The sequence below is a fragment of the Mirounga angustirostris genome, unplaced genomic scaffold (genome assembly GCF_029215605.1).
Source record: "Mirounga angustirostris isolate CCGP_5_RB_7025 unplaced genomic scaffold, mMirAng1.0.hap1 SCAF_11, whole genome shotgun sequence".
Lineage (NCBI taxonomy): Eukaryota > Metazoa > Chordata > Mammalia > Carnivora > Phocidae > Mirounga > Mirounga angustirostris.
The window spans coordinates 98,073,832-98,145,481 of NW_026991719.1; the positions used below are offsets into that span (position 1 = coordinate 98,073,832).

Consider the following 71,650-nt stretch of genomic DNA (forward strand, 5'->3'; position numbering starts at 1 on the left):
CATGATCCCAGGGTCCTGGGTTCGAGTCTTGCATCGGGCTCCTTGCTTCTTCAGAAGGGAGCCTGCTTCTCCCTCTGCCTGCCGCTCCCCCTGCTTGTGCTCAGCCTCTCTCTATCTCTCTGTCTGACAAATAAATAAAATCTTTAAAAAACATTTACCAATTTGATAAGTGAAGGATGGTGTTTCAGTTTCATTTTGCATCTGTCAGAATACTGTAATTTGGGGGAAAAATTTTTTTTAAGATTTTATTTATTTATTTGAGAGAGAGCACAGAGGGAGAGAGAGAGGTAGAAGCAGACTCCCCGCTGAGCAGAGAGCCCGATGCAGGGCTTGATCCGGGGACCCCAGGATCATGACCTGAGCCAAAGGCAGACACTTAACCAACTGAGCCACCCAGGCGCCCCTGTAATTTGGGGAAATATTTGTTCATGTCCTTTGCCATTTTCTATTGAGTCATTAGTCTCATTAATTTATGTAATGTATTTCTTTTCTTCTAGATCCTTTTATCCTGCCACACCAGCAAGTTGATAAAGGAGCCATCAAATTTGTACTCAGTGGAGCAAATATCATGTGTCCAGGTTTAACTTCTCCTGGAGCTAAACTTTACCCTGCTGCAGTAGATACAATTGTTGTATCCTTCCCAGGCTGTAACTGTTGAAAAATGTATTCACAGTATTTTTGTCATTACTAAAAGATCTTTGTCCAAGAGAAGATTAGATGTACTTTTTGGAGGTTACTGTTACTGTTTGTTTGTTTGTTTTTAAAAGATTTTATTTATTTATTTGAGACAGAGAGAATGAGAGACAGAGAGCATGAGAGGGAGGAGGGTCAGAGGGAGAAGCAGACTCCTCGCCGAGCAGGGAGCCTGATGCGGGACTCGATCCCAGGACTCCAGGATCATGACCTGAGCCGAAGGCAGTCGCTTAACCAACTGAGCCACCCAGGCGCCCTGTTACTGTTATCTCATACCTTTCTGGTTACATTTCACAATGTGGGAAATAACATCATTTCTTGAGACTAAATTTTGTCCCATCTTAGAAGTTAAATGGGAACAAGTAATAAAAGAGTCCCAGCTGCATTTCAGCCCACTTATGGCCCAGGGTTATCAGACTCAGGACACAGTATAAAACTGGATTATTGGGGTGCCTGGGTGGCTCAGTTGGTTAAGTGTCTGCCTTTGGCTCGGGTCACGATCCCGGGATCAAGCCCCGCATCGGGCTCCCTGCTCAGTGGGGAGTCTGCTTCTCCCTCTGCCTCTCCCCCCCAACCCGGCTTGTGCTTTCTCTCTTGCTCACGCTCTCTCAAATAAATAAATTAAATCTTTAAAGAAAATAATAATAGAACTTGATTATAAATGGAGAGGATATGTATGATATGATTCAATCACTTCTTTGGACATCAGCTTGCTACTTTTACCATTGGCTTACCCATCTACACTGAAGTAAAAGCACTCAAAAGGGAAAAGAGCTTAGGTACCAGGTAGAGTATTAGAAGTGGGTAGTGGGAAATATGGACAATTCCCAACTTTAATTTTAAAGTTCTTTTTTTTTTTTTTTTTTTAGAGATTTTATTTATAGATAGAGAGCACAAGTAGGCAGAGTGGCAGGCAGAGGGAGAGGGAGAAGCAGGCTCTCCGCTGAGCAGGGAGCTGGATGTGGGGCTCGATCCCAGGACCCCAGGATCATGACCTGAGCTGAAGGCAGACGCCTAACTGACTGAGCCACCCAGGCACCCCTAAAGTTCATTTTTAAGTTGGCTCTTTGGGCCTCAGAACATATTTTCTCCAAGAGAAATGTTTTTCAGGTAGTCCTTAAAACTCATGATGTGGCTGAATAATTGTGCATTATTTTCATTTCTAGAGCAGTGGTTTGCTATATTCTAGGTTAACTAGGTTTTTGTCAACTATCTGGACAGGAGGATATCTTTCCTTTTGTCATAGATAAAGTGGCCATTTGCTTCAGGTTGAGAAAATACTTGGTAGGAAGAGGGAAATCACTGTGGAGTGGAAAGGCCATTGGAGTGGGTTTAAGAGTGTGTCCCATGGGCGCCTGGGTGGCTTGGTTGGGCGACTGCCTTCGGCTCAGGTCATGGTCCTGGACTCCCAGGATCGAGTCCCACATCGGGCTCCCTGCTCGGCAGGGAGTCTGCTTCTCCCTCTGATCCTCCTCCCTCTCATGCTCTCTGTCTCTCATTCTCTCTCTCGCAAAAAAAACCCACAAAAAAACGAGTGTGTCCTGTACTCGAAAGGACAATATCCTCTGTTGTGGCGGTTATATTTAAGGGGTAGTATAAAGTGTCGGTTTATATCTTAGGAACAGCTTCTATTGACATAGATACTGGTCACATAATAAGTGCTCAAATATTTTTGGAACATCAGATTGAATGTATGAATTGAAAATATGATGGAGAAGATGGAGAATAGTATTCTGTAAGGACAGGGTTTTTTTTTATGTTTATGATTTTTCTAAGTGTGGTAGGTTAATAGTTCTGGAGTTTCTCTTAAATGGAAAATTTTCCTAGTACCTAGCCTTTGCTTTTTAAATAATTTTTATTTTGAAATAATTTATAGACTTTTAGACAGTTGCAAAACTAGTGCAGAGAGATACTGTGTACCCTTGAACTTTTACTTTGTAAAATATGTACTGCAATGTTTAACATTTTATTTTTTTTTAAGACTTTATTTATTTGAGAGAGAGAGCGTGCGTGAGAGAGCATAAGTGGGGGTAGAGGCAGAGGAAGAAGCAGATTCCACACTGAGCAGAGAGCCCCATGCAGGGCTTGATCCCAGGACCCTGAGCTGAAGGCAGACGTTTAACCGACTGAGCCACCCAGGCGCCTCACAATGTTTAACATTTTAAATGCTTCAAGTGATAACCAAGAACATTTTGGTTGTTCTAGAAAGGTTGAAACTTACACTGAGTTCTTAAAGATAGATTGGGGTATAATTATTATTTTAATGTGTCTATTACATAAAACCACCATTCAGTGATTAAAACATTAGAACAATTCATATGTATTTATTTCACAGTTTTTAATACATGCAAGAAATTTTATCTCCTTTTTCGCATGACTTACTGGTTTTGCTGGCATTGGGTTATAGTATTAGCATTTAACTTTTTTAAAAAAGATTTTATTTATTTGACAGAGAGAGACACAGCGAGAGAGGGAATACAAGCAGGGGGAGTGGGAGAGGGAGAAGCAGGCTTCCCACGGAGCAGGGAGCCCGATGCGGGGCTCGATCCCACTGGGATCATGACCTGAGCCGAAGACAGACGCTTAACGACTGAGCCACCCAGGCGCCCCAGTATTAGCACTTAACTTAAAAACCAAGAATGATAATTAGATTCATTCATTTAGCATTTGTTGAATATTTACAATGTGCCTACAGACTCTGCTAGGTCCCTGTCCTCAAGGAGTGTTGATGGTCTGGGTGAGGATACAAGATGGGTTGAAAATGGTTTCACTAGTAATGTGATCATTGTCTGAACCCCCCTCTCTAAGGCATTTTGATAGATAAATAGTTTTCTTAGCTGTGTGTTTTCAGGCAATCATGGCAGAAGGAAAACAGCATGCTCTGTGTGTCGGAGTCATGAAGATGTCTGCAGAAGATATGTAAGTCTCATGTTAGTCCCCCTAAGCTTTTGAGGTATGGGTCACCTACTCAGAAAGCATCAGAATTACAGATGAAATTTGCTCTCATTCATACCACATCCTACAAATATTTAAGCACAGAAGCCTCATTTCTGATTTTTCCTAACTCTTAGGAAGCCATTGAAACCTATTTTGCCTCTGGGATTGCATTCTTTCTTAAGCACTCTGAAAAGAACTGTGTGCCAACACAGCTGTTTTATATGTATGTATGTGGTATTTTAGGAACTTCTTATTTAGTATGACTTAAATTGGGTGGGAGGAAAGATGTTTTGCTGTTAGTTTTTTTAAATTTTTTAATTTTTAAAAAAGATTTCTTTCTTTTTTAGAGAGAGAGAAAGAGCAAGGGGGGGGGGGGGACAGAGAGAGAGAGGGAGGGAGAGAATCCTTGAGCAGACTTCTCACTGAGCACGGAGCCCGACACGGGGCTCAGTCCCAGGACCCTGAGATCATGACTTGAGCCAAAATCAAGAGTCGGCCGCTTAACTGAGCCACCCAGGCACCCTGCTGTTAGTTTTTAAAACAGTGACATAGTTCAGTACCACACAGTGTTTATCTTCTGTTTTGACTTGGTGGTATAGAATATTAAGGAAATATTAAAGATATATTACCAAAATATAGTCAATATACTGAAAAACTTTGGAACTCATTTGATTACCAAATTATTCCTGTTAATTTTGTTTCACAGTTAAGTGTAACACTTTGATGTTCTCCTGGTATGGTGACATCATTACTTTGTTTCTATAGACTAGTTAGATCACTAGAATCACTTTAAGACAGGAACTGCAGCAGAGTAATGTAGTTTAATGTAGTCAATAATGTTAATGTAATATAAATAACTTCCCTACATGTGGCTCAATAATTGCAAAATAGCAATGCACTTTGAATTATATTTACCATAAGTAAGCCTATAAAAATTCATAACAATATGTTTATATGCTTTTTCCCTTCTATAGTGAGAAAGTCAACAAAGGAATTGGCATTGAAAATATCCATTATTTGAATGATGGGCTGTGGCATATGAAGACATATAAATGAGCCTCGGAAGGAATGCACTTGGCTAAATATGGATATTGTGCTGTATCTGTTTGTGTCTGTGTGTGAGAGCATGAAGACAATACCTCTGTGGTTATGCTGAATAAATTCAACAGATGCTAAAATTCTGTTGGCTTCAAACATTATTTTAATTTCTCTTAAAGTCAAGTTTAAAATTGGGTAGCGAACTTGGACATTAAGAGGTATCTGGTAAGTACTCAAACTCAGACAACTTGGTGTCCTTTCTTAGGCTAATGATGTAAAATGAAGGGCAGGACTTGGTAAATGAACTTGATAGTATATGGCTGGCCCCCAGAGAATCTGACTACTTAATGGGGCTGGAAGCTAGACTGGGAATTTTCTCCCATTACCCCCTGGAAATGCCCCTTCTCTTTTGTGTGTGTGTTTTTTGTTTGCTTGTTGTTGTTTTTAAACTTTTCATTATGGAAAATTCCAAACATATATGAAAGTATGTGGGGAATAGTATAATGGATCTTTTCTGTATCCATCACCCAGCTTCAATTCATGGCAAATCTCACTTCATCTGTATCTCATTTACTCCTTCCCACCCCACCCCACTCCCCAGTTATTTTGAAGCAAATCCCAGATATATCATTTTATCCATACTTTAATATGTATCTTTAAAAGATAAGTGGGTTTTTTAAAAAAAATCATCATACCTAAAAAATTTAACTGTTTCTTAATATGATCAAATATCTGGTTCAAATATGTGACAAGTGAACTTGATTTCCTCTTTTTTTATTCTTTAACCATTGGTTTGCTTGAAATTGGTCCCAGACAAGGTCCATATATTGCATTTGGTGGTTGTTTGTTTAAGTCCCTTAAGTTAGAAGTTCTCCCTTTGTCTTTTCCCCTTTAAATTAATGATTGAAGAAATCTGGTTGTTTTGTCTTACAGAGTTTTCTCCCCCATTCTGGATTTTGTCAGTTTCACTGTAAAGTAGTTTAACTTGTTTTTATGCCCCCCGCGTAACCCATAAACAGATAGGCTTGATGAGATTCAGGTTGAATTTATTTAGTGCCCTGTCTTGAAGCTGGGTAAACTCATGCTACACAGATGCTTAGAACTTCCAGATTTGGGTCCTCATGGTATCCCCCAAAGAACATGTATCTCCTATCATAAGTGTTATATGAAGGCCATGGACCTATTTCAGTAAGAACAGTAAGCTGTTTTGGGAATTAAATGAGAATTAAATGGGAATTTATATAGTGACAGTAGGTATTTCTTAATAACCTTGCTGTTCTAATGTCTCATTTTCATTTGGTTGTTTACAAATATATGACATGTGATTTTATTTTTCAGATGGATACAGACATTTACAAGATTGTGGTGACCCATGTTACAGTTAGAAGGTGGTGAGAAAGGTGAGGGTGGATAGTAAAAAGAGAGGGACCATTTGGCTGGCTGTTGCAGCTGGGCCCCCAAGATATAACATGGGTGAAGGTTATTGATCCAGGCTCTGACCCTCAGACTGAGAAACTATTTCCCACTACTGAAACTTGTAAGACTTGAGGAGTCCCACATTAGAATGTGAATGTGTTAATTTATGGTGGTAAGTCTGCTTAGGATACACAATCAGTAAACAGGAAGTTTCTTGGTGAACATGAATAAGAGTAAAGGAAGGTTGAAATTTGGGGGAATATTTCATCTGGGCTGGTGTAAGGCTTAGAGAATTTTTCCTACTTCATCATTAATTAGAATGCTTATGTCTGCCACAATCTTTCTTTCCTAGCCTGTAGAGGAACCCTGATATTTTTACTTCCTATATTCTTTTTAAGTTCTATGTAGAATATTTTCCTTTGTCATGACAGTTATATTCTACAACTTGGTATATTGTTATATTTTACTATTTATTCCTGATGGATAAAAGTGTAGTCTCATCAGTGACCCATTTATAAATCATCTTTCAGGGTAGGTTTCTTCAACAGTCTCATTTTGTGCTGACTTACCAGTTTCAAATTCAGATGTCTCCACTTGAGGGATGAGGCACCCTATTTGAGGCCTGTATCACCTTACATTCTTAAAAAGAGAATATCTGAGTCACTGATGTCAAAACCAGACTTTGAACCTCTAGTTTTGGTACTAAGTTAATGTTAATCGACCAAGATTGCCTATGGAGTGTTAGCAATGAAAAACAAAGCACACACATATTAGAGTAGTTAAAACCTTTAATTGCCTGGTTTCTGAAATAATTTATCCTTATTTCTAACCACTGTTAACAGTGGGTGTAGGGAATACTTTAAAAATATTTAACACCATCATCTGTGCTTGTTTTTCCTACTATGCTGAGGTATAGTGACTGTTGCCTTGGTGATGTGGACTAAATATGTATGTTTTCTCCTTCCCCTGGGTCTGAGGCCTCAGGTCATGGTGTTAGTCAGGGGTGTCACTCTACACTGGGAGCCTGGTCAGTGTCTCAACATTAGGTCATGCAGGAAAGCCAATTCAAAGAGGTTAAACTAGCATCTCAGCCTCTTGAGGTCTTATGCTTTAAGGAAACCTGGTCTACCCACATTCCTGAAAGTAGGAATACAGGGAGAGCCTGTTTTCTCTAAGGCAATGTATCTTCAGTTCATTTTTAGTTTCAGAATTAACTTTGTGTCAAGCCTGCCTATAATGTAGCCATTTCTATGTATCTGACATACTCAGCCAAGGTCAGTTCAGCTCAGTGAACATTTTTTTTTTAAGATTTTAATTTATTTATTTGACAGAGCACAAGTAGGGCGAGAGGCAGAGTCAGAGGGAGAGGGAGAAGCAGGCTCCCCGCTGAGTAGGAAGCCCAATGTGGGACTCGATCCCAGGACCCCGGGATCACGACCTGAGCCAAAGGCAGATGCTTCACTGACTGAGCCACCCAGGCGTCCCCTCAATGAACATTTATTGAATACCTGCTAGGTTCTAGGTGATGTGGCACAAAGATGAATAATACACAAGTGGCCCTTGCCCTTAAGGAGCTTCCAGGCTCGCGAGTAAATTTACATTTTTAAAAATCTGGGTAATGGTGACAGCCCAATACCGATTTATAAAGCCACTGGGAATTACTAATACTTTTCCAATTTCGGTCACCAAACTTTGCAAATTACACATGAGCTAAATATAAAAATATTCCTTAGATTGTATCCAATGTGAGAAGGTTAAAAACATCCAGATGTCTTGGAGTTGCAATGATTCAGCATTCCAACTCAGATGGCTGACCCATTGTGCAGTAATAGAAAGGCCTGATCAGCCCTCTTCTAGCAGACTATTATAGTGGTTTGGTGGTGGTCTCTTGGCAGCTGCATTTTTCCTTTTCTTTTTTTCTAATGTTCTGGACCCAAAACAGACAGCTGGATTTATCCCAGGGGTAGTCATGAACATTTCCAATTCGAGGAATTTGATAGTCCCCAAACAGAAGGTCATATGCCATTTGTCAAACAATGATTATATCCAGCCAAGTTCCTCCTTTGGATACAAATCAGCTACTGAGGATACGGTACTTCTAAGCATAGTACTTCAAAAAATATAAGAATGGCAAATGACTCAATTTGCACAGGTATTTCATTACAATAAGTATTTTACTTTTTTGTTGTTCATGAGAATAATGTAGCAGTCATATATTAATGGGAATATGAAATGAATGTATGCCCAAACAAAATGTGGTAAATATTTTAACTTTGTTTATCTAGGTTCCTTAATTTTGAGAATATCTCTCTCAAGGCTCTTCACGAAACTCAAAATGTTCCAATTTCTAAAGGAGTATCCACTAGAACTGACTTAAAATGAAAGGAAAAAAATGAAAATGTATGCATCCTATGTCAATATAACCATCACTTCTGAGGTCTCAAGCAATCAGAAACTTACTCAAGTAAGAATTAGGCCATTAAAATATATTTGGAAAGCCCTTCAGAACACTTATGTTTAGAATGTTACTAGTTGTGTTAAGGCAGTAAAAATTAGATTAAATATAATTGTTCTTAATATCCCAGTCTCTCAGCAATAGTTCCTAAAGAAGTCATGCCTGTCAACATGGAGACTAATGCATGTAAATGTATACTTTGTATTGTATGTTTTTATATTTTGTATGTATACCTTATTATACTTTTTATAGCAGGTAAAAGAATGAGTACATATAATGAACCATAACACTAATTTGTTTAATATTGTATTAAAACTAATTAAAGTACTTGTAAAGGACTACAACTCCATCAGAACAGGAGTGAATAATGTGATTGAGAACCAGTTTTTAATCTGTGTTGAGACTATTAAGCATGCAGGTTGGTTCGTTGATTGGTTGGTTTGCTTAAGAGGCTGGCCTCCTGGAGAATATAATTTATGTATGGGAAAACATACAGGAGATGATTCACTGGAATTCTCCTAGTAATACCCTGTTCATCCAAACTACTTAGTACTATTAATTTTTGTCTCCTGGAGTGAAAAATGAAAGGACACCAAATTTTATCCTTGAACACTTGGAGAAATAAAAGATCAATTAGTGAAATAATTTCTAATTAAAATCCTAATTGTTAACAGAGAATGACATGCTTCATTATTTTTCAATTCTAATTAAATGGGTTATCTTACACATTTTAAAATCTTTTTAAAAGTAAAACAAATTATGATTTCCACATCCTATTTTTTATTGCTCTTGTTCCATTCCTCAATTTTAAAGTACTTTAATTTCAGCTAATATGTGAATAGAGGGAACTTTTGGGGTATAATCATTCACTCCCTTCAGGTTCATTGTAAGTGTTCCCAGAACTCTACCATAGGGGGAAATAACTCTAAATTTAAAAGATGCACAGATTAGTTTTCTTTCCTTCTAATTTTAATTTTTTATCACAGGACATGATTGTGAATGATAACTGAACTTTCATTTAATCTGTGGTGAAATAAGTAATTTCTATTGATTTTCACAAGCATGTGAGCAAAAGACTGTTTTAATAAGCAATAAATCATGTAAGCACTTGCTTGGAAGAAGTGCCATTTCTCCCAACATATGCCTTGAAAACAAATCATATTCAGTTCCCTTTTTGCCTTGGGGAAAGCCATATTGGGGAGACTTTTGAGGTCGGGCAATCTGTTTTTATTCTTCCCACTTTCTATTTCAAAAGGGGACACTGTCTTTGTCACCAAATGCTGGGGTTGTCCTTCTATGCAGATGCATGATGAAACCCTGAGGCTTGGAAACTTGCACACTAATGAGATGATTTTGTGATGAAACTGCATGTTGGATTGATACTGCCCGTGAATGAGCTTAAATTTGAGACAACTTTTAAAAGGAGCAGTGCACTTTCTTCTAGTTTTGCTTCCCTATCAGCAGGGCTTGAAATGTCTGTTTCTGCATACAGATGTCTTACCAATAATTTTTCTCATGATCTGAACGATTTTGTATGTACTTCTTGGTCTGGATTCTGTTTTCATCAGGTCTAATGCTGATGAACTCATTTTGTAAAGCCAAAATTCACTGTTCCCTTAGACATCTGGACTAGATTGGGCAGGATGAGGAGGATGGGAGGAGAGTCCTTTTCGCCCTGTAGGCTCTGGAAGGTTTCTTGGAGAGTTGACTTATCCAGGATTAGGAAAAAGTACGCTTTTGCCTGACTAAGATATTTCTAAAAGTTGCTTGTGTAAGCATTTTAGATTTCAGAAAGTTCAACCTGAAATGTATGTGAATATAGAGTAGAAACAGTTTCACTTAGTGGGATAACCACTGTCTCTAGCCCGTCAAGTTAATGTGTCTCCTAAATGCTTTCCAAAAGTACAGGACTAGAAAATATTTTTCACTGGCAATGCTTTATTCTGTTTTAAAAATGGTAGGGGCTAAAAGTCTGGTAAAAACTCGGACACTTATACTGTACTGATTTTATATTGTGACTTACAAGGTACAAATTTTGTATTTTGTAAAATATTTTGAAAGAAGTCTACAAAGTAATTCCTCTTTCTTTCTCCCAAATGTGGAAGTCTGAGAGAAGGCACATGGCCCCATAAGTTTCTGGATGTTGTCAAACCCAATTCTCTCTGAACTACCAAATGCCCAGATACATTTACTGGGAATGCAGGAGTCTCATTTAAGCTGTGGTTTTTGCCTATGTAAAGAGAAACATCTTGATTAAAGTGTGAGGAGAGAGAAACCATACCGATTTGGGCAGTTTGGGCTCAATAATGTCTAATTTGCTGTGCAAGGGGAACTTGCTCTAAGTTAATGTTCTTAAAAGCAACTTCTGAACTTCTCCTCAAGAAGTATTTACTTTATAAAAAAGCTGTTTGAGGAAGAGCTGTTTTATTGCATGGCACAGATTAAATGTACAGATGTTATCTTAAAACTTAAGGAGTTCCCTTATGAATTTGAATATTCAATACCAGCTGTTATTCACGTCAACATTTTAATATTTTACCATTTAGGTATTTAATAAAAGGGATTGGTGCATATTTAGCTGTGTAAAGTGTTAGTTAAACTTGTTCAGGTGGCTGAGAAGGAGAGGGAGATAACATTCCTGGAGCACCTACTATATGCACAAGCTCTACTTCCAGTATCTTGCTTCATCTTTAGTATGATTCCATGAGGTAAATTTTAATTCTCATTTACAAATGAGGAAACTAAGGCACCTGAGGGGTTATATAACTTTCCTGAAGATACATACAGAATTGGGATTTGGACCTAGGTCTGACTGCAAACCCTGTTTTGCAGAAAGTCTCCCTTCACATTTCAGAAAATAACCTCAGCCCACAGTCGTATCGCCATCTTTATTTCTGGGTTATTGGAGAGGAGTCTAAGTTGGCCACGCCTCTGATCCACAGTGGGAAAATAGAAGTAGGATTTGAATGTGGTTAAGAATGGGCTGCTTGCACAGGGTCTTATTTGTGCTTCTGAGGGAATGTTTTCCTGCTTCCCTCTTCATCAGTGGGGTATATGGAGAGAATCTTTTGAAACTGGACTCAGTCCTGAGGGCTGAACTTTTTCTATTGGTCACCTTCAAGCCAGGTGACTTGTAACCATTTAAAGGTTATGCCATTTAGGAGCCTTGGCTGATAACGCCATTTAGAAAAGGATATAAGGGGGAGAGTTAGTTAAATGGCGGAGATTATAGGGTATAATGTGCAAGGGCAGGGCTAGCAGCTGCTTTGTGACTATCAATATATCCAAAAGATAAATGGGGGAAAGGAGTAGTGAATATTAAAATTAATGACAGGAGCAGTTTGGTTCAGTTATAATCTAAGGAGAAAAGCTGAGGGGTCTAATCTATGTATTGCTCCAGATGCAGTGATTGAATTTTCAGAAAGAAGATCCAGTGATTTAATTTTCAGAAGGAAGGTCTAGTGATTGGACTCATGCAAGGAGATGGCCTGGGGCCTGCTAAAAGTCAGGTTGCAATTTCCATAGCATTCAAGACAACCAGAATAACAAATAGGACTTTTAGAAGGAACTTAAAGTTTTCTCCCATTTCACATATTAGCCTTGGGGTGGGGGGTGGGGGTCTTAACATTTCTGAAGTTGGTTAGACCTGTGCTGTAACTCTAAAATACATACTGGATTTCAAAGACTTAAATGAAAAAGTAATGTAAACTATCACATTATTTTTTTTTTCTGCTGATTACATGTTGAACTGACAATACTTTGGATATACTGGGTAAAATAAAATACTAAAAGTAATTACACCTGTGTCTTTACCTTTTTAATATGGCTACTAGAAAATTTAAAACAACACATGCGGTTCACCTATTTCTGTTGGATGGCACTGGAGTGGAGACTGGGCAGTAGTCCCTGAAGCTTCCCTCTAGTGGTGAGTGCCTTAGAGATGTAAATATGGAAAAGGAGATTCCCAACGCCAGTACTCACTCTTCCATCAAGCTAGGACCAGCCTTTCCCTTTTCCCGTCACATCATATGGGGCTGGGTGTTTTGACTATTAGAACATCCCTGTTTATTCAACACTTTGAGTGCCTATGTGGATGTCTCCTAGTCACTCACAGATCAAAGCATTCCATTTTTCTTTTTCTTTTTTTTTTTTTTAAAAGATTTTATTTATTTATTTGAGAGAGAATGAGAGACAGAGAGCACGAGAGGGAAGAGGGCAGAGGGAGAAGCAGACCCCCCGCCGAGCAGGGAGCCCGATGCGGGACTCGATCCCGGGACTCCAGGATCATGACCCGAGCCGAAGGCAGTCGCTTAACCAACTGAGCCACCCAGGCGCCCAAAGCATTCCATTTTTTAAAAAAAATGCAAGCCCATCCCATTCAGGACATCCTTATTCCATCACTCCCATCCATCCATGCATCCAGTGAAAATCTTGAGTCTTATTTTTAGGTCCTGCTCTTCCTGTTAAGGCTTTTGCCAAATTGCCAAAGCAATAGCCTAATCAAATGTGGCCGTTCTTGCATGGAATCAGTGAAAACAACCAAGGAAATGAGAATTATGTGGGTTAAAATATATAGCATTTATCAAATTGAGGACTTTTTAACGCAAAAGGACCACCATATTCTTTTTTTTTTTTTTTTAAGATTTTATTTATTGAGAGAGAGAGTGAGAGAGAGAGAGAGCACATGAGAAGGGGGAGGGTCAGAGGGAGAAGCAGACTCCCCGCCAAGCAGGGAGCCCAATGCGGGACTCGATCCAGGAACTTCAGGATCATGACCTGAGCCGAAGGCAGTCGCTTAACCAACTGAGCCACCCAGGCGCCCAGGACCACCATATTCTAATAATAAACTATAGCTTGTTCTATTGCTCATGCAGAGCTTTCATGAAGTGATTGTTTTGACTCCCTGTACGAACTGTATGAGTTTGGGCTCCTTTTGCTTTCACAAAATACCAGGCCTAGTGTTGAGCTCATAGATAAAAAATTTATACAAGGAATATTATAGTATACAGGTGCCATACAAATAAATTTGGATTTATCTTTTTAAAAAATTTAAGTAATCTCCACGCCCAACGTGGGGCTCAAACTCACGACCCCGAGATCAAGAGTCTCACGCTCCTCCTACTGAGCCAGCCAGGAACCCCAGAAGTGGATTTATCTTTCTTTTAAAAAAATTATGGTAGAGACCCCAGATATATACCATCATTTCATACTTTCCAAACAAGTAGTTTTCCCATTGCTCTTTAAATATTTTATCCTTGATGATACTAGAATTATTGAGTGATTATTTTTTAATGAAACTTTGGGGGACTCCTTTGTGGGGAGGTTGGCAAACATTTCTGAATTTCTTTGTATGCCAAAAAAGCGCTCAACTTCTCCAAACACAATGCTCTTCACATAACCACTCAGACCTTCACTGAATTCATCATTCCAAGTCAGCTGGCACTAAAAGGAACACAATATTCTTAACAAATGAAGGGGAAATTAGTGGTACGTCATCACTAGACTCTGTACTGTCAGTAAATTTCCTAATACAGGTGTGCCCTGCTTTAAGAAAGCTCAGTAGATGGGTTTAAATGCATTACAGAAAAATCTGGCCATTATAAATCAGAATGGATACACAAGCAACCTTATAGCTACATTAAAAAAAAGCCAAGGGGTCTAATCTATATTTTCCTCCAAACCCAATGTTTTAATTTTGAGAAGGAAGATCTAGTGATTAAATTCACACAAGGAGATGGCCTAGGGCCTGTGAAAAGTCAGGTTGCAGTTTCCACTGCATTCAAGATATACAGAAAAATAAAAACAACTTTTAGAAGAAATTTTAAATTTTCTTTTTTAAAAAAATATATATTTTTTTTATTTATTTGAGAGAAAGATAGAGCTACAAGCTGGGGTGGGAGGGAAGGCAGAGGGAGAGGGAGAAGCAGATTCCCCATGAGCAGGGAGCCTGACGTGGGGCTCAATCCCAGGACCCTGGGATCATGACCTGAGCCGAAGGCAGCCGCTTAACTGACTGAGCCACCCAGGCACCCCTAAATTTTCTTTCACATCTCATCCAGTGGCTCTCACACTTCTGGAACTGGTTAGACCTGTGTTGTCCAATGTGGTAGTCACTAGCCATTTGTAAAATATATTCACAACCATGATTAATTTCCATTAACCTCCACTCTTTGCAATTCTTTCCCCAGTAACAGAGTGAGGTTAGGGTTACAGTTTTTGGCTACTGAATGCACAGTGACCAAATCTGTAACCAGGACCCCAATAGTACTATTTTCTGTATTACTGAATCAGATTTTATCTACAAGACTGGGTACAAATAAATTCAAAGAGACAGCATATTAAGACAAGTAACATTTTATAAGGGAATACTTGTGTATAAAAATACAACCAAGAGCATCAATTTGGTTCATTAAAAATTTTTTTAAAGATTTTATTGGGGCGCCTGGGTGGCTCAGTTGTTGGGCATCTGCCTTCGGCTCGGGTCATGATCCCAGGGTCCTGGGATCGAGCCCGACACTGGGCTCCTGGCTCGGCAGGGAGCCTGCTTCTCCCTCTCCCACTCCCCTGCTTATGTTCCCTCTCTCGCTGTGTCTCTCTCTGTCAAATAAATAATAAAATCTTAAAAATAAATAAAATATTTATTTGAGAGAGCATGAGCAGGGGGTGGGGGAGGGACAGAAGAGGGAGAGGAACAAGCAGACTCCCTGCTGAGTGGGGAGCCTGACAGAGGGCTAGATCCCAGGACCTCAGGGTTGAAGCAGACGCTTAACTGACTGAGCCACCCAGCTGCCCCTTAAAAACATTTAATCTCTACACACAATGTGGGACTCAAACTCACAACTCCAAGATCAAGAGTTACTTGCTCTACCAAGTGAGCCAGCCAGGCACCTCTGAAGAGCATCAATTTGGTTTAAAAAACAATTTCTACCTTAGCACCCACCAGGAAATCAAACAATGGAATGCATTCTCTGATATATTTATTACAATTATACCTCGATACACTAATGTAATTGGTTGTGATAAATGCATAGTTGTTTTTTTTTTTTAAAGATTTTATTTATTTGAGAGAGAGACAGAATGAGAGACAGAGAGCATGAGAGGGAGGAGGGTCAGAGGGAGAAGCAGACTCCCTGCCAAGCAGGGAGCCCGATGCGGGACTCGATCCCGGGACTCCAGGATCATGACCTGAGCCGAAGGTAGTCGCTTAACCAACTGAGCCACCCAGGCGCCCTAAATGCATAGTTCTTTAAAATATATTGTTGTTGGGGCAAGGTGACACTTATAAATTGGGTGTCACATTCAGGGAGATGCTGTTTATCATTGTACTTACACTCACCATGACCTGATCTGTATTAGTTGCATCTGAGACCACGTATTAGAGTGCTTGATAAAAAGGTTTTATTATTTTTTAAAATTAATAATGCTTCATTTTAACCAAAAGCCCCACTAAGGAAAACCAGGTAACTTTTTAAAAAGCGCTTTATGCACTGATGACCAATAATTTGAAGCCTGAGGCCCTCTTGAGGAAATTCTCTTTTTGGTTTGCAAAAGCTGTGGGAGACCATTAACAGCATGAGGCCAGTTACAGGAAATAGTGATCTTTAAAATGTCATGGTCTCACACCCTATGGGGGGGGGGGGGTTATGGATCTGACTTAATAGAGCATGTGCAGGCCCAATTATAGGACAAATCAGCAGCAAGTATTTCACACATTTATAAGCACAAGAGCTACTGTACTCACCCCTGGATAAAGCTTCTGGGCAGGCACTGAAATTAGGCAAATGGTATGGTAATCCAAGGTGAATGGTGAGGTTAAGGCCTCCACATCCCAAACCGCTGGATATGATGCAACTATGAATATGGGGAAAATCTCAGAATTTGAACAGGTAAACAAAGACCAGACTCCACTCAGGTAAGTGAAACTGCCAGACTATCAAAACAAGTTCTTGAAAGGAGACTTCCACAGAACTCATTTGCCTAGCAGAAGTAAAGAAATCTCAACTGATAATAAATTCTTCATAGTGACCACTCCAATTTCAGTGTCTGCACAGAGAAGTAGAGAGTTAAGACAACTTGTGTATGCTGAGGAATGCCACTAAATTAGCTCCTGGGAGAATTATTAACCTTTATAGGTAATTTTCACTTTTTCTCTCAGGGACAGAATTCAACTTTCACTTTAACATTAGTTGGGAACTAATTTCCTTTGTTGCTTGGTCGTGTATTTTGAGAAAGCAAATCCATGGGCACTTGCAGAGGCTTAGAACATATACCAGCATTACAAGTAATGGAAACACATAACTGAAAGTTTTACTTTAATCACAAATTCACAACTAGAGATTTTATTTGCATATCTTAGAAAGCTAAAAAGACATGTTAAATTTTTTAACCGATCAGCAAAAATATGTGCCACAGATTCATAATTTAGGATTTATCACATAAATATAATATTTATAAATATATCTTTTATTTGCAAAATTATCATTCTTAAAACATTTCTTTCCAACATGTTTGAAATTGTCACGTGTTTTAAGGGAAAAAACCCCACCCTCTTTAAAAATGTACCACTAAACTTTAATGTGCAACTAAACCAGTGCCACCAAACTAAAAAAGAAAAAGAAACATACTGTTGTGTTGGATATGTAGTCGTTACTACAAATAGTGACAATACCTGTCCTAGACGGTGATCGTATACATGTTTTTCTTTCACTTCTCAGTCATTGTCAGAACCATTTGGAGGTAAGAAAACCAATGCATCGTGGAAAATATGCCCAAATGCCCTAAGACGGTATACCCCATACATCATCACATGCATCTGATTAGGAGTCAGTCCATTAAAAGTAACAGCCGTATCTGAACAGCATCCTTCAACCACAAGGTTGGGGTGATTAGTCATTGCCTCTTTAATAAAAAGCCCAATGGATTTGGTATTAAATACATCTTTTCCTTCAGAATCTTCTGCATTTTCTGCAAACACTCCAGCATATTTCAGGCAGACTGCTAGCTGCTTATCTTCAGATATCTTCCAAATCATCCCTCCCTGTTCAGGACACTTTTCGGGGATACCGAGGAGGCTGTTAAGTCTTTTCATTGATTCTATACTTAAGACGATGCCTCCTTCTACACTCACATATTCAAGGTCTCCAGATTTTATACTGTGGCCTAGATAGAAAGGTTGTGATGGATCCTTTTTTAACAAAAAATACTTTAAGTTTTCAATAATAGCAAACGTAGTGGGGCGTGCAAGGAAGAACCAGTTGTATTGGTCTCTATATTTATCAAAGGCATATTTGTAAGCTTTCCTCATCATTAGCCACATGTCATCTGTTTCCATGTTAATTGACTCAAACACTTTAACATTTTCAGAACTGAAGAACTCTGCTTTGTCACAGTGTTTGGTCCAAGTCTCCCTCACTGCAGCCCAAAGACTCACATCTTTGGGTTTTACAAGGATGATACAGTATACCCGAAAGCTCTTACTGAGCTCCATACGTTCATCCTCTGAAATTTTCAAGATATCTTCTTTATTAGGCGCTTGCAGGTGATGATGCTCATGCTGGTGCATTCTACTTCCATGACCAATCCTAACGTGTCCTAGCATAGTGATCAAGGCACAGAAAATGCTTCCGAGCATCACACCCTTCAAAAATGAACTGCTTTCAGAAAGCATTTTTCCTATAAAAAAAGAAAAAGATCCTTAGGATACTTAATAGAGAAGGATTAGTCTAGCAATTTGACTTGGTATACCTTATATACTTACATTTTGCTCTTAACATTAAAATAAAGTTCCCAAGTTTGAAATCAAGTTAGTTGCATAGAGTACCAATACCAAGAGGTCTAAGGATCTTTAGCTTCCAATGGTATCTGATCACTGTTCTGTATAAACTGGAACTTTACAACACCTCTATGCACTAGAACTTTCTGGGAGGCCATTTTGCACTTCATCTATTAATTAACTAAATAATAAATCAAAACATTAACCCCAGAAACCAATGTTACAGAGGTTGTCAGTCCATCATTCTCTCAAGGAATTTCATTTCAAAGCTTGCATTTATATTATTTAAATACTTCCATAGATGTAAATGGACTTTACATCAAAACCTTAAATTGAACAGATAAAACCACCTACAATTAGCAAATCACCAATGGTATCTGTGCTGGCATTTCTGTTCTCAACCTAGTGCTTTATTTAACTGATGGCTGCTGTCTTTAGGTGTTTGAGTACATCACAGCAAATTTCTTGAGATTGATACCGTACATGTTAATATTACTCTTTCATTCCTAAGACTAAATGGTTTCCAATACAGTATCCCAACCAACTAATGTTAATAAAAGCCCATAATGAAAATAGTTAAATTATCTGGATGAGAACTGACTCAATATAGGCATATCTGGGGAACCATTAATGAACATTTTTATTTCCTCCAAAGGCATTTTCTTATTCTTTGGGGAAGTAAAAAGGGAAAAGTCTACACTTTGATTTCAATTAGAAATTAAAAGAAAAGCCAACCTTAAGTACAACTGTTGAGATTTCCCAATCTCCTCTGTATCTCCACAAGGAATGTTCTACTGAGCTACTTAGATTTTTCCCTTTGTCTCTTAGAAGTTGAAAGAAACCTTAGAAGCTACCTAATATCATTTCTCTCATTTTACAGATAGGGAAAGAGAGGGTCCACAGATGTTAAGTAACTGACCCAAAGTCACACAGTCAGTGGTAGAACTGAACCAGAAATCAGAGCTCCTGATATCAGTGCAATGCTCTTTCTATTACAGAATAATGATCTGAAGAGTGCTTCTACTCATATTGTTGAAAATTTAATAGATGAGTTACCGAATAACCTTGTTTTCCTACAAATGAAAAAAAAATGTGGAATCTGTTAATCATAATTGACATTTTGCACCCATCTTATCATCCTGCTATAAAGAAACCACCCCTTGGTCTTCTTCTAGAGGAAACGGACTTTGACTTCTATTAGAAGGCCAAGGTGTGGAATAGCTTGGCAGAATAATTGCTGAGTGTGGGTGGAGTGGGCAAAGAGGCAGGATGGTTTTCCTGTGTCACTCACAGAACTTGGTACAGAAGGAAAAGAGAACTAATAGGAAACAAGCTCTGTTTAATATCGGAATTACTAGATGCACTCTAAAAGTAATTTATATAGGACTTTGATTATTTCTGGCCCACATATGATAATTCACACGTGTCTCCTAGCTTGAGAATAGCATGTCAGAATTCTTCCTGATGGGGATACTACTCATGGATCATATGCGTAAATTACTCTTTTTCCATTGGAGGGGGGGGGGGGCAAAAAATTGTAACACTGGAGTTGTACATGATAGGATATTTGGTGCAGAGGAGAGGGAAACTTAAAACTGCACATGGGCACAAATGAGGCAAAAACTACCATCGCAGTGGTTTCTGCGATGGCATCTTTTTAGAAGGTGAAGGTAGTTAGGTGGAGTATGGAAGAGGAGAACGAAATGGAGAACAAAAATGAGAGGGAGGACGTGGTCACCTCAAAACCCCACTGAGGGGCCAAGGCAGCGCCTCTACGCAGGCGACTCTCACTCTCCCCCACTAACTACCGCTCCCACTGCACCTGCCCGGGTACCCCGCGTGAAGCCTGCTGGGACTGGGCCAAAGCCCAGGCCTTCCCCCAGGAGAGGGGCGGGGTCGGTCCGCTCCCGGGTCGGCTCAGGGTGCGGGCCGACGCCCCAGCACTCACCCGCATCTAGAACGGCTCAGAGGCGGGAAAGCGCAGCCGCGCACGGCTTTCCTCTCACGTTCGCGCGCCACCCGGTTACGCTCCTGGTCGGGCTGCTCTAGATGCAGGGGGTGTCCTCTCGTTGGTTTCACTAAAGGCGGGGAGGGCCAGGAAGTGAACGCCGCGACCGCGCGGGCAGCGGGGAGGAGCCGTCGGCCCGTGCTGACGTCGGAAGGGCCCGCACGCACGCCGCGCTCCCTTATTCCCCGCCTCCTGCTGAGTTCAGAGAAGCGCGTCTTGCTGGCGTGACCCGCGCGCTTTCCTGTACCCAATGGGAGGCATGCGTGCGTACGACTCGCTGACACCTCCCACCTCTTCACCTTCTCGGCGTGGAAACCGCGAGAGCGAGGTAGAGCATTACTGCTTGCCGCGCTTGTGTCACGTTTCCCAGTAGTTTCTCTAACGTGCTACTGCATCGTTGCATCCTCATATCGATGAGGAGGGTGCGCCACCCAGTATTCCTGGGCTGGGACCAAAATGCAAGCCACTGAAACAGTCCTCGAATTATGAGGGCAAGGATTTTCTATGGTTGTTGGAATGGCATCTGAAGCCCCACTGACTGGAATCCAATCCTGTCTTCACCGCGTCCTTTGGTATGCTGGGAAAGTTACTTCACCTCGTTATGCCTCAGTTCCCTCCTTTGTAAAGTACAGAAAATATCACGGTAGTGCTCATAGGAGATAAATGAGAGTGCATAGGACTCCATTAGTAAAAGACCAAGCACAGAGTAAGCATTCATTAAATGTTGGCTGTTATTATTATTCATCCCTATATCACTAGCACCTAGCCTGTGCCAGCAAGCAGTAGACAGTACATACTTTTGGAATTTAATGAAGGTTAGAGCTACAGATGACCCCAGGACCAGAAAGGAAAGGAACTTCTTAAAAGCCACACGGTAATTAATGTTGGAAGTGGGACTAGAATCCAGGTTTCCTAATTACAAGTGCAGAACTCTTTGTTAAACACGTGATCTTTTAAAAATTCTTTTTTTTTGTAGTAGCGAGGTTTTTTTTTTTTTTTTTTGCTAAAAAATACAAATTTCCCCAAATATTTAAAATGTACTGTCACTAGGTTCCATCCAAATAACACTGAGTGGTGGTGACTTTCTTCGGGCCTGAATTAAAGATAAATGTTTGAGTATTGACAGTGACCCAGTTTAAGTAGACTGAAGGTTTCGGGAAGCACTGAAACAATGAACAAATAGATTTTAGCCAGTTACTATCCTGGCAGTACTATGCTAAATTCTGGAGTTAGAGGGGTGAGCAAAATTGGCCCCCTGCCTTCATGGAGTTCTCAGTCTCTCAGGGAAGAAAGACAGTGAACAATTCGTTACAAATAATTATAATGGTAGTATGTTCTCTGAAGGAATACAAAAATTTTAGAACTGGAAAGGAACTTAAGACTGTGGAGTATCTCCACTATATTTTGTTAAATACTGGATATTGTCATTGTCACATATATAATAAGTATATATGTATGTATATATGTACATATATAGTTGAGTGAAACACGTTGCAGAACAATGTATAGTATGATTATATTTCGGTGTAAACAAAATTTTACATATGTGATCTGTTTGTATGAGCAGGGAAAGTTGTGGAAGACTCAGCAGGCTGTTAATATTGATTATATCAGGAGGTTGAGGTGGAGGTGATGAGCTTTGTCTTTATACATCCTCATAGTGAATTGTTTCACTGGTTCTAACAAGCATTTGTTACTTTTGAATTTGAAGAGTAGCCAATAAAGGGATCTTCAAGATTAGAGGGACAAAAAGTAAAAGAGGAAAAGTTACTAATAAAAATACCTTTTGGGGGGCACCTGGGTGTGGCTCAGTTGGTTAAGCATCGGACTCTTGGTTTCTGCTCAGGTCATGATTTCAGGGTCGTGAGATCGAGTTCCTCCTCGGGGAGTCTGCTGGAGGTTCTCTCCTCCCTCTGCCCTTCCTCACTGCACTCTCTCTAAAATAAATAAATCTTTAAAAAAAAATACCTTTTTGTTTTATTATTTTATTTTTAAAAGATTTTATTTATTTATTTGGCAGAGAGACAGAGAGCACAAGCAGGGGGAGCAGCAGAGGGAGAGGGAGAAGCAGGCTCTCCCGAGCAGGGAGCCCGACGCGGGGCTCGATGCAGGGCTTGACGGGGGGCTCGATCCCAGGACCCCGGGATCATGACCCGAGCCAAAAGCAGATGCTTAACTACTGAACCATCTAGGCACCCCTAGGCACCTTTTTAAAGAGTGCAGAGAACCAGTCTCTCCTTGCAAAAAAGGACCAAGAAAGGACAGATTGAAATGGCACTCAGAATTCAGAGACTGACAACTTGACAATTTAAAATGCCACTTCCTGATAAGGAAGGACCAAACTGGAAGTACAGCTACAGGATGCTCTGAAACAGAATAAACCATGGAATTTCTAATACCAAGGCACTGTTAATTGGAGGTTGTTGGAGAACCCAGTTCTCTACTTAAAGCAGAGCTGAAATATACTTAGCATTTGTAGTGAAGTTAGTAAGATGATTGACTTGTAGTTAAATAATTTTAAAAATGCAATTACCTATTTATTTTAAACAAAGATTTATTTATTTGAGAGAGAGAGAGCGAGCGCACGAGCCAGCATGTGGCGGGGAGGGGCAGAGGGAGAAGAGAATTTCAAGCAGACACTGAGCATGAAACCCAACGCGGGGCTTGATCTCAGGACCCTGAGATCACAACCTGAGCAGAAACCAAGAATCAGATCCTTAACCAATCATGCCAGCCAGGCATCCCTAGGTGATTGCATTTTTAGAACACCATTCCACATTGTAGCCCTAATTTAAAAATACATGCAATTAGTATCTATTAAAATTAAGAATATTTATACTCTTGGCCCAGCCAACGCACTTCTTATAATCTCTCCCAGAAATTAAAGCACCAGAATGTAAGGCTAAATGTAGAAGGGTAAATGCATTGTTGTCTATAATAGCAAAGGTGGGAAACATCCATCAATAAGAGAAATGGTTGAATTAATTATAACATATCCATATAGTGGGATATTAAGCATAAAATAAACAGCTTATTTCACGTACCTACACTAAACACTTCACTAAACACAGTAGCCTGCCCCTTGTGCAGGAGATTGCTTTGGAATTTGGTTGTCCTCATGTACCCAGCACTTAAGGCAACACTGCATTTAAAATTGACAATACTGCATTTTTTATAAAGACCTCCTGTCAAGTGCATGCATTATTCAGCATGAGAAGTCATAAATTTCTAGTAACTGGCGATTTACTTGCATGTGAGCACTCAAATTTTCAAAATCTGTCCAAAGGCCTTTGGGAAATTAATATGGCTTTCCACAGCAGTTCACTGGAATAGTTAATATTGAAGAAAACCTAAGGTGGATTGTTTTCCGCATAACATCTTTTTGGAGGGTTAAAGACGTCTTATGTGTTTACCCAAATTAGGTACCTGTAATGTATGTACCTCTTCTGCCCAGACTTTCACAACTGTTCATCTTCAATAAACAAATTCCCTTGTCTGGGCAAATTCATTATTGTTTCCATTTGAGTATAGTTTGGTCCCTAAGTGAATCTCATTTGTGTTTTCAGGTATATTCATGCTTGTAATCTCATTTCCAGAATGTTTTTCCATTTGATGGCCATCTGAGAGCTTTCTTAAAAAAAAAAAAAATTGCCTGCCAACAGATACGTATTAAGTATTTACAGTATGTCAGTCACTGTGCTAGGTATTGTTTCTTTTAAAAACTTTTATTGGAAATTTTAAACACACACAGAAATAGAAAAGTATAATGAAATCACATGTACTTTTAAGGAAGCTTCAACATCATGAGTTCACAGCCAGTCTTGTTACATTTATATCCCATCCACTTCCCTCCCTTCCAAATTATTGTGAAGGACCTTCAGGACATCATATAATTTCATCCACAAACATTTCAATGTGTATCTATAAAAGATAAGAGCTTCTTTAAAAAAAAAAAAACCCCACAATACAGCTAGACAACTAAAAAGTTAATAATTTCTTAATATAATCAAACATCTAGTGAGTGTTCAGATTAGTACATTTCTCAGTCCTTTGTGTTTCTTATAAATGGTAGTTAGATCTAAAGTAGGATTGCCAGGGTGCCTGGGTGGCTCAGTCGGTTGAGCGTCTGCCTTCGGCTGGGGTCATGTTCCCGGGGTCCTGGGATTGAGCCCTGCATTGGGCTCCCTGCTTAGCAGGGAGTCTGCTTCTCCTTCTCCCTCTGCCTCTCCCCCCTGCTCGTGCTCTCTCTCTCTCTCAAATAGGTAAATAAAATCTTTAAAAAACAATAAAGTAGGATTGCCAGATTTAGCAAATAAAAATACAGGATACCCAGTTAAAATTGAATTTCAGATGAACAATGAATACTTTTTAGTAAAAGTATGTCCCAAATATAATGCATGGGACATATTAAATATTGCATAGGACATGTTTATACTAAGAAAATTATTTGTTGTTTATCTGAAATGCAACTTTAATTGGGTTTCCTGGATTTTATCTGGCAACTGTAACCCTAATCTAAAAGCTTTGTTTGATTCAGGTTCGGTTTGGGGGCGGTGGGGCGCAAAATTAACTTCATAGATGGTGGATGTGTGCTTCATTCAGGAGCCATATAATGTCTGGTTGTCTCTGTGATGATAGCTGCATGGATGCTTAATGCCTAGATCTGTAATTCATTAGGGTTATGGTATGGTGATCTTCTAATTTTTCAGGCATATTTTTTTCCACTGTTTTTTTTTTTTTTTTAATTTTTTTAAGCTCTAAGCCCAGTGTGGGGCTTGAACTCAGGACCCTGAGATCAAGAGTTGCATGTTCCATGGACTGAGCCAGCCAGGTGCCCCTCAAGGCATACTTTTTTTTTAAGGGACTAATTTCTTTTTTTTTTTTTTTTAAGATTTTATTTATTTGTCAGAGAGAGAGAGAGCACAAGAAGGGTGAGCAGCAGGCAGAGGGAGAAGCAGGCTCCCCATTGAGCAAGGAGTCTGATGCGAGACTCAATCCCAGGACCCTGGGATCATGACCTGAGCTGAAGGCAGACGCTTAACCGACTGAGCCACTCAGGCGTCCCTCAAGGCATATTTTTAAAAAAGATATTGTTTATTTATTTATTGGGGGGGCACGAGTGGGGGGAGGGGCAGAGGGAGAGAATCCCAAGCAGACTCCTGCTGAGTGTGGAGTCCAGCACAGGACTCGATCTCACAACCCTGAGATCATGACCTGAGCCGAAATCAAGGGTCAGACACTTAACAAACTGAGCCACCCAAGTGCCCCTTGAGACATATTTTTTTTTTTTAAAGATTTTATTTATTTGAGAGAGAGAGAATGAGAGAGAGCACATGAGAGGGGGGAGGGTCAGAGGGAGAAGCAGACTCCCTGACGAGCAGGGAGCCCGATGCGGGACTCGATCCAGGGACTCCAGGATCATGACCTGAGCCGAAGGCAGTGGCTTAACCAACTGAGCCACCCAGGCGCCCTCGAGACATATTTTTAAGAGGAACTTTGGTGTAGTGATTAAGAGGTCAGGTTTGGGCATAGGAAAGACTTGGCTTGAGCTTTGGCTCACCTGTTTCCTAGCTGTGTGACCTGGGGCAAGTTCATTCACTCCTCTCAGCTTCAGCTTCCTCATCTGTAAAACAAGGCTCATAATAGTACCTACCTCATGATTTTGAGGGGATCAAATGAGTTAAGGTATGTGGAGGATGTATTTTTTTAAAGATTTTATTTGTTTATTTAAGAAAGAGAGTGAACATGAGCAGGGGGAACGGGCAGAGGCAGAGGGAGCAGCAGACTCCCTGCTGAGCAGGGAGCCCAACGTGGGACTCCATCCCACGACCCTGGGATCATGACCTGAGCTGAAGGCAGACTCTTAACCAACTGAGCCACCCAGGTGCCCCTATGTGGAGGATTTACAACAGTGCCCAGCAGATGATAGATGCTCATTAAGAGCTAGCTAGTGTGAGACTTGAAGAATCATGGCCTTTAAAATTCAGCATTTTTTTAATATTAGAAACTTAACCCTCCATTCAACAGTTAAGTTATAGTTTCACATTAATAAAAACAGTAAAGGTTTATTGAGTGAATAGCCTCTCATATTTGTCCAATACTTTGCAGTTAAAAAAGGCCTTCTTAGGGGCGCCTGGGTGGCTCAGTTGGTTAAGCAACTGCCTTCAGCTCAGGTCATGATCCCGGAGTCCCGGGATCGAGTCCCGCATCGGGCTCCCTGCTCGTCAGGGAGTCTGCTTCTCCCTCTGACCCTCCTCCCTCTCATGCTCTCTGTCTCTCATTCTCTCTCTCGCAAATAAATAAAATCTTAAAAAAAAAAAAAAGGCCTTCTTCACGTGCATCCATTCTCATTTGATCCTTACAAAGCCTTTTAATGGGAAGGACTGGTCTTATTCGTTTTTTACATCTGAAGAATGTTAGGTTTACAGATATGATTTGCTTAATGTGTAACATAGCTAGAAAGTTACACAGTAGAGCAGGGACTGAGTCTTAGCCCAAGACTCTTTTATTTTTTTAAGATTTTATTTATTTATTTATTTGACAGAGAGACAGAGAGCACACAAGCAGAGGAAATGGCAGAGGGAGCAGGGAGCCTGACTTGGGGCCTGATCCCAGGACCCTGGGATCATGACCTGAGCCGAAGGCAGACACTTAACCTTCTGAGCCACCTGGGTGCCCCAGCCCAAGACTTTTGTGATGGAAAACATTAAGTGGGCAAAATTGTGTGGTCCTCCCTCTGTGCAGTGCTTTCATTTCTTGGCTCCAGTGACATCACTATCTTGTTTTCTTTTCCAACTTTTCACTTCTTTCTCAAACTACTCCTATCCCCATCCCAGGAGGCTCTTTCTTCTCTTCCTGAATGTAGTTGTTCCCCAAGGTTCTATCCTTGGGCCATTTTTATTGCTATATTCTCCTTCTATGGTATCTACTCAGTAGCTTCATTTATTCAAATAGCTTCATCATTCCCTCTGGGAAGATGATTTCTAAATCTGTATTCCTGGCCTCTACCTCTTCATTGAGTTTTGGACCTGAAATTTCAGTTGCCTGCTTGGTATGTATACCTGGCAGTTTTAGACAGAATCTTACATTCAATGGGTCTGTTTATCTGGATCCTGATTTTAACCAGTCAACTATAAACAAGGAGACCGTTGAGGAAATTTGAATACTTACCGATGACATTAAGTATTTGATGATTAATTTTTTTTAGGTAAGATAATTGTATGTGGCTATATTAAGAGTATCTTTTAGAAATACATACTGAAGTGTTTATGGATGGTATCATGTATCTGGGATTTATTTCAAAATAATCCAGTTGGGGAAAGGAGGAATAGGTCGGATATTGATGAAACAAGATTGGCCATGAATTGATAATTGTTGAGCTAGGTAATGGGTACATGGGACTTCAGTATCCTATTTCCTCAATTCTTCTCTATGTTTGAAAATTTGTATTATAAGAAATTTCAAGGGGTGCCTGGGTGGCTCAGTCGGTTGAGCGTCTGACTCTTGGTTTCAGCTCATCTCATGATCTCAGGATCCTGCGATCGAGCCCCATGTCAGGGTCCACACTCAGCTCAGAGTCTGTTTGAGATTCTTTCCCTCTCCCTCTCCCTTCCCCTTTGCCCCTCCTCCCACTCTCTCTCTTTCTCAAATAAATAAATAAATCTTTAAAAAAAAATTTAAATATTAACTAGGTCCCAAACCAAATTGATCAACCTTGCCTACGTCCATCTCCTGACAGTCATTTTCCTATTCATGTCCCTTATCTTCCCAGTCACTTACTATGAAAACCCAAAGCTCTCTTGGTCTCCTCCTCCCTGACCTCTGCACCCAATCAGTTGGTAAGTTAGCCTGAAACTCCCCTCACAGTGAATCCTGTTTATTCTTTCCTTTGCATTCAAACTGCTACCATTCTACTAAGTCCTTCATTACTTTTTGCCTAAATTAGTGTCATAGCATTCATAAATTTCTCCTCATTTCCGGTCCCTCCTCCTTTGGTATATGTAAAGCATCTAGCATAGTGCTTGGTACTTAGCCCCTTCTCCCTTTTTCCTGAATTGTGAATTCATCTTCCTTACTGCTGCCTGCTTAACTCTATGATAACATCTCCCTTCCCTGAGGAGACTGCTCCTCTCTCTTCTTTCAGCATTGCCTTTCTCGCTATCCCTCCTGGATCCTGCAACCTCACTGCTGCCCCCACTCCACCCCAGCTGCCATGCTTTGTGGAGGAAGCGTGGTGTCTGAATAAAGACTGATTTCTCAGTTCCAAAGTTAGATACAAGAGCAGGATTTTTCCTAGCTGTAGGTGAGTGGGCCTTTACATACAGACAAAACAGGCATACTAAGTGTGAGTAAAAGAGAAGCAGGTTTTAAAGCTGCCTCCCCCCCCCCCCCCAGCTCAGTGTGGAAGAAAAGGGCAGATGTCCAGTCCAGAGGGATCAGCAGGGTCAGGTAAACGGTGATGGCAAAGAAGGAGCTGGGTGGGTAATATTGCAGCAAGCCAGGGGCTTCTTGAGGAAACACAGCTTGCCTAGTCTGGCCAAGGGAGGAAAAGCATGAACTGCCTCCATTGGATCTCAAAGGGGCAACGTCAGCAGTGTGGATTGGGTGAAGGTCATGTGGCTCAGGCCTGTCTGAGGAAGGTGGCTATAGAACTTTTGCTTTTGGTAGCCTGCCTGGGTGTATAGTTCTGTCTGTTTGGGCGAGCAGCAGCCAGGCATCCAGGGGCTGGGCTGATCAAGCACAAGGGATTTTCATCCTTTAAAAAGAAAATGCTATAAGTCAATCACATTCTTACATTTTAAGCATAACGCTTGCGACTAAAACCAAACTGCCGTATTATAATCAAGATGCATCCGCCTATTTTATATTTAAGGCCCACAGGCTTCAACTAATTTAGGGGACCATCTGGTGAGAAAGAGAGAAAGTCTCATTACAAAGTGGCATTTGTTTGCAGGCTGAGGCCTCAAAGTAGATTGTCTTGGGGACCCCGACAAATGTCCTGTGTGAGTGCCCAGTGCTCCCAAGCCTACCGCTTAGGTAGAAAGAGCACAGCTTTGGATTCAGGTAAGATTGAATTCCTCCTCCCAGCATTCACAGACTGGGTGCCTGGAGCCACAGGACTTCTGAAGTTTGAGTTTCCTCAGTTTCCTCTTATGTAAAATGGGAATCCTCAGTTTCCTCTGATGTAAAATGGGAATCCAATTGTACCTGAAGTTGTTGGGAAGATTAAAGGAGATAAGTGTCAGAGGCAGCCCAGAACTATTGCTTCCTTTCCCATGACCCATAACTTAGTTCTCCATTTTACTCCCTCAGAGCCTTGCTCTTCTTGCCTTCTTTGCTTAATACCCACTTTCTCATGCATAGACATGGCATGCTTTTAAACAGATCTTTTTTCTTTAAAGATTTTTTATTTTTTATTTGACAGAGAGAGAGTACAAGCAGAGGGAGCGGCAGGCGGAGGGAGAGGGAGAAGTGGGCTCCCTGCTGATGTGGGGCTCAATCCCAGGACCCCGGGATCATGACCTGAGCCGAAGGCAGACGCTTCACCGTCTGAGCCACCCAGGCGCCCCAAGTGTAGTATCTGTTCTTATCAGTTTAAACAGATCTTTAAAAAAAAACAGATTTATTTATTAGAGCACGTCCACATGTGTGCACAAGTGGGGGGAGGGGCAGAGGGAGAGAATCTTCAAGCAGACTCCCCTCTGAGCACAGAGCCCAACGGGGGCGGGGGCAGAGGGGGGCTCCATCTCAGGACCCATGAGATCATGCCCTGAGCCGAAACCAAGAGTCGAAAGCTCAACCAGCTGAACCACCTAGGTGCCCCTAAACAGATCTCTGAACAAAAGATATAAAAAATAAATTTTGTTCTAATTCTGTTATTTGTTCACCTCTCCAGAAGGTAAAGAGGTGAAATGGAATTGCCCTGGGATGCACGGGTCAGACAGCAATTTTGCCTCTTCTGCAGCATGCTGAACAAATGTATTCTCAAAGCCTCCCTGTCCTATGTTCCCGTAGTTGAAAGGAGACAGGATTAGATCATTAGATCAGTTAGCTGGGACAAATGCCGGTTGCAGCACAGGGGTGGGAGGAGGGGGAGTTGGGGAGCGGGTTGGTTAGAGATGGGGAATCTGGGAATGGGGATGCTTTTAGATTCTAACTAGATAACCGCTCCTGAGGTGGCAGCTTTATTTCAAGTGAGACTATGAATTTGGCTGTATTCCTAGTGAGAGCCCAATGCTCAAAATTTCCTCTAAATCAAGAAACAAAATTAAAAAGTGATGATGGAGATTGGCAGAATGTAATTGCTGAAGCTGAGTAATGGGTACCTGGAACTTAATTGCATTGTTCTCTATACTTTCATGTATATTTGACAATATCCAAAATTAGACATTTTTTGTTTATGTGGCAACTATGGGACAACAGAGGTGACTCAAGAACTGGGAATTTTGACTGTCATGTCAGAAAAGCTAGTAGAAGATATTTGGACCAAAAGAATTCCTTAGAGGAGATGTGATTTCAATAACACTTACCTAGTTAACTGGATTTATTTGAAGGATTAAATAGCATGCAGATAAAATATTCGGTGGATGTAATATAAATTGACCTCATGAAACTTTTGATAAGGTGTCACAACCACTGTTTTAAAGGCAATTGAGTCACTATAGGACTGTGACCCTCTTTCCTCTGAGTAGATACTGCCTTAGAAATAGGAAACAAAGGTAGAGATAAAGGAGGTTAAGGATATAATTTTGACATTGCAAAAGCATGATTTCTTAGGGGTGGGGGGTAGCTAGTTTTTCAAAAAATATATCTTTACAAAAGATCCAAAGGGAGGCATGCACAGTGAAATCTCCAAGTGGAAGATTATATGAAACTGTTTCTAACAATGAAAAGCTTAGTTGATGGGAATAAACTATAAGGAAATCTCATGGCCACGGTCATGGGCTCATTACTGAATGACCTAAAGACAATTTACATAGGTAATGTACGCAAATGTGTTTGACGCTAGAGTAGTTGCTGCCATTGATTGTGTTACTCAGGAGAACAGGCTTTTCCCCTGCCAGGATCGGCATTTTGGAAGGTATAGGCAGATATTGTGAGGGACACTGGTAATCCATCCTGTTGGGGGCTGGGAGAGAGTGTAAAGCTAAAATCTAATAGGGAAGAACAACAGTCGGTCCTCAGAGGCTTTCCTTCCTCTTCCAGGGAGACGGTTGATCAGCCTGCTGACAGTGGAAAAAATGAGTCCAAAGCCTCCTTGTCGAGAGGTTTTCCTTTCTGTGTGAAGGAAGGAAAATGAAAACAGCACGTTCTCACAGCAGTGGCGGTTGCGGACGTTTCAGGATGACAGCTGGAGAGGCAAGGTATACTCCTGACAGGGCCAGCTACAGAATCTGCAGCACCCAGTGCAAACTGGAAATGTGGGGCCCCTTATTCGTGAATTATTCAAAATTGCAAAATCATGACAGTAGGGTATTAAACAAAACAGGGGCTCCCGTAAGCCTGGAGCCCTGTGTACCACCACAGGTTGCGTGCACATCGAGCCCACTGTGCCCCTGCTGCCCAGGAGTGGTGTGGATAGCCGACGTTCAGAAGGCAGTCGTGGAAAACCAGGAGGCGAAAATCAAGATCATCTAAAATCCCACCACCTGGAAACAACCGTTGTTATCATTTTGCTATATATCCCCAAGATTTTTAAAAAGATCTTATTTATTTATTAGAAAGAGAGAGAGGAGAGAGTGTGCGCACAAGGAGAGGGAGAAGCAGGCTCTCTGCTGAGCAGGGAGCCCCATGCAGGGCTCAATCCCAGGACCCCGGGATCATGACCTGAGCTGAAGGCAGATGCTTTTTTTTTTTTTTTTTTTGAATTGAAGCGTGGATTTTATTTTTATTTTATTTTTTTATTTTAAGATTTTATTTATTTGCGAGAGAGAATGAGAGACAGAGAGCATGAGAGGGAGGAGGGTCAGAGGGAGAAGCAGACTCCCTGCTCAGCAGGGAGCCTGATGTGGGACTCGATCCCGGGACTCCGGGATCATGACCTGAGCCGAAGGCAGTCGCTTAACCAACTGAGCCACCCAGGTGCCCATATTTTTATTTTATTTTTTTAAGATTTTATTTATTTATTTCACAGAGAGAGTGAGAGCAGGAACACAAGCAGGGGGAATGGGAGAGGGAGAAGCAGGCTTCCCGCTGAGCAGGGAGCCTAATGTGGGGCTCGATCCCAGGACCCTGGGATCATGACCTGAGCTGAAGGCAGACGCTTAACGACTGAGCCACCCAGGCGCCCCTCCCCAAGATTTTTCTGTATACATATGTTGATAGATATTCATGCAATTTTTATACGATGGAAATGGGATATGGTACATCATCTTCTGTAGCCTTAAAAAAAAACTTAACTCTATTTTAGAGAGCTTTTCATGTAGTAAATATAGATCATTTCAATCCTGTTGTATAGAGGTTCCATGATCCATTTAACCAAACCCTATTGTTGGGTGTCTGAGGAGTCTTGAGTTTTTCATTATTACAAATGATGCACATTGAATATCAATAAAGCTGAGTGAGAATTGAATAACTTAATCAGTGCAAAGCTCCTTACAAATGTTAGTGTTATTTTTATATTGTTAAATAGCCCTGTATAAAGGTGAACTAATATACATTCCCAACAGTAGGGTGAGGGGGCTTGGTTTCCCTAACTCCTTGCCAGTTGTTTCAATATTTGCCTTTTCATATTTCTTTCTCTGTGAATGGCCTGTTCATGTTCTTTGCCAGTTTTCCTATTGGATTTCTCATGCTTTAAAATTTTTAATTGATTTCTATATTGGGGCTATCAATCCTTTGTAATATGAATAACAGGTACTTTTTTCCCCTAGGTTTTTTTTTTTTTAATGTTTGATTTTGTTTGCTTTAACCTCACAGATATTTTTAAGTTTAGTATGGCTGAATCTTTCCCATCTTTTCCTTTAGGATTTCTGTCTTTGCTGTCCTCCTTTAGGAAGTCTTTTGCCACAGAACGGGTTTAGAATTCAGTGGTGAGGAAGGCTTTCCTGCCATAGATTAGCTCCAGCAGGTTTCCTCTGAGGCTTTATTCTTCCGGGGCGTGGTTTTCCAAATTCTGTCAATGGAATTCACAACACTAGACTACTTTAAACGTATATGGGAGGGGAATACTTTTATTAAGTTTAAACCTACTTGTGAAGACACAAGATGTATTAAAAGTGAGTGTTGTCTATCTTCATCCAACCCAAAAAACACTTTTGCTCCTTTTACATTTTCTGCCTTTGTTTGCTTTCTATGGAGAGTTCTGTTTTTACTGGAGCTATTCTTTTTTTTTTAGAGATTTTTTTTTTAAAGATTTTATTTTTTGACAGAGAGAGAGAACAGTGAGAGAGGGAACACAAGCAGGGGGAGTGGGAGAGGGAGAAGCAGGCTTCCTGCCGAGCAGGGAGCCCGATGTGGGGCTCGATCCCAGGACCCTGGGATCATGACCTGAGCCGAAGGCAGACACTTAACGACTGAGCCACCCAGGTGCCCCTTTTTAAAGATTTTTATTTATTTGAGAGAGAGAGAGAACGAGCAGGGAGGAGGGGCAGAGGGGGAGAGAGAGAGAAGCAGACTCCCTGGGGCTTGATCCCAGGACCTGGAGATCATGACCTGAGCCGAAGGCAAACGTTTAACTGACTGAGCCATCCAGGTGCCCCTTTACTGGAGCTATTCTTTTGGGGATCCAACCAAAGAGAAATTGAGTTACAGATACATTAATTTGGGGTTAGCAGGATATATTTTATGTGGTTTGCTATTACTTCTGCATATAGTTAAGTTATGGGTGGCTGTACCAGTGTAGAAATGACTTGAGGGCCCTCAACACTTTTAAAGCAGTAAATCTAAACCTTATTTAAGAGTAGTCATTACATAAAAAACTTGACATAGTCTAAAATCTTACAGCTTATATATATACAAGAAATGATAGAGATTTGATAGAGGTTTTCCCAAATTTGACAACAACCCAGAATATATACATGACATTAATCAGTGATGGGTTGGGAAACCGAAAGAAACTTTTCTAAACTCTTAGGAAAAAATTGTTTCCTGTTCTCTCTATAGACATTATAGTACAAAAGTGGTATCAGATGAAGAGGTGATCAAAAGATGCAGGCAAAAAATATAGAAAAGGTAGCAAGGAGTTGTACCAGTTAATATAAGGAAAAATACTGTTGCTTTTTAAAAATTTTGTGATGTTTGTACATTTTGTCAGTTTTTAAAACTTGTAGTTTCTTGTCATTTATTGTATCATTTTAAATAGATATTCAGGATTGTACCTAATTTTACACTTTAAAAAAAAACTTACTTAACCCAAATGGTATAAGCTTCGGGCCCCACAAAAGCTGGATCTGCCACTGCCTGTGTACTAAATATTGATGGTCACTGGGAGTGTTTCATGTTACAGATAAGGACACTGGCTTGCCCAAGCCAGCATAGATAGTGGGAGAGCCAGGATCCAACCCTGACTCTGTCTGGCTTCAGGGCTTTTTTCCCCCTCACTTTCCAAAACTGTCTTCTTTCAGATGAAAATGCACAGTAATCAACCCAAATTATAGTAATAATGATAATCTACTGGCCTCTTTAGGGCCATATTTACAGTTGTCACTGAGGGTCCATCGCATTAACCCTAAAGCAGCTGTGCTCTTCCTTTGCTCTTACCAGTCCTGCTTTTCTGGCAACACTACCTTTTTCTGCTTCTTTTGTTGATGTCAAATGTGGTTGTCAGCACCTGGACTGCCATGGTACCTTCTTCTTCAAGAAGGGTAGACCCCAGGGCATATACCTGGATCATTGCCAGTTCTTCCCTCACTTCTCAGCTTGGAGGAGAACAGGGACCTCCAGGTCACAGCCTTTCCACATTCCAGTATGAGATTTTAGCCTGCAGATCTCAGTAGGGCAGGCGAAGGCTGAAATAAGCATTTTGAGGGCCTGTGAAAAAATGTGAGATGGGGCTCGCCTTCTCAAGTTAGAGCTTACTTTGACTCCAAGCAAACTTAGGGAAACCATTTTGCAGGTGTCTTCTCAATCCTAGAGACTGAGCCTGTACTTGACTCCTTCCTCCCCACTCTCTGTACTCACTCTGAACAATAGTTCAGCTCTCCACCATAAAGGAGATGTTTTTCCAGGGTGGCTGGGTGGCTCAGATGGTTAAGCATCTGCCTTCGGCTCAGGTCATGATCTCAGGGTCCTGGGATTGAGCCCCGTGTCAGCCTCCCTGCTCAGCTGGGAGTCTGCTTCTCTCTCCTCACTTCTGCTCTCTCTCTCACTCTCTCTCTCAAATAAATAAAATCTTAAAAAAAAAAAAAAAAAAAAAAAAGAGATGCCCTTTCCTCAAACAATCAGTCCAGGTCTGACTTCAGCTCCAAGGCTCTGCTTTCCAGGACACCAGGTACCTGAAGGTGTTGTCTGTCATTGTCCACTTTGTGCTACAAACTCAGTTTTAAAAACTGGATCCCAAGTCTCACCAGCTGAGAGACCTCACTTGGCAGATGCAGTGGTTATCCTCACCTCTGTGTTTTTATGACATAGCACAGATCTCCAGTCTTCAAAACTGCTGTCAATTTATAAAAAGCCATGGCAGTGGAGGACAACACATGCTAAAACAGATCCCTGAGCCAGGCAGCCGGCCAGTCTCCAAAAGCGCAAGAGGAAGGGTGCATGAGAGCAGTTTGCCTGGGGGAAAACTGCTTTGTTTGCTTTGGGGCATCCCCCTGCAAGGAAAGCTTTATTTTCATATGCAACGTAGTTGTGCCCCATGCACAAGTCTTCCTAACTGCCAGGCCTGGTATTTTTTTTTTTAAAGATTTTATTTATTTATTTGAGAGAGAGAGAATGAGAGACAGAGAGCATGAGAAGGAGGAGGGTCAGAGGGAGAAGCAGGCTCCCCGCCGAGCAGGGAGCCCGATGCGGGACTCGATCCCGGGACTCCAGGATCATGACCTGAGCCGAAGGCAGTCGCTTAACCAACTGAGCCACCCAGGCGCCCCAGGCCTGGTATTTTGACCTGCCTCTCCTCCCTCTTCAATCACGTGTGTTCCGATTCTGATCTGATCACCCTGAGCTAACTCACTGAGGTGTTCTGCAATCTTTGAACAGTCCTTCAGCCAGCTCCTGTGGTATCTGCTGAATCCCCTTCATGTTTTAAAATTTCGGGGCCTGACCAGTCAGTGATATTCCAGAGTCTGCCCAGCCCCTGTTGTGACTTTATACATCCATCATATTTTATTGAGGTCTAGCAGGCCTGGCATTTGTCAGGGGACAGTTTTAGGCTATTTCCCAGGTGATCCAGTAATATAAGGAGCCATTGTTCGCCAAAGCTCCGCCAAACATAATTATGCCATCTAAACAAATAAGCACCTCTAGTTCATTCATATCACCAAATGCTTTTTCCATCAAACTCTTGAAGGTGTCTCTGGCTCCAAAGATGTGTGGAGCAGCCTTTCAAATAGGTAAAACCTAACAGAGCAGATGCAAGCTGTCTTGTTTGGCCCAGTCAGACGTAGGGATTCAGTAATAGCACTTCTCAAACATAGTGCTGGAAATCACTGATTCCCTACCATGCAGGCTAGAGGTTAATCTGGACACAGAAAACTCTGTAAGGTGGAGAAAAATAATAGAACATCAATACCCCTGTCCCGTCCCCCATCTCCTTGCTGTCTTGAGTCTGCTCTCTTCTATCATGAACTTTCCTTCTTCCCCTTTCCATATTTGTTTATCCAGCTAAATAGTAGTTCTTAACCCTGACTGCCTATTATAATCTATGGAGTTTGTTATAAAACATGTATCCTTGGACCCCACCCTCCCCTAGAGATCCTGACATTTTCTTTTAAGATTTTATTTATTTGAGAGAGAAAGCGAAAATGAGAGAGAGCACACAATCAGGGGGGAGGGGCAGAGGAGGGAGGGAGAAGCAAACTCCCTGCTGAGGAAGGAGCCCAATATGGGACTCCATCCCAGGACCCTGGCATCATGACTTGAGCCGAAGGCAGACGCTTAACCGACTGAGCCACCCAGGCGCCCAAGATCCTAACATTTTCTAAATACCTATTCTATGCTAGGCCCTATGTCCTGCCCTAGGAGTAGAGGCAATTTATTTGTTTGTTTGTTTAGTAAATTCTGCCCCCAACATGGGGCTTAGGAGTAGAGGCAATTTAGTCATGGTCCCTGCCGCCACATAGTTCATGGTCAAGGGGCAGAGACAAATACATTAAAAAGTATAATTCACAGAATAAATATGGTATAACTGCATGTTTTTTTCTTACTCTCGCTTGTTTCTCATAAAACTGTGCCAGTATTAGTAAGGTAAACATAGATTAGTTCAACAATTTCTAGTATATAGGAGGAGGCGGCTTTCTTGGGTTCTTGGGTGACAAGTTAAGAATTTAAAAAAATAGTAAAATGTGAATGTCCATAGAAAAAATTTTTAAGTAATAAAAATTTATTGAGAATTCCTGAGATGATGGTTATCACCTCCCCACCTGGAGGGAGGAACCAACACTGTAGGAAATCACTTAGAAATCACACTGTCCCAACACCTCTGGCCAACACAGGCAGGAGCAAAATCATTCCCCCCAAAACTGGTCAGGCTTTGTTCATTCAAGAAGGCTTGGGAGGACAGATGCAGGAGGGACCATCACATGATGCTGGGGGTGGGATGGGGGTGTGCTTGGACCCCGAGCTGGCTCTTCAAAAACCAGAGGAGAAACAGATCCACTTCTTCTCTGGGAGTGGAGTTCCTGGTCACCAGGCTCATTTCTTCCCTTTGATGAGGCTGTCACTGCCCCGGGCAAAACTTTCATCCTGTAGGTTCAGGACAAGGTTGTCAGCAGTGAGATAGATAAGATTCTGTGATGTGGCAATCATCGTGGAGATTTTCTGAGCTGTCTGGATCTTGCACAGTTTGATATAGCCAGGGTTCTTGCTCAGGGCTTCTCCAAGGTGAGCAGGTTAGGGTTAAGGGTTCACACAAGGCCTGGTCACAAACCCTGGCCCCATCCTTACTACTCCAGCCCTTCTCTAGGCTGTCAGATCAGATAGCTCATACCTAGTCCCACTTGGGTCCCTTCCTGTCCATAGAAATTTTATTTGTAATAGCCAAAAACTGGAAATAGCCCAGATGTCCTTCAATGAATGAATGGTTACACAAACTGGTATATCCATACCTTGGAATACTACTTAGCAAGAAAAAGGAACAAACTCTTGACACCTGTGACAACCTGGATGAATCTCTAGATAGTTATTCTGAGTGAAAAAGGCTAATCTCAAAAGGTTACATTTTGTGTGATTCCACTTACATAACATTTTTGAAATGACAGAATTATAGTGATGGAAGGATGTTCAGTGGTTGCTAAGGGTTGAAGAATTGGAGAGGGAGGTAGGTAAGTGTGGCTATGAAAGTGCAACATGGGGGAGCCTGGGTGGCTCAATGGGTTAAGCATCTGATTCTTGATTTCAGCTTAGGTCATGATCTCAGGGTCGTGGGATCGAGCCCCACATTGGACTCCACGCTCAGCGCAGGGTTTGCTTGTCCCACTCCGTCTGCTCCTACCCCACTCATGCGCGCGCTCTCTCTCTCTCGCTCTAAAATAAATAAAATCTTAAAAAAAAAGTGCAACATGAGGGATCCTTGTTGTGATGAAAATGTTCTAGATCTTGATTTGTGGTGGTGGTTATGCAAGCCTATACATCTGATAGAATTATATAGAGCTAAACACCCACCCACACACAACACCCAGACAAAATGAGTTCATGTATAACTGGTGAAATCTGAATAAGCACTGAGGATTGTACCAATGTCAATTTCTTGGTTTTGATATTGCACTATAGTTGTATAAGATGCTAACATTGGGGGCTACTGAAGAAACAGTGCATGGGACTTCCCTATACATTTCTTGCAACCTTTGTTGAATGTATAATTATTTCAAAAAAATAATAGGACAAGTTACTAACCAGAAGCCAAAAGGTTTAAAAAGGTTAAACACATTTACAAATGCAAAACTATAAATGGCTACATTAGGAGAAGCTGGGAATATAGTTACTCTTTGATGTTATGAGGAAGACAAGTAGTCCTTCTCAGGGAATATTACATTTTAAAAATAGAAAGTTTCATTGTTTTGTTCCCAATTAAAAAAGAATGTTTCTTGTGGAAAATTTAGAACAGGTAGCTCAAAAAAGGTCATTAATAATCCTATCATTTTGAGATAAACATTTTTTTCAACATTTAAGGTAAATCTTTTCAGTCTTTTTCTATGCATAAAATTAAAACAAAAATTTTCACAATCAACAATAGATTTTTCCTGTCTTTAAAGAGTCTTGCATTAATAGGACTTTAATGTACATACAATATTCTATCATATGGATAAAGAATGAATTATTTACCTAGCCCTCTATTTTGGATATTTAGATTGTTTCAGTATTATAAATAATGCTGCAATACACATCATTGCACTTGCATCTTTGTATGTATCTCTGATTACTTCCTTAGTATAAATTCTTAGGAGTAAAATTACAGGTCAAAGATTATGTGACTTTTTAAAGCTTTTTCTACGTTTGGCTAAAAAGCCTGCCAGAAAGGTTGTATGAATGTTCCATCTTGGTTTTTTCTTTTCTTTTTTTTTTAAAGACTTTATTTATTTATTTGAGAGAGAGAGAGAGAGAGAGAGGCGCGTGCACATGCACGCACACACACACACACACACGCAAGCAGGGGGAGGGGCAGAGGGAGAAGCAGACTCCCCTGCTGAGCAAGGAGCCTGCCATGGGACTTGATCCCAGGACCCTGAGATCATGACCTGAGCCAGAGGCAGACGCTTAACCAACTGAGCCACCCAGGTGCCCCATCTCTGTTTTTTCCGGAGTGTGTTCTTTGTTGATAATGTTAGCAACTGGGGAGTAGGCTGGATAAATCTACTGTGGCAATTTTTCTTTTTTTATAAAGTATTTTTTAAAAGATTTTATTTATTGGAAAGAGAGTGCATGTGCACCAAGTGTGTGAGCAGGGGGAGGGGCAGAGGGAGAGAGAGAGGGAGAGAAGTAGACTCTGTGCAGTGCATGGAGTCTGACGCGGGGTTCAATCTCACGACCCTGAGATCACCACCTGAGCCGAAATCAAGAGTTGGACGCTTAACTGACTGAGCCACCCAGGCACCCCAGTGGCAGTTTTTCTGTTCCTTAATACAGTGCTATAGGCTCTAGCCCAGTGCTGGGTTCACACTAGGCCCCTAAGAAATTTGCTGATTTAATATTCATCATAATACATTCCTTGAAACTCTTATGTGGGGCATGTGGGAAACAAAATCATCAAAATATTAGTGTGCCTGAACCCTGAATTATATCACTGACATCTAGTAAAGAGTATGGCCTTGAGGGAATAGACAGGTACATTTTGTTTTTTGTTTTTTCTTCAAGATTTTATTTATTCATTTGACAGAGAGACAGCGAGAAGAGGGAACACAAGCAGGGGGAGTGGGAAAGGGAGAAGCAGGCTTCCCACAGAGCAGGGAGCCCAATGTGGGGCTTGATCCCAGGACGCTGGGATCATGACCTGAGCCGAAGGCAGACGCTTAACAACTGAGCCACCCAGGTGCCCTAGAGAGGTACATTTTGACTGGGAGGAAGGACTTGGGAGAGGCTTTTTTTTTTTTTTTTTAAAGATTTTATTTATTTATTTGAGACAGAGAGAATGAAAGAGAGAGAGCACATGAGAGGGAGGAGGGTCAGAGGGAGAAGCAGGCTCCCTGCCAAGCAGGGAGCCCGATGTGGGACTCGATCCCGGGACTTCAGGATCAGGACCTGAGCCGAAAGCAGTCGCTTAACCAACTGAGCCACCCAGGCGCCCTGGGAGAGGCTTTAGAGTGGAAAGTGTGAAGATAAAGGAAACCTTATTTAAAATGGAGTCAGCGGGTGCCTGGGTGGCTCAGTCGGTTAAGCTTTCCACTCTTGATTTCAGCTCAGGTCCTGATCTCAGGGTTGTGAGATTAAACCCTGCGTCGGGCTCTGTGCTCAGTGGGGAGTCTCCTTGAGATTCTCTCCCTCTCCCTCTGCCCCTACCACCATGCGTGCTCACTCTCGCTCTCAAATAAATAAAAAAATAAATCTTTTAAAAAAATTTAAAAATTGAGTCAGGAAGCCCTGAAGGGGGAGCTCTCACGTGTTACCACTTGCTTGTGAGAAGCGTATTTCACATTGCCCAAGAGGAAGCAGCTTACCTTATAATGCCCCAGCAGGAGGAAGAATTTCTCCTGGCCCAGCAACAATCCAGCCAGTAAGAACTCAGCAAAACAGCCCCTCCCAGCTTCTTCCTTTCCCCTCCTAAAAGGAAGCCCCTCTCCTCTGTTTTCGGGACTTGCCTGTGGTTCACTGTAGTTTTCCTGTCTTGAGTTGCAGTTCCTCTCCATTACCTAATGAAGTTATTTTGCTGGTAAAATAACTGGCTCTTTTGCTTTTTAAGGTCACCATGTACTGTTGGGACCCAAAGGAGATGAACCCCTGAGGAACTAATGACCCCCAGAACCGTGTGAAGTACCCACAGTTAGTGCCTTGTGCTCTCTGCTTCTGTGAGTCATCTTCTTGCTTTTAGTTCGGTAAGTCTCCTGTCGGATCTGAGCTCCCTCCTTCTGGTTGAGCTCTCCGACTTTATTTGGGATCTGATTAATTTTTTTTTTTTTTGTGAAAGTGTTGTCCTTCCTGGTGAGTACTCTTCTGTTTCCTGAACCTCTGGTTTTGAGTAATGGGTTCTCAATCTGCTAAATTCTCTCAGGAGGGTCCTCCTTCTGGGACCCCAGCCAGTTTTATGTTTAAAAACTATGGTTCCTCCTCATGTGCATTTTTAATTGGACCAACTTAACAAAAAATAACTTAGGACTCCAATGGCTGTTATGGGGAACTTTTGGTCTTCTCAAACTTGCTTTTCTTAGAACGAAATGAAAAGCTCTAAAATAAAATGAACTGAATGGGATACCTATTTCAATTAATATCTTGAAGCTTCCAAGAGTATCCAAGATTCTAAAATCATCTCTTTACAAAATACTATTTTAAATTAACCAAGGTGAACAAACAATTGAAAGAATGCAAAAAACCCTTTTCAGGCCTTTTTCTTCCTCCCCTGTCCTCTTTGTCTTTGTCCCCACATCTTTTATACCCTCTGCTTCCTCATTCTGGTTCTCTCAGTGGACTTCCCTTTTTTTCTGAACCTCTCCCCTCTCCCTTCTCTGAACCCATTAGAACCTGCCCCTTTAAAGTTAGACTCTTAGAGGATCCTGATGCTAAGCTCCTAATTTCCCATGTCCCCTGGACTACGGCTGAACTATGAGTCATAGTCAAAGATTTTCCTGGAGTTATTGAAGATCCTCATAGATTTGCCCAGGATTTTAACAGTCGTTCAGACCTGCCAACCAGGTTCCTCAGATTTGTATCAGCTAGTTGACATGCTTATTGAAGGCCAGGCCCAGCACTGGTTGAAAACAGCTAATTGGGATGATCCTGAAAAATCTTTAGAACTTTATTTTTTTTAAGATTTTATTTATTTGTCAGAGAGAGAGTGTGAGCGCACAAGCAGGGGAGCAGCAGGCAAAGGGAGAAGCAGGCTTCCCGCTGAACAAGGAGCCTGATGCGGGACTCGATCCCAGGACCCTGGGATCATGACCTGAGCCGAAGGCAGACGCTTAACTGACTAAGCCACCCAGGCGTTCCATCTTTAGAACTTTAAATGAGAGACCAACCCCATGCCTTTTTATATGATCAGGCTGGGCAGTTGCCAAACAACTTCACCTCGCAGTCCCTAGGGCTTTCCCAAGACCTGTTGATTGGAACAAGACTGAAGCTTGCACTCAGAAACCCAGTGAACCTGTACATGACTATTACTCTGAATTGTTTTTAAGGAAAATTCTGGCCTCCCTCTGGATGTTAAATCCACTCAGGTACTCTTCAATTCTGTGTTCATTAAAGGGCTGAACCGGGATTTTTCCCTTGTAGTTAAAAGGACTAGGATGGAATGGGAAACTATCCACTTCAGATTCAGTTAATTTAGCAAAGTGGTCTACCCACATCCCAGAGAATTCAGCTACAAGGAAGACCACTAAAATCTTTAATTTTCAACTCCAACAAGTGGAGGCCCCTAAAACAAAACCAGCCCCCTCCTGGTCTCTGCCATTATTGCAAAAACCATTATGGAAGAAAGATTGTTCCAAACGCGAGCATTCTAGGTGCCTTCAGCCCTCCAACCAGCCTTTCCAGTGCCCTCTGAACTCCCAACTACAGGACTCCGAAGAACTACAGGGGCTTTTCCCAGTCCTTCCTCTTTACCAGCTTGGAGAAAAAACTCTCCAGATTGGGGATGAATCTCTTTGTGTCCTTATCGACACTGGAGCTACACTTTCAGTGCATGACCCTACTGTTATTAAACAGCCCCTGCTCAAAGTACTGAAATGGTTCAAGTAGTGGGGGTCTCTAATAAACCTCAACAGGTTCCTACTTTAAACCAATTCCTTCTTGTTTCCTTTAAGAGATACCCATTCTTTTCTTCTTAGTTCCTCTGCCCCTATTCATTTTTTGGGCTGAGGTTTCTTAGAAAAATAACATTGGAATTTTTTTTCTCCTGAAAGGGGGAGATAATTCTAGAATTTGATAGCAACAACCAAAATTGCCAACTAGGTGAATCAGATGACCTTCAACATCTTTTATTTGTTCCATCAGATTTTTCGCTGTGATTGATTTCTCTGTGGATAAGGTCAGTCAATTACCTCTTTGCCTTTTGGGGAAGAAAAGCAGTGTACCTGGACAGTAATGCTCCAGAGTTTTGCTGAAAGTCCTTCCTACTTCTCCCAAAACTTAAAAGTGGATTTAGAAGATAGAAAGTTACCTGGAAGTTCTGCTTTATTAATACTTAGGCGACTTGCTTCTCTGATCCCCTTCTCAGGTGTCTTTGCAGGGACAGCATCCAGCCATTAAGCCTGTTAGCTTTAAAGGGACACAGAGTTTCCACGGAGAGACTGCAGTTTGCTCAGACTCTGGTTTGATATTTGCGGCACCTGAGTTCAGAACAAAGGCTACACTTAGATCCAAATAGGCTTCATGGCATCCTGAACTTCCCCCAACTAAGCCAATTATAAGGTTTTCTTAGGCTAGCTGGCTACTGTGCAAAACTGGATTCCAAACTCTTTGGCTGTAATCTTAACCCTGCCACCATTCTTCCTTCTCTGTGGACAATACTCTTCATGACTGTCTGACTCCCCATGATGGCTTATAGAAAACTCCTTTGGATAAAGCAGACTTTTTGGTGGTTTATCAGTAGTTCTTATTTAAAAGGCGAAAATGGTAAATATTATGTTGGGTATGCTATTACAATTGTTTTTGAAGTCATTAAGGCAGCACCTTTGCCCTCAGCTATTGTGGCCCAACAGGCTGTTCTTGCTTGGACCCACGTTTTAGCCAAGGGCAAAACTGCAAATATCTATACTGATGGTAGGTGGGCCTTTGGAGTAGCTCATGACTTCGGAATGCTATAGAAACAGTGAGGCTTCCTCACTTCTAGTGGGGACAAAATTAAAAATGGCCTTTATGTTCAGGAATTACTAGATGCCATACTCTTGCCAGATGCTTTGGCCAGTATCAAGGTCCCTGTGCATTCCAAACTGGATTCCTTGGAGGCCAAAGGAAACCACCTAGTTGATATTTCCACAATGAATGCTGTTCTCAAAGGAACCAACAGCCAAGCCTCTGTCATGGTCCAAAGGGATGTTCCCCTCCCCAAATGATAATCTAGAAAAAATGATAGTGATGCCCAACAATCAGCCACAGAAAAGGAAAAACAATATTGAAAACCTAATGACTGTTGGTTTGATTAAAAAAAAGAAAACTCTGGGCTGGGCCAAATAATAATCCAGTGCTGCCAGAGACTCTAAAATTCCCATTACTGACTACTGTACATGTATCCAGTCATTAGTCTGCTGATAAAATGAAAACCTTTGAGCCAATACTGGTGGGTAAATGTAAATAAGACCACAGAGTGCCTACTTTGCTTGCCCCACCTGCCTTTAAATATAATTCGGGAAAACCTGTCTGCACTGCTCCTGGACACTTTAAGTTGCCCAGAGGATCAAAGTTTGGCAGATGGATTTTATTCACCTTCCTCCATCTCAGGCATATAAATATGTCTTGGTAATGGTTTGTATGTTTTCTCACTGGACTGCTATTTTTGTGGCTAAAATCCTACTGGAAAAGATCATGCCTACCTGGGGAATCCCCCTCAAACTTCATAGTGACCCGGGAACTTGCTTCAGCAAGTTTGTGCTGTTTGGCTATTGTTACAACACTTCCACTGTGCTTACTACCCTTAATCCTCAGGGCAAGTCAAACACACTAATGGCATTGTCAAACAAAATTTGTAGAGGCCCTTCAAATACTCCGGCCAAAAGCACTGCCATTAGTTTTCCTACATCTTAGATCTACCTCTTTGGAACCTATAAACTCTCACCCTTTGAGATAATCACAGGATGACCAATGTACTTGGCTTCTGCTTCTTTCTGATCCACAAATGGTAAAAAGAGATATGCTTAAATATTGCAAAGGCCTAATTGCTTCTGTTGACAATAACCATGCTTTAGTAGAACAATCTTTCCACAGTGTGTTCCTGGGAGATAAAGATCTTAAGCATCATACCTTGCAGTCCAGAGATTTCATCTATTGGAAAAGACATCTACAGAAAGACTCTCTTCAGCCCTGTTGGAAAGGCCCCTATCAGGTACTGTTAACTAACCCTTGTGCAGCCAAACTTCAAGGAATGACTCTTGGATCCATATGTCACATCTTTTTTTTTTTAAGATTTAATTTTTTAATCTCTCCACCCAGCGTGGGGCTCGAACTCACAACCCCAAGATCAAGAGTTGCACACTCCTCCGACTGAGCCAGCCAGGTATTCCCCCCATGTGTCACCTCTACAGAAAGCACCAAACCCTGATTAGATCTGCACACCAACTGAGTACCTGGAAATAAAGATTTCTAGGAATTGAAGCAGACGACAGCTGAAGGAGACAGATTTCCCAAGATGACTGGACCAGACCTGTATACCTTTTTCTTGCTGTTACTTCTTACCTTATTTCATCCCTTTCTTTCATGGTCTAATCTATTGCAAAAGGGGAACCTTTCTGACCGTTGGATCTGACACCAGAAACAGATTTGTTCTTCCCTATTTATTATTTGTTCCCCTGCATCCAAGGGAAATACAAATGAGCTAAATCCTCTTTGAAAGGCTTTTTTAAAAAAAATATTTTTATTTATTTGAGAGAGAGTGTGTGCAAAAGTGAGCGAGCAGGGAGGGGCAGAGGGGGAGGGAAAAAGAATCTGAAGCAGACTCCACACTGAGTGTGGAGCCCGACTTGGGGCTCGATCCCATGACAGCAAGATCATGACCTGAGCCAAAACCAAGAGTCTGACACTCAACTGACTGAGCCACACAGGTGCCCCTGCAAGGCTTTTAGAAAAGACCCCTTTAGCCTTGCAGAAGTTCTGCTCATCTTATTCTGTATGGTCACTTTTTAAAAGATTGTATTTTTAAGTAATCTCTACACCCAATATGGGGTTCGAACTTACAATGCTGAGATCAGGAGTTGCAAGCTCTACTGACTGAGCCAGCCAGGTACCTCCTCTGTATAATTATTTTTTTTAAGTAGGCTCCATGCCTAGCATGGAGCCCAAGACGGGGCTTGAACTCATGACCCTGAGATCAAGACCTGAGCTGAGAGCAAGAGTCGGACGCTTAACTGACTGAGCCACCCAGGTGCCCCTTTATAATCATTTTTAAGCTTTATACCTGTTGCCTCTCAAACCTTCATAGAAACAACGTGCCTGATAGGGTGATGCTAGCTCAGCACCTCGAGATGATCTTCAACATTTATCTCAGATGGGAAATGCCTGACCGTTCTCCCTCCTACCATTCCCTGTTACTCAAATGTGACCTCAGCGGTTTCCAGTCTACGCACTTTCCTCTGATGTGGGACATGACAACCAGGAAAGGTCCTTTCTGACACCAAGGGCACGAAACCACTAAATATGAAAACAACAACAACAACAACAACCCAACACAACCCTGACTTTTGATTAGCAATTCTTTTGAAAAAAGACTTTGATCGAAAGGGGGAGATGTGAAAATAAAGGGAACCTCATTTAAAATGGGGTCAGGAAGCCCTGAAGGGGGAGCTCTCGTGCATTACCACCTGCTGTAAGAAGCATATCTCACAATTCCCAGTAGGAAGCAGCTTGCTTTCCCCACCCCAGCCTGAGGAAGGAAGAATTTCTCCTTGCCCAGCAACAGCCCAGCCAGTGAGAACTCAATGAAACAGCCCCTCCCAGCTTCCTCTTCTCCCCAGTGAAAGCAAGCCCCTCTGTTCTCTGGGTTTACCTGTGGTTTGCCATAGTCTACTTGTCCTGAATTGCAATTCCTCTGCTCTTCCTGAATAAAATCATTTTGCTGGTAAAATAACTGGCTCTTTTGTTTTTTAAGGTCAACAGAAGCAGAAACCACCTGAGGTTTCTGGGAACAGACTGACAGGGTCTGAAAAATGAGGTTTGCTGGGAAGGGAGGTGGTGTCTGGGGCATTAAGGGTAATTGTTGGGGTGGGAGAGAGCAAAACTCTTGCCAGTTTACCCTGTTCCCACTACCCCACTCCTTTAAGCACTCAGGATGTTAATTCGCCTGGTGGTCTTTATGTAAAACATTAGTGTGCAAACTTCTCCCAGCAGAAATCTGGGCATAATTATACTGAATTGTGCTTTTATTTTTTATGGGGGGGGGTACGAGTTTCATCTAAGTTTCCCCCTTTGTGTCCTCCATGCAGTATTACTAGTCAAGTGGGACCAGTGGCCAGAGGTCTGCGCTTCCGCTTCCCCTCATTGCTGCTCCTTCCACCCTGTGCCTGAAATGTAAGTAGGGTGGGTAACACCCACACAGGCCCCAGGGCTCTCTAGGAGGAGCCCATCATGGTTTTAGAAAAGAACAGGCATGGCTGCCTTGATATAATTATCAGATGTGATTGATTAAATAATAAAAATATGTGAACATTCAAATTATACCAGACTCTTCTTGGGTGACTTTATGTCATCTCATTTAATCTTTCTAACAACCTGGTAAGATAGAGCCTTATTATCCCCATTTTACAGTTGAGGACATAGACTTAATTAACTTACCTGGGCTTGTATGTTGCAGATCTTGGATTTGAAATTGGATTTGAAATCTCATCCATCTGATTCCAGACAGCTGCTCCTAACCACTGTCTGATTTAAAGCACACAGGGCGATGTGCTCTTCCTGAATCCATTTCCTTCATTGCACGTCTTATTTTCTTAGATTCTACCCTTTGAGATTCAATCCTTTGGATCATGAAGGCTTTTCCTACCCTAAGATCCCTTTTTTCAAGGTATCTATCCAAAGGAGCAGCAATGGCTTAAGCACATTAGATAACATTTGAGTGGAGGAAAATTGGTTATTAGCTAAGTTCCCCAAACAAAGGACACGGACAGTTGTTTCCTCGAGGTAATCAGTTTTGGCAAATCAGGGACACAAAGGTCCAAAGAAGAATAGACAAGATCAAGTATGAATGTTGTATCGGTATCCTCAGACATTTGCTACTGCTTAGGAAGCCAACCCTTTGGGGCCTACTCCACTGTTTTTGCATTCCAGATGACTTACTATCACATAAGGTAAAGAGTACATTTTCTCAGAGACCCCCGGCTTCACCTTTTGAAGCCTTCCTTGCCTACTTCAAAGTTCCCTTTATTTCTCAAGATTACAGGAAGATTCAGTCAGGTTCATATATCCATGCTGTCACAGGTCCTTTGATATTCTGCTTTCGGTGTACATTTTAATAGGTACTTGTTCAGATTCATCAACAATCTGTATGATGTAACAGTATGTTATCGAGTGCATATTATATTCCAGACTGTGTACTAAGCACTTTCCATGCATGATCTCATGAAAGCCTCATGAGTCTGAGAACAAACTCTATCCCAGAAAGGCCAACTTGTTTGAAGTCACAAAGATAGTAGCAGAATGAGGGTTTAGGCTGAGTCTGACTTCAGAGTCTCATAACCATGCCTGGTGGTAGCTATAGTTAGAAAATAATAATTGAGCTAAATAGAGAAACGGGCTCAGATAAAAGGTGGTAGGGTATTTACTGACCAACAACGTGGTCTGTGCTAACATTTTACTGGTTCCTGTAGGGATAATGATCAATGAAATGGCACATTTATAATAATTAAATAATAATAAATAACAATTATTGTTAGTATTTTATTACTTGTAGCAGTAGCTAACACCTCCCTTATTCAATGAACAAATATTGAGTGCTTCCTATATGTGAAAGATTAGGCAAGATTCTGGGGATACAAAAGTAAGCAAAAAGTACATGTTTCTTACTTTCTTATGCTTTTTAGTTTAGTAGCAGAAACAGATATTAAACAATCGCTCTGATGACTATGTAATTACAAAGATAAAAGATCAGAAGAGAAAGAACATGGTTCTCAGTGGGCAAATAAGAAAAGAATGTGAAATAGATGGTGGGTTGGGATCAGGAAAGGCTTCTCTGAAGAGAAGTAAAGGTGTATGGGTGAGTTGGAATGAAGTAGGTGAGGGGTGGGTGGGAGTTGAGCTGAAAGGCACATCTCAGGGAGAGGAACGGCATTAGCATATGTCTTAGGGATTTGGTCTCTATGCTAAGAACACTTAAGTCACTGGAAGGTTTTAAACAAAGGCCTGCTGCGAGCCAATTTACATTTTAGTAAGATCACAGGAGTTGCTGCAGGGATAATGGATGGGAGGGGAGCGAAAGTGGAGGTTGGGACCAGTTAGCAATAGTCCAGGTTAGAGATGATGACTTAGACCAGGGTCGTGGCAGTGGAGATGGAAATGTATTTGGGAGGTGACGGATTTCTTGGAGGTGGTGCTGATAGGACTTGGTGATAGATTCAATAAGGAGGTGTGGGATGGGGGAGGGCGGTGATGCCCTTTAATCTTCACAGCTACCCTATGAGCGAGGTGTTACTATCCCTTTTACGAAGAAGGAAACAACTTCTCATGGCCTTTAGCATAAACACCATAGGCTTCCTAGGACCCTCGGGACATTCTCTCAGCCAGGCTCTATTGACTTACATATCCTGGTCTCTGCCATTATCCCCCTAGTTCTCTGTGCTCTAGCTACAGTTGCCTTTTAATTTTTTTATTTTATTTTTATTTATTTTTATTTATTTGACAGAGAGACATAGAGAGAAGGAACACAAGCAGAGGGAGAGGGAGAAGCAGGCTTCCCGCAGAGCAGGGAGCCCGATGTGGGGCTCGATCCCAGGACCCTGCGATCATGACCTGAGCCGAAGGCAGACGCTTAACGACTGAGCCACCTAGGCGCCCCTACAGTTGCCTTTTAGTTATTTGCTCTGCCAAGCTCTTCTTAGTCTTAAAGCCTTTTCATATGCTGTTCACTTGACCCGAAATGTTTTTTTTCCTTTTCTTTGCCTGGCTCAGCTTTCCTTGGGGAAACCTCTGACCTATCAGACTGGGTTATGCCTTTAGGTTATCTGCTCTCCTAACACTCTGTACTTTTGCACTGATTACACTTGTATCTAGTTTTTTGTGTGATTATTTTTGGACAGTCCCTCCTACAAAACTGTAAGCTCCGGAGAAGAGATCTTGTCTGTCTTGTTTATCTCCCTATTGCCAATGACTAGCATAGCAATTTATCTCCCTATTGCCAATAACTTAACATAGAGTAAGGTGTTACATACATGTTTGTTGAATGAATGACTGAAGCTTATACAGTCTAAGCTAACTTGCCTACTGTTAAACAGTAAGTGACTGGTCCAAGACTTGGACTCAAGTCTACCCAACAGGAGAGCCCAAGCCCTAACCGCTATGTAAGACTGTCCCTGTTCATGTTTGCAACTGAAATGTCAAAGCCATTACAGCAGTTGCTAAAGAAGTAATAATCCATTTTCTTTTTCCTCCTCTGCCCTCCTTTCTTCTTCCTTCATTCCTTCCTCTTTCCCTCCCTTCTTACCTTCCCACCTCCCTCCCTCCCTGCCTGCTTGCTTGCCTCCCAGTGTTTTTCTTTTATAAGATTTGGAAAGACTGTAAGAAGTCATCTTGTCCAAACGGCGCATTTTACAAATGATGAAACTGGAGCTAGACCAAACTGCCTGCCCAAAGGCCATAGTTATTGGCAGGCTCAATAGATATCTTTATTTTTTATGGTGGGCATCATTCTAGCAAAATCAATGGAGATCTAATTTATTTCAATCTTGTTTACCCAATATCCGTTTGTTATAACCAGGTTAGTCTCATCACTGACGTGGGCACATGTTTTGCTCATTTTTACTTCAGTAGCATGATCCACACTGGTCCCTTTGTTTGGGACTTAGTTTTTCTTTCTAACCTATTTATTCATCCTTCAAGCCCCAGCTCCGTTCTTACCCCTCCATGCAGACTTTCTGACTCACTGTAGTCAACAATAGTCTATATTACTCATTTGGCCTCTAATCATACAGTAATGTGTATTTTCTTTTAAATGTTCTTAGGTGTGTTTTTTCTTCTTTGCAGACTGCCCTCACCCCAAGCTTCTCAAGGGCAGGAACCATATCACATTGTTTGCCTCTTTTATAATCCTTTTGATCCCTAGAAAAGTACTCTACACATAGGAGACACTCAAAGAATAATTCTTGAATGAATGAATGAATGAATGATGTAAGCAAGAAAAAATGAAATGGTAAACTCTGCCATCTTGTGGCTATCAGTCTTCAGTGTTGCCATTTTCACTGTTTTTCGTGTTGAAATTAGAAAAATGGCACATGGTAATAAAGGTGATGGTGGTGAGGTGGGAAAGGTTTCTTTTCCTTTTGCTCAATGTACCAACAGCATGGTTACTGAAATATAAGAGAAAACAGAGGGAAACTAAAAACCAAACTAACCATGTACTTAAGGACTGAGGAATATTGATCACATTTCCTCAGGTACAATTCCTGCTTTGAAAGGGACAAGTAAAAGAAATTGTCTCAACATGTCCAAAAGAGCTCTGATCAGATGACCAACCTACTCATTGAGGGGAATCTATTAATAGACCTTTTGTGAGCATTATCTGGTGAAGAGAATCTCTGCCTTTGAGTTACTGGCCCTAAGATCCGGTCTTCGTTATGCTGAACAACCTTGGGCGGATCAAACAACCTCTCTTGTCTCAGTTTTCTTACCTGTTAATTTACTGCCCAGTTTACTTCCAGGGCTGTTGTAAGACTCTGTGAAACCACAGGCACGAAAATTCTTAGAAACGTTTTTAAAATGTGATACATACGTTTAACATTTTCATAAAAGAAAAAGAATGTTTTTACTTCCCATTTGTACAGCACCTAAATGTTCCCAAAGGGCCTGTAAGGCCATCGCCTATTTTTAGTCTCATGGCAACTCTAGGAGATAGGCAGGCAGGTATTATTACCCTCAATTTACAGATGAAGCTTGGAGATTCATATTCAGAGTTAATGAACCTACATTGAGGACCTGCTACATGTCAGGCCGACTGATAGATACTTGCACATGTTAGAGAAGTTAAGTTAGTTGCCCAAGATCACCTGACTGCTAAGTGGTCGTGTCTGTAATCTGATCCAGGTCATTTGGCTTTGGAAGCCCGTGCTCAAATGCCACTATATTTAGGTCAGTCAAATTCCTCTCCTGGGGCCATTGCATTTCTCTCTCTTTTGTAGAACGAAATATTTTGTTACCTGTAAAAAATATTTAAGATCTGAAAAGCAGACCTGGGTGCAGGTTACAAGCCTGTACTCTGCTTAAGGCAGTGGTTCTTAGCCCTCGTTGTACATTAACATCACTTGGGGAATTAAAAAAAAAAAAAATTACCCATATCCTGGGCCCAGAACAGAGTAATTAAATCGGCCTTTGGGGGTGGAGCCCAGGAAAAAGGTTTTTTGTTTTTGTTTTTTTTTTCTTTTTTAAAGCTAATTCCAAGGTGTAGCCAGGATTGAGAACCACACTGCTCTAGCAGAAAGGTCAGCAACCCAACATTCTGACAGTCGATCCAACTTTATCAGAGATTGGTCCTGGCAAACATTAAGAGCATTCAATGAGGAAGAGGGAAGAGGAGTAAAGAAACACCTTAGCAATGTAATTTGTTGGGTCTGCTTTTAGTAGCGCAAGCGAACTGAACAGCAGTGACAGAGGTAAATAATTAGAGCTAAAGAAGAACCGGGAAAGAAAAGGACATGGATCTCACTTTGAGGTGAGAGGGATGGCAGACACTTCCTTCTCCAAAAGAGCAGACATTATAACCCCCTTTTCACCCATCCATCCATCCATTCATTCATTCACTCATAAAATACTCACTCATAAAGTATTTACTGAGCATCTGCGGTGTGTGAGGCACTCTTCCAGGTATTGGAGATACAGCAGTGAACAAGCCAGATACAGACTTCAGTCTCACGGAACTTTCATTCTAGTTGTGGGTATAGGGGAATGGTTCTGCCATGGTGTTCTTGTGACCTTGAACATCTCCCCAAGAGGCCACATAGCCAAGGCTCAACCACGCTCTGACTCAAGTCTTGGAGGAATGCCCTGTAATCCTCTCTGGAATATGGCAAGATGAGCAATTGCAAGGAGCTGTTACAAAAGACCATTTCTTTTTAACGGGAGGCTGCCACGAGGCAGTTTCTCATCTGCCTCCCTGGTTCTGGTGAGGCATAGGGCTTTCCACCATCATGCACACAACCCCCTTCAGTGTAGGGGCAGCATAAATGGTGTGGCTATAGTTTAGAGTTGGCTCCTCTACAATAGTGTCCCACTGTTATGTCATCTGTCATCCGGCCCCTCCAAGTCAATGTCATCCTGTGGGACTGGGGACATAGGAGTGCTGACACCATGATGATCTTACTTTGCTGCCTATGTAAGTAATAAGCTGTCCGTATGCATTTGGACTCATTGTCTTCTTGTTGGCTGAATCTATGGAAGTGTGCAGTAAGCCAGCCTAGCAGCTGCCAGTACCCTGCTCTTTAGGGACTGCCTGACCGCTTGATAGTAGTTCCAGACTGTATAATTTGATTGGAAAAACTTAGCAATTGGCAGAACCTTCACGTTGGCTGTTTGGCCAGTAGAGTAAGAGCTAATGTAGTAGGAAAGGCCAAATAGAAGCCTCAGAAACTCCTCACTCCCACCTACCAACATAATAAGTAAATAAAAGTTAAAAACCGTATTGCATCCCAGGGAGACTTGCAGAATTTAGTGCTCTCAGAGACTTATGCAGTGCATTCCCCCATCAGATACCTATGAAATTCACTAGTGTGGCCCCCCCCAAAAGAAAAACCGATGAATCATGGCAGGTGACAATATGAAGTACCACAAATTTTACTAAGTAGTACCAACTGCTCTGTCAGGTGTGATATCTTCGTTCGAGCAGATTAACACAGCCATGTGTATGTGGCTGTTGATCTACCAAATGTGTTATTTTCCATACCCATCAGAAGGCAGATCAGAAAGTTTATGTTCACAGGGTAGGGCCGTCAGTGCATGTGGTGAATGCTGTAATGTGCCACCCAGATCGCCTTTCAGCAAGGAGGACATTATTCCTCCAGCTGCTGGGAGCACATCTAGATGGCCTTCAGGTGTCAGCCCTCTTTATGGGATGCCTCAGCTAAAGAAAACTGCTTCACCTAAGATCATGCCTCCTTCCAAGGGAAGCCCACATCCAATGACTAATAAGTTCAGGGGTATAAAGGCCCAGCCCTTTTAACCCAGTTTGGGGCAACCAGATATTCTAGTTCTAGAGCCTACCATGGAGTTGGCTGAGGCCTTCGTTGGAACTGTATCATGGCTTCATTTCTCCCTCTGCCCAGTGCTTTTCCTCTACCTCTTTTCCACAAGTTTTGATCCCAAAGGCACTCCCTAATAAACATCCTGTGCACCAGTCTCCATCTCGAGGTCTGTTTCGTGGGGAAGCCAGACCCTGTGACATTTGGTGCCAGGAGCGTGTGTGGTGATGGGACTTTGGACCTGGCCCACTCATTACCTGGCTGCCATTGAGAACCCCATACTGGTGGTAGGTGGAGCATGGATATTCCCTGACACAAGGCAGCAGTGCAGTTAAAACTTTCATTGGTGGGAGGGAATAAATTGGCTACTGGGATACATCAAACATTTGAGAAATATGGGGAGAATAGTAATCTTTAAGAGAATGGGATTTGGTGGCTATTCCTAAGTTTGATGGGCACTCTGGAAAAAGATAACAAAAAGCTGAAAGTGATTATCTGGCAATTTAAAGTTCAGTGGGTAAGTCACAGAACCTTCCTGGTAGCATCTACAGAGGCTTACCTCCTGCAGCAGGATGATAAAGAAAGTGGATGACTGGGCCCAGGACTTGAATCGTAAGAGTAGTCAGTCTCCAAGGGCGGTTAAAATCCCAACTAAGGCAGGTCTGCTATGCCAAGGTCAGGACTCTGGCTGGGAAGGAATGGGACTCTGACATGAGAGAGGGACTTCTAGGCCTAAAAAACCTTGAATTCCCCTCTGAGAAGTGGCCCATTCCTCCCTATTAAGAGCTAGCACACCCTGTTTGTTTGCACACAGTACAGAGGCCTCTCCCTTGCAAGGCAACATTTGCGTATCCCCTGTCCTACTCCTCTCAGACAGTAGGCCAATAACTAGGGTTAAATCACAGTGTCACCCAATGGGGGATGTGCTCGGCCTGCAAAGAGAGGAAAGGGACAATACCCTGATAAAACCGCAGCATCTAGTAAAAATGTCGCAGCAGGAGCTGAGACAGTAGGTATGGGCAAGAATTTTCCTTAATCAAGGGAAGTAGAACACAAATTTGGATAAAAGGTCATTTGTAAATATAGGAGTAGTCTCCCGGGATACAGGATTTAACAGCCTTGCAGAGAATCTGAAAGATGGTGCAGACATGCTGCTAGGATGGATCATAGCATGGAAAACAGGTTGGCTAAGTTGGGTTGAAATTACCTGAATTTTCATGACAGACAATGGATTAGAAGGCTTAGGGTGGAGTCTGCTGAGTGGATCTGTTATGTGAGGCCAGAAGATGTATTGGAGGATCATTTTGCACAGAGGTGCTCAGGGAACACACTGTTCACCAAGGCTGTGAGGTTTGTGCTGGTAGGAGAGGCACCAGCATGACAAAGAAGTTCATGTGCAGGCCACATGCAGGTCAGAGTGGACAGTAGGTGAAGCAGTCACAGAGCTGAGCTCATCACTAGCAATGGGGAAACTGAAGGAACAGAGGCCAGGTGGCTATGGTCAACTGCCAGACGCTGGGTGGATGCAAGAATCATAATCAGGAGCTAGGTCAGAGTGGCAGCCAAGGGGGCCTGATCTAGAGGGAGTTATGAACGTTAATAGGATATAGCATCCCTAGGGGTGAGATAGATGGGCAGATGACAGGGACGCTGCTCAGTCTGCAAAATCAAAAGCAATCAAAGTTTGATCAGGAGGCTGAAGGTAGTTGCTCCAGTTCCAAGTCATGGCCTCTTGCTGAGTTGTCGGACATAAGCCAGTTTTCAGTCTTGGAACCCATGGACTAAATGGGGTCCAAGTCCCTCAGGAGGGAGGACCCTGCAGTAGCACTGTGAGTATGTGTAGTCATGATTTCTTCAGTCCTTGCCCAGAAGGACTCATGGCCATTTACTTGGGTAACTGTGCACTGGAGAAAGGAACTCAAACATTTTGAGAACCATCTGACTGATGGACATGGGGGTACAAAAGGTTATTTCCTCAAGTTGGTGGGGGGAAGGTAATACTCCATAGTGCAGTTCATACTCCAGAGGATCTTCATGGGATCAGACTGAGGCTAGTCTCCAGCTAAGACCAAATTCTTGCCTACCTTTTCTCCCTGGCCCTATGCTGCCTGACTTAACTCCCTTCTCCTGGGAGCACCTCCCCAGTAAATCATGTGCACAGGAATCATTGTTTCAGGCTTCATTCTGGCAAACCCAACCTGAGACAAACTGTGTCTGTTCATACATGAAACATTCATAACAGTGCACAGTATGATTGTGTCCTGGTACATTTAACCATTCTCCAAGTGGTGGACATTTGGGATTTATCTAGTCTTTTTCTATTACAAACAATGCTTCAGTGAATGTCCTTGCATCTGACTCTTTATGTCCCATATGTCCTCAAACCTTTTTATATAATTTGCCATCAGATAAATTCATCTGGGATTCCAGGTAGTCCCAAGAGGGCTATGAATATTAGTTTTGTGGGCTGTGGCTATATCCAAGGAAACTAATTACCTGAGGTAAATCATGAAAGAGTCCGTGACTTCTGGGGCTACACAGAGGTATTTGTGAAAGGGTCACAAATTAGGGAAATGGAAAGGATGAAGGATGGTTGGAGAAATAAGTTGAGATAGAATAGTCCCGATAAGCTTTGAGGAAGTGGTTAAAGTAGCATTTAGGAGTCTTTTCACTAGAGGGAAATTCGAATTTGAGGTGAGGTAGGATTAAATGGCAAACCCAGGTTCGAATGTTCTGGTTAATTAGGAGACTGACGAGATAAGGCAAGGGACTAAAGTGAGGATCTTGAAGTACAGTATTGGAAATTACAGTCAAAATGGCTAAAGTCAACAGGTGTATCTAGGAATGAACTAGTAATGAATATCAATGCCTAAGAATCATTTTTCTTGAACTCATTGCTTGTAGTGCTTTTCTGAAAGAACACCGTGATCCTTCCCAAGCTTATTTTCTTTGTTTTGATCATCATTCCCCCCTCACTTCCTGTCTTCATTGCCAAGATCCAGGAGGCAAAGATAGGCAAGAGAGCAGGTCATGGACTATAAGTGGACAAGCTGTGTGACTCAAGAGGCCAAACAAAGGTTGGGGCATGGCAACCTTGCTTTGGCTATGCTCCTATACAAACGGGGCACCCGGCCTATTTTTTGTTAAATGTATCCATTAATATGACAAGGTGCATTTTGTGATTGTTCCATTCCATGTGTTCCAATGGCATACTGCTTTTTAAAAATTTTTTTTATTATGTTCAATTAGCAGACATATAGTACATCATTAGTTTTTGATGTAGTGTTCAATGATTCATTAGTTGTGTATAACACCCAGTGCTCATCGCCACCCATTATACCACTGTTTTCATTCTGACTTGCATTATAGTTAAACTATTTACTATTCTGAGCTCACAGAGTGGTGGCTTATGGGACACCTCTGGCCCATACATATGCTTCATTAAGCTAACACATGTTCACATTTAAAGAAAAATAGTTGCCAGTATTTCAAAAATAGGAGGGTTCATACAAAAATATGGATTCCTGACTTCTGAAAAAACAGAATCTGGCATACAGGGCCTCCATTTCCTCATGACAATGGGAACTGAGCAGTGGCTACTCTTATTTTTTTTTTTAAGATTTTATTTATTTATTTGTCAGAGAGAGAGCATGCACAAACAGGGGAAGGGGCAGGCAGAGCAGGCAGAGGGAGAAGCAGGCTCCCTGCTAGGCAGGGAGCCCGATGCGGGACTCGATCCCAGGACCCCAGGATCACAACCTGAGCCAAAGGCAGACACTTAACCGACTGAGCCACCCAGGCGCCCCGTGAATATGAAGGCTTTTATTAAAATTCTTTATTTGAGAAAGAGAGTGAACATGAGCAGGGGTAAGGGGCAGAGGGAGAGGGAGAAGCAGACTCCCCGCTGAGCAGGGAGCCAGACGTGGGACTCGATCCCAGGACCCTGAGATCATGACCTGAGCTGAAGGCAGACGCTTAACCAACTGAACCACCCAGGCATCCTGAGCAGTGGCTATTCTTGTCATTAACTTGACATTGAATCTGAAAGTCTGCTACCATTTTTCATGGACCAGGCATTGTTGTTCTTACAGTGACATTCAGAAGAAAGTGAAACGTTTTTCTATATCCAGTTTATATAAAATCTGGGAAAACGGGGTGCCTGGGTAGCTCAGTGGGCTAAGTGTCTGCCTTTGGCTCAGGTCATGATCTCGGGGTCCTGGGATCGAGCCCTGAGTTGGTCTCCCTGCTCAGCGGGGGGGCCTGCTTCTCCCTCTCCTTCTGCTGCTCCCCCTGTTTGTGCTCTCTTTCTCTGTCAAATAAATAAATAAAATCTTTAAAAAAAACCCTGAGAAAACAATAGCTAGGCTGAGAGGGGAGAAGACTATTGTGATTTAAGAATTAAAGGATGGAGGGGCGCCTCGGTGGCTCAGTCGGTTAAGCGTCCAACTTGGTTTCGGCTCAGGTCCTGATCTCAGGGTCATGAGATCAAGCCCTGCGTCTGGCTCCAGGATCCGTGCAGAGTCTGCTGGAGAGTCTTTCCCTCTCCCGCTCTGCTCTCCCTTGCCCTCCCCCCCCCCCCGCAATGTGCATGCACTCGTTCTCTCTCTCTCTCTCAAATAAATAAATAAATAAATAAAATCTTTAAAAAAAAAAAGGATGGAGGTGGAGTGAAGACTGTTAGGCTAGCTTGGACAAAACTGCTGAGATGGAAGAGGGAGAAGGTAGAGGAGCTAGCTGAGACACTTCTCTTACCAGGCTTTTCATGAGGGAAACCACACCTAGGACATATTGTACTGTTTCTCTGCCTTCCACTGCAATTTTCATTGTCTACACTGTGCCAGGCTCTGGGGATACGGAGGTGAGCATAGGAGATGTAGCCCCTGCTTTCCTAGAGCTCACAGCTGAGTAGGGCAGCCAGACACTAATAAATACTATGAGGGAAGATAAGAGGATGTGAAGGAAACAAACACTGGAGAAATGCTTTTCTAATCTAGGGGATCAGGGCAGTGACACTTAAATTGGGGCCTGACAAGTAAATGGGAGTTAGTCAGGCAAAGAGGTGGGGATAGAGCTTTACAGACAGGGCAGAGCATGTGCAAATACCACAAGACAGGCAGAGTTTGGCACCACTGAAGACCCGACAGGAGGTCCGGTGGCTGCAGTTAGACAGGAGAGTGGCTGCGAATGAGGCTGGATCTTCTCTTCCGAGTGGCAAGAGTCACCAACAGGTTTTAAGCAAAATGCACCACGATGCGAATTTTAATTCTTACTTCGGCTACCCAGTAGCTAACATACGAGAGAGGGACTTCATTACTCCTTTAAAGGCCCTATCTCTAAATACAGGTACATTCTGATGTATCGGGGGTTTGGGCTTCAATATATGAACGGGGAAGGGGGGCATAATTCAGCCCATAACAATGAACCATGTGCTTTAGAAGCATCTCTGGTGCTGTAAAGAATGTTAAGAATCTTGTGCTTCGGGGTGCCTGGGTGGCTCAGTCGTTAAGCGTCTGCCTTCGGCTCAGGTCATGATCCCGGGGTCCTGGGATCGAGCCCTGCATCAGGCTCCCAGCTCCATGGGGGCCTGTTTCTCCCTCTCCCACTCGCCCTGCTTGTGTTCCCTCTCGCTGTGTCTCTCTCTGTCAAATAAATAAATAAAATCTTTTTAAAAAAAATCTTGTGCTTCATCCCAGATCCACTGATTCAGAATCTACTTGTCATGAGTCTGAGGACACGTGGGTTGTTCAACTCCAGAAGCCCTCGAATTTGCAGGACTTCACACTCTCCTCACCAAGAGTATAGACGTAGAATTCCACTCCTTCGTTGTGCTCCTCTTAACCTCTTGGCACAGATGAGGCCTTGGTATGCGCATTACCTCTGCCTTGTAACCCTGGACAGAAACCCCCGCCCAACTTCCGCAAGATCAGAAGGCATGTACTATTGTCTGCTCTGTTTCAGTTGCTTTAAATAGACCTCACATTGTTACATATGTAGGAATATCAACAATAATAGTAATAGTAATAAAAATACTGTCCAACATATACTGAATGATACTATGTTTCAGGAATTGCGTTAAACATTTTATATTATCTCATTTAATCTTTACAACAGAGCTATGGAGTTATAGTCATTTCCATTTTACAGAAGAGAAACAGAATCAGAGAGGTTGTTACTTAATGAAGGTAGCACAGCTAATAAATGGCAGACTCTGGACTCTAACCTAGGTCTGTATATCTCTAAGTACATGTTTTTCCACCATGATGGGGATCTTGCCCCTAGGTTCATGAGAAATGCTGGTCTGTAGTTTTCTTTTCTTATACTGTTTAGTCTGGTTTTGCTATCAGGGTAATGCTGGCCTCATGAAACAATGTTTGCCCTTCTACTGTTTTCTGATAGAGATTGTATAGAATTGATGTTATTTCTTCTTTAGATGTTTAGTGGTGAAACAGTCTGGGCCTAGATATTTCTTTTTTTGGAAGGTTTTTAAAATATGATTTCGGGGTGCCTGGGTGGCTCAGTCATTAAGTGTCAGCCTTCGGCTCAGGTCATGATCCCGGGGTCTGGGATTAGCCCCGCATCGGGCTCCCTGCTTGGCGGGAAGCCTGCTTCTCCCTCTCCCACTCCCCCTGCTTGTGTTCCCTCTCTCGCTGTGTCTCTCTCTGTCAAATAAATAAAATCTTAAAAAATAAAATAAAATATGATTTCAAAGTCTTTAATAGTTACAGGAATATGTAGGTTCTCTATTTCATCTTGGATGAGTTTTCGTAGTTTGTGGTTTTCAAGGAATTAGTCCTTTACATGTAAGTTTTCAAATTTCAAATACAGTTGTATGTAGTATTCCCTTATTTTCCTTTTAATGTCCGAGGCATTTCTGCTGATAGCCTCTCTTTCATTTCTGGTATTGGCAATTTGTATTATCTTCCTTCTTTTATCAGTCTTTGTCAGGTTTATTAATTTGATTGATTTTTTTCAAATCATTAGTTTTTATTTTCATTTATCTTCTCTATTGTTTTCAGTTTTCAATTTTATTAGTTTTTCCTCTTTATGATTTCCTTTCTTCTGCTTGCTTTGGGTTTATTTCATTCTTTTTTTCCTAGTTTCTTGAGGTGGCAGCTTAGATTATTGACTTGAGACTTCCCTCTTTTCTAATATAAGCATTTAATGCTATAAAATTCCCTCTAAGGATTGCTTTCACTGCTTCCCATAATTTTGATGTTTTACTTTCATTTTCATTCAGTTTTATGATCTAATAACCCTTATTAATTTCTCCATCTTTTTTCTCTCTTATATAATTTTGAATAAAATCTATTGCTATTTCTTCAAATATACTCATTTTTTCTTCTGCAATTATTTGCCTCTAATCCATCAAGTATACTTTTCAGATGTTGTAATTTTTCACCTCTAGAAGCTCCATTTGCATCTTTTTTATATCTTCCGTTTCTCATCTCATCATGCTCATGTTTTTCTCTGCCTTTTTGAACATATAAAGCATATTTACAATAGCTTTTTTTAATGTTCCTGACTTCTATTTCCATCGTTTTGGTCATATCTTGTTCTCTTTTTATTGACTTTTTTCCTTATTGGGAGTCATATTTTTCTGCTTATTTGTGTGCCTACTAACTTTATATGGAATGTCAGACATTGTTAGCTTTTTGTTATTGGTTGCTGGATTTTACTGTATTCCTTTAAGTACTGTTGGATTTATTTTTTCTTTTTATCTACTCATTTTTTTTTAAAGATTTTATTTATTTATTTGACACAGAGAGACACAGTGAGAGAGGGAACACAAGCAGGCGGAGTGGGAGAGGGAGAAGCAGGCTTCCTGCGGAGCAGGGAGCCCAATGTGGGGCTCAATCCCAGGACCCTGGGAGCATGACCTGAGCCGAAGGCAGACACTTAATGACTGAGCCACCCAGGTGCCCCTACTTATTTATTTTTAATTTAAATTCAAGTTAGTTAACATATAGTATAGTATTGGTTTCAGGAGTAGAATTTAGTGATTCATCACTTACATACAACACCCAGTGCTCATCCCAGCAAGTGTCTTCTTTATCGCCCATCATCCATTTAGAGCATCCCCCCCTTCAGCAACCCTCAGTTTGTTCTCTATAGTTAAAAGTCTCTTATGGTTTGCCTCCCTCTCTGTTTTTATTTTATTTTCCTTTCCTTCCCCTATGTTCCTCTGTTTTGTTTCATAAATTCCATATATGAGTGAAATCATATATTTGTCTTTCTATGATTGACTTATTTTGCTTAGCATAATACACTCTAGTTCCATCTGCGTTGTTGCAAATGGCAAGATTTCATTCTTTTTGATGGCCGAGTAATATTCCGTTGTGTGTATATACCACGATTTCTTTATCCATTCATCAGTTGATAGACATTTGGGCTCTTTCTATAATTTGGTTATTGTTGATAATGCTGCTATAAACATTGGGGTGCATGTGCCCCTTTGAATCAGCACTTTTGTATCCTTTAGATAAATACCTAGTAGTGCAATTGCTGGGTTGTAGGGTAGTTTTATTCTTTTTTTTTTTTTTAAGATTTTATCCATTTATTTGAGAGAGAGAGAATGAGAGAGAGAGAACACATGAGAGGGGATAGGGTCAGAGGACGAAGCAGACTCCCTGCCGAGCAGGGAGCCCAATGTGGGACTCGATCCAGGGACTCCAGGATCATGACCTGAGCCGAAGGCAGTTGCTTAACCAACTGAGCCACCCAGGCGCCCAGGTAGTTTTATTCTTAACATTCTGAGGAAACTTCATACTGTTCTCCAGAGTGGCTGACCAGTTTGCATTCCCACCAACAGTGCAAGAGGATTCTCCTTTCTCTACATCCTTGCCAACACCTGTTGTTTCTTGTGTTGTTAATTTTAGCCATCCTTAGAAGTGTGAGGTGGTATCTCATTGTGGTTTTGATTTGTATTTCCCTGATGATGAGTGATGTTGAGAATTTTTTCATGTGTCTGTTACCCATTTGTATATCTTCTTTGGAGAAATGTCTGTTCATGTCTTCTGCCCATTTCTTAAATGGATTATTTATTTTTGGCATATTGATTTTGATGAGTTCTTTATAGATTCTGGATACTAGCCCTTTATCCAATAAGTCATTTGTGAATATCTTCTCCCATCCCATTGTTTGCCTTTTAGTTTTGTTGATTCCTTTTCCTTTGCTGTGCAGAATCTTTTTATCTTGATGAATTCCCAGTAGTTTATTTTTGCTTTTGTTTCCCTTGCCTCCGGAGATGTGTCTAGTAAGAAGTTGCTGTAGCTGAGATCAAAGAGGTTGCTGCCTGTGTTCTCTTCTAGGATTTTGATGGTTTCCTGTCTCACATTGAGGTCTTTCATCCATTTTGAATTTATTTTTGTGTATGGTGTAAGAAAGTGGTCCAGTTTCATTCTTCTGCATGTCACTGTCCAGTTTTCCCAACACCATTTGTTGAAGAGACTGTCTTTTTTCCATTGGATATTCTTTCTTGCTTTGTCAAAGATTAGTTGACCATATAGTTGTGGGTCCACTTCTGGGTTCTCTGTTCTGTTCCATTGATCTATGTGTCTGTTTTTGTGCCAGTACCATACTGTCTTGATGATTACAGCTTTGTCATATAGCTTGAAGTCGGAATTGTGATGCCTCCCACTTTGCCTTTCTTTTTCAACATTACTTTGGCTATTTGGGGTCTTTTCTGGTTCCATACAAATTTTAGAATTCTTTGTTCTAGTTCTGTGAAAAATGCTGGTGTTATTTTGATCAGGATTGCATTGGCTCTGTGGGTAGCTTTGGGTAGTATAGACATTTTAACAATATTTGTTCTTCCAATCCATGAGCATGGAATGTTTTTCCATTTCTTTGTATCTTCTTCAATTTCTTTCATAAGTGTTCTATAGTTTTCAGCATACAGATCTTTTACCTCTTTGGTTAGGTTTATTCCCAGGTATCTTATGATTTTTGTGCAATTGTAGATGGGATCGAATCCTTGATTTCTCTTTCTACTGCTTCATTATTGGTATGTAAAAATGCAGCAGATTTCTGTACATTGATTTCATATGCTGTGACTTTGCTGAATTCCTGTATCAGTTCCAGCAATTTTTTGGTGGATTCTTTGGGGTTTCTACACGGAGTATCATGTTGTCTGTGAAGAGTTAAAGTTTGACTTCTTCGTTGCTGATTTGGATACCTTTTATTTCTTTTTGTTATCTGATTGCTGAGGTTAGGGCTTCCAGTATTATGTTGAACAACAGTGGTGAGAGTGGACATCTCTGTTATGTTCCTGATACTAGGGGAAAAACTCGCAGTTTTTCACCATTGAGGATATTAGCTGTGGGTCTTTCATATATGGCCTTTATGATGTTGAGGTATGTTCCTTCTATCCCTACTTCCTTGAGGGTTTTTATCAAGAAAGGATGTTATATTTTGTCAAATGCCTTTTCTGCATCTACTGAGAGGATCACATGGTTCTTATCCTTTCTTTTATTAATGTGGTGTATCACATTGATTGATGTGTGGATGCTGAACCACCTCTGCAGCTCAGGAATAAATCCCACTTGATCATGGTGAATAATCCTTTTAATGTACTGTTGTATTCAATTAGCTAGTATCTTGTTGAGAATTTTTGCATCCATGTTCATCAGGGATATTGGTTTGTAATTCTCCTTTTTAGTGGGGTCTTTGATTTTGGAATCAAGGTAATGCTGGCCTCATAGAATGAGTTTGAAAGTTTTCCTTCCATTTCTGTTTTTTGGAACAGCTACAGAAGAATAAGAATTAATTCTTTAAATGTTTGGTAGAATTCCCCTGGGAAGCCATCAGGCCCTGGACTCTTGTTTGTTGGGAGATTTTTGATTACTGATTCAATTTCTTTGCTGGATCTGTTATGGATCTGTTCAAATTCTCTATTTCTTCCTGTTTCAGATTTGGTAGTTCATATGTTTCTAGGAATTTATCCATTTCTTTCAGATTGCCCAATTTGTTGGCATATAATTGCTCATAATATTCTCTTATAATTGTTTGTATTTCTGTGGTGTTGGTTGTGATCTCTCCTCTTTCATTCATGATTTTATTTATTTGGGTCCTTTCTCTTTTCTTTTTGATAAGTCTGGCTAGAGATTTATCAATTTTGTTAATTTCAAAGAACCAGCTCCTAGTTTAGTTGATTTGTTCTACTGTTTTATTTTTTATTTCTATATCATTTATTTCTGCTCTAATCCTAATTATTTCCCTTCTGCTGGTTTTAGGCTTTATTTGCTGTTCTTTTTCCATCTCCTTTAGGTATAAGGTTAGGTTGTGTATTTGAGACTTTTCTTGCTTCTTGAGAAAGGCCTGTATTGCTCTGGTCCTCTTAGGACCTCCTTTGCTGTGTTCCCAAAAGTTTTGGACTGTTGTGTTTTCATTTTCATTTGCTTCCATGTATTTTTTTAAGTTTCTTCTTTAATTTCCTGGTTAACCCATTCATTCTTTAGTAGGATGTTCTTTAACCTCCATGTATTTGTGGTCTTTCCAAATTTTTTCTTGTGGTTGACTTCAAGTTTCATAGCGTTGTGGTCTGAAAATATGCATGGTATGATCCCAGTCCTTTTGTACTGCTTGAGACCTGATTTGTGATCCAGTATGTGATCTATTCTGGAGAATGTTCCATGTGTACTTGAAAAGAATGTGTATTCTATTGCTTTAGGATGGAATGCTCTGAATATATCTGTTAAGTCCATCTGGTCCAGTGTGTCATTCAAAGCCATTTTTCCTTGTTGATCTTCTGCTTAGATGATCTGTCCATTGCGTGTGAGTGGGGTGTTAAGGTCCCCTGCTATTATTTCATTGTTATCTATGAGTTTCTTTAAGTTTGTTATTAACTGATTTATATATTTGGGTGCTCCCAAGTTGGGGGCATAAATATTTACAATTGTTAGATCCTCTTGTTAGATAGACCCTTTTATTATGGTACAGTGCCCTTCTTAATCTCTTATTACACCTTTTGGTTTAAAATCTAGTTTGTCTGATATAAATATGGCTACTCCAGCTTTCTTTTGATGTCCATTAGCATGATAGTTGGTTTTCCAGCCCCTCACTTTCAATCTGGAGGTATCTTTGGGTCTAAAATGAGTCTCTTGGGGTGTCTGGGTGGCTCAGTTGGTTAAACGTCCAACTCTTGATTTTGGTTCAGGTCATGATCTCAGGGTTGTGAGATCAAGCCCCATGTCAGGCTCTGTGTCAGTGGGGAGTTTGTTTGAGATTCTCTCCCTCTGCCCCTCCCCCTGCTCTCTCTCTCTTAAATAAATAAAAAATCTTGAAATGAGTCTCTTGTAAGCAGCATATAGATAGGTCTTATTTTTTTTTAATCCATTCTGATACCCTTTGTCTTTTGATTGGAATATCGAGTCCATTTACATTCCAAGTAATTATTGATAGATATGAATTTAGTTCCATTGTATTACATGTAAAGTTGCTATTCTTTGCAGATTGTCTCTGTTCCTTTCTAGTCTTTGTTGCTTTTGGTCTCTTTTTCTCCTCAAAGGGCCCCCTCTAATATTTCTTGCAGAGATGGTTTAGTGTTCATGAACTCCTTTGGTTTTTGCTTGTCTTGGAAAGTCTTTATCTCTCCTTCTATTCTGAATGACAGACTTGCTGGATAAAGTATTCTTGGCTGCATATTTTTCCCATTTAGCATGTTGAATATATCATGCCACTTCTTTCTGGCCTGCCAAGTTTCTATGGAGAGGTCTGCTGCTAACCTTAAGTGTCTACCCTTGTAGGTTAAGGACTTTTTTTTCCCCAGCTACTTTCAGAATTTTCTCTTTATCTTTGTCTTTTGCAGGTTTCACTGTGATATATCTTAGTGTTGACCTGTTTTTGTTGATTTTGAGGGGGGTTTTCTGTGCCTCTTGGACTTGAATGCCTGTTTCCTTCCCCAGATTAGGGAAGTGCACGGCTTTAATTTGTTCAAATAAATCTTCTACCCTCTTTTTCCCACTCTTCTTCTGGGACTCCTATGATACAGATATTATTGTGCTTTGTGGAATCACTGAGTTCCCTAAGTCTATATTCCTCAATCTAATAGTTTTCTTTCCCTCTTTAGCTTCATTATTGCCCATAATTGTATCTTCTATATCACCTATTCGATCCTCTGCTTCTTCCATCCTTGTTGTGATTACATCCAGTCAGTTTTGCATCTCAGTTATAGCATTTTTTATTTCAGCCTGACTAGTTTTTAGGTCTTTTATCTTTGGAGCCAGGGTTTCTTTCTTTTTTTTTTTTTAAAGATTTTATTTATTTATTTGACAGAGAGAGACACAGCGAGAGAGGGAACACAAGCAGGGGGAGTGGAGGAGGGAGAAGCAGGCTTCCCGCTGAGCAGGGAGCCCGATGCGGGGCTTGATCCCAGGACCCTGGGATCACGACCCGAGCCAAAGGCAGATGCTTAACGACTGAGCCACCCAGGCGCCCTAGTAGCCAGGGTTTCTCTGGTATCTTTTATGCTTCTTTCAAGCCCAGCTAGTATTCTTATGACTGTTGTTCTACATTCTTGTTCTGATACACTGCTTATATCTGTTTTGAGTAAATCCCTGGCTGTGATTTTTTCTTGATCTTTCTTTTGGGGAGAATTCCTCCATCTCGTCATTATGTCTAGGTTTCTGTCTTTTGTGTATTATGAAAGCTTGTTATGTTTTCTGCTCCTGAGAGTAATAGTGTATTAAGGAGGGGTCATACACTGTCTATGACGTGGTGCTTCAGGAGGTGTTTCTGGTGTATGCTGTGTGCACTCTGCTATTGTGTTTGGCTGCTCTTTCCCACAGGTCAGTCCTCTACAGAGTTCTTCTTTGCTTGCAGTGGGGAGTGTTTGGACCTTCAACTAGGTGTGCTTTGATTTGTTTGTTAATATAAGCCTGATTTTGGAAAAAAAAAAAAAAAAAAGACCTGATCCAAGAAAAGAGAAAAGGAACAAAAAAGCAGACAGAAAAACAAAAAACTATAAGCCTGATTTCAAAGAAAAAGGAAGAGAGAAGGAAAAAAGAAAAGAAAAAGAAGCCTGATTCAAAAAACAAGAAAAGGAAATAAACAAGCCAACAAATGAACAAAAAACTATGAGCCTGATACCAAAAAAAAAAAAGAAAAAGAAAATTTTAAAAATTAAAAACTAAAAAAAATTAAAGATAAATAATTGGTACACCTGGGTGTCTCAGTTGGTTGGGCATCTGCCTCTTGATTTTGGCTTGGTCATGGTCTCGGGGTTGTGGGATTGAGCCACATGTTGGGGTCTGTGCTCGGCGGGGAGTCTGCTTAGGGTTCTCTTTCTTCCCCTCCCTCTGCCCTCTCCCCACCCTCTGCCCTCTCCCCACCCCCCACTCTCTCTCTAAAATGAATAAATAAATCTTTTTTAAAAAAATAAATAAGAAGAAAGCCTGCTCCTGTTTCTACCAGAACTGAAGGTGACGCTTTGGAACACTCTGTAATCAGTAGACTTGGTATATGCCGGGAGCTTGTGTGTTCGTCTTCTGAGAGGTCCACTTCGCTGGCTCACAGTCAGACATGTCTTTGCAAAAATGCCCCTGCTGGGTGCAGGGGATTGGGGTTTGCTGTAAGCAACTCCAGCCTCCACTGGAGACTGTGTTTCTCTCTGAAGTCTGACAGTGCTGGTGGGCAGGGATGGATGATGGCATCACACTGCCCTCTTGTCCCCGGGGAGGGCAACTCGTGGCACCCACTGTTCAGGAGGCCCTCACAGTAAAGCAAACAATCTCCCCTCTGTGTCCCAGGTTTTCGCCAGATCCCTGCCCTCAACCTGTCTGTGCCTGGGCTGTTGGCATGCCTGGTGCCACAGCTCTTCTGTGTTTTATCTCTGGCCTGTGGCTGGGATTCAAAACTCCAAATCTTAAAGGACCCATCAAGCGTGGACTTGTTTCTCTTCCCCCAGAGGAGAGCCTTGCAGTACACCTGGCACTGTTCTGTCCCAGAAAAGCAGTCACACAGTGTGTGCACAGTGGCTGGAGTCTATGGTGAAGCACCAAGCAGGTTATCTGTCTTCGATGCAAGTGTCTGTCCCCTGCTGCTGAATGGCTGTTCAACGGCTCCCGGCAAGCCTTTTGTCCTTGGAGAAGCAAAAATACCCTTTTCCAAATGTAATCCAGGAAGGAGAACGTTCTCTCCCAGTGTGACGTAGGGGATTCCCCACTCTACTGCATCCTATGCGAACCCTACCTGCTCCTGTCTCTCCCCTCTTTCCCTCTCTCCCTGACTTCCCTTCCACAAAAAGGGCTCACTCCCCTTCGAGGCACTGTGGCTTTTCTCTCCCCCAATTCACATCTGCAAACCTCACATCTGCCATGTTCTCCCCTTCCAGGTGTGCAGATTGTTTTCTTAATCCTCAGATCGATTTCCAAGTTGTTTGAAATGATTTGATGTTGATCTAGCTGTGTTTGAAGGATGAGGCAAGCTCAGGGTCTCCCTACTACTCTGCCATCTTAAGTCCTCCCTTGGATTTATTTTTCTGATACGCAGTTAGACTTAGTTAAGACTTAGTTTGATCCTTTCAAGGCTTGCTTTTAAACTTTGTCGGGACAAGTTCAGAGCAGTCTTTATTCTAGGGTTAATTTTGTTCCACTATATCTTCTGAGGATTCCACTGGGTGGAATCCTCTGTGTATTAGGATATTTTTCTACTGTGTATTAGGATATTTTTCTACTGTGGCTGGTGTATTTCCACTGTGTATTAGGATATTTTTCTACTGTGGCTGGTGAGGACATGAAGTATTACCAGCCTTATGTGAACTCTAAGTATTATTCTAGCTTCTTTCTTTTTTCTTTTCTTTTTTTTTTTGAGTTGTTTTTCCCTGGCTCTGGATGTTTTCCTGTCACATCTGTGCATATCAGTGCTTAGCCAAAGACTTAAGAAGACCCTTCTGCATATCTCTGGAACTCTTTCTCTGTGTAGCTTCCTCCTCTCTGGTCGTCTGCCCCACAAATCGTAACTGCTTTGGCCTCCCTGAACACCAGTCTCTGTCCCCTCAACTCAGTGAGTGCTCTTTTTGGGTTCCTTTTCCTTGAGCTGCATCCTGGAAACTGCCTCAAGGCAGTAACCGGGTACAATTTTAGGGCTCGCTTTGTTTATATACATTTGAGGTTATAGGCCTTCCCTGCCCAACGTCTGAAAAATATTCCTTCATAAGTTTTGTACTGTTCTGTAGTTTCTAAGGTGGAGGGATAAATCTAGTCCCTCTTACTCCATCTTGGCTGGAAGCAGTTCAATTAACTGAACTTTTACATTTAAATTTTAGCTTTGTTTTTCTTATCTTGCTGTGCTTAGCTTTTAGTAGAAGGAGGCAAACAACACAAAACCAAGGCTGTGTCAGGGATTTATTTTAAAAAATCAATTTGTAGAGCATGTCCCAGGCTCAATCCACACTCAGCCAATCTGAGAACTATATGCCCTAGATGTCTAATTTTTCATAATTGATAATAATGACCCTTAGACTCTTAACCAGTAGAAAAATACGGTCTCACTTAGAATCTGCTCACTAGGAA

The 71,650-nt window shown here is 41.5% G+C and overlaps 2 protein-coding genes and 2 long non-coding RNA genes across 6 annotated transcripts in view; 2 read left to right on the plus strand and 2 right to left on the minus strand.

Moving 5' to 3' along the window:
- MCTS1 (MCTS1 re-initiation and release factor) overlaps window positions 1-4,811 on the plus strand; it is an 11,127-nt gene extending 6,316 nt beyond the window's left edge. For both annotated transcript variants that reach the window (XM_045881977.3, XM_045881972.3), the window contains exons 4-6: window positions 498-631; window positions 3,545-3,612; window positions 4,605-4,811. In XM_045881977.3, coding sequence (XP_045737933.1) covers window positions 498-631; window positions 3,545-3,612; window positions 4,605-4,686 — 284 coding nt within the window. In that variant the 3' untranslated portion in view covers window positions 4,687-4,811. The remainder of the gene's footprint in view (window positions 1-497; window positions 632-3,544; window positions 3,613-4,604) is intronic.
- Window positions 4,812-17,048: 12,237 nt separating this feature from the next.
- Window positions 17,049-20,398, minus strand: C1GALT1C1 (C1GALT1 specific chaperone 1). Its single transcript, XM_045881986.2, has 2 exons — window positions 20,260-20,398; window positions 17,049-18,211 (listed from the first exon to the last, which is right to left on the minus strand). Exon 2 carries the CDS (start codon window positions 18,204-18,206, stop codon window positions 17,250-17,252), a length of 957 nt encoding a protein of 318 aa, XP_045737942.1. The 5' UTR covers window positions 18,207-18,211; window positions 20,260-20,398; the 3' UTR covers window positions 17,049-17,249.
- Window positions 20,399-20,622: 224 nt separating this feature from the next.
- On the plus strand, window positions 20,623-47,944 carry LOC123849401 (uncharacterized). 2 transcript variants are annotated; one of them, XR_006792046.2, is made up of 5 exons: window positions 20,623-20,891; window positions 31,525-31,682; window positions 41,810-41,942; window positions 45,982-46,099; window positions 46,207-47,944. It is a non-coding gene; the product is annotated as an uncharacterized LOC123849401 (long non-coding RNA). The 2 variants fall into 2 exon arrangements; XR_008506661.1 differs by having other exon boundaries at window positions 45,982-47,944.
- LOC135361965 (uncharacterized) lies at window positions 37,862-53,910 on the minus strand. Its single transcript, XR_010406244.1, has 3 exons — window positions 53,725-53,910; window positions 44,219-44,387; window positions 37,862-38,160 (listed from the first exon to the last, which is right to left on the minus strand). It is a non-coding gene; the product is annotated as an uncharacterized LOC135361965 (long non-coding RNA).
- Between the last annotated feature and the right edge of the window lie 17,740 nt (window positions 53,911-71,650).

Excerpts from the sequence above, each read along its gene's own strand:
- C1GALT1C1 (XM_045881986.2), bottom strand. The coding sequence starts at position 18,206 with ATGCTTTCTGAAAGCAGTTCATTTTTGAAGGGTGTGATGCTCGGAAGC.